Source organism: Phragmites australis, chromosome 6 (assembly GCF_958298935.1).
Source record: "Phragmites australis chromosome 6, lpPhrAust1.1, whole genome shotgun sequence".
Taxonomy (NCBI): Eukaryota; Viridiplantae; Streptophyta; class Magnoliopsida; order Poales; family Poaceae; genus Phragmites; species Phragmites australis.
In genome coordinates, this window is record NC_084926.1 from 20,038,213 (window position 1) to 20,110,301 (window position 72,089).

The 72,089-nt window shown below is 43.5% G+C and overlaps 2 protein-coding genes and 2 pseudogenes across 4 annotated transcripts; 2 read left to right on the forward strand and 2 right to left on the reverse strand.

Moving 5' to 3' along the window:
- Nucleotides 1-25,998: 25,998 nt before the first annotated feature.
- LOC133920530 (ethylene-responsive transcription factor LEP-like) lies at nt 25,999-26,982 on the forward strand. Its single transcript, XM_062365144.1, has one exon. It carries the CDS (start codon nt 26,052-26,054, stop codon nt 26,769-26,771), a length of 720 nt encoding a protein of 239 aa, XP_062221128.1. The 5' UTR covers nt 25,999-26,051; the 3' UTR covers nt 26,772-26,982.
- A 2,042-nt stretch (nt 26,983-29,024) lies between these two features.
- LOC133923053 (elongation factor 2-like) lies at nt 29,025-32,250 on the reverse strand (annotated as a pseudogene).
- Nucleotides 32,251-32,841: 591 nt separating this feature from the next.
- Nucleotides 32,842-33,575, forward strand: LOC133923055 (uncharacterized; annotated as a pseudogene).
- Nucleotides 33,576-39,908: 6,333 nt separating this feature from the next.
- On the reverse strand, nt 39,909-42,852 carry LOC133922077 (nudix hydrolase 12, mitochondrial-like). 3 transcript variants are annotated; one of them, XM_062367240.1, is made up of 6 exons: nt 42,419-42,852; nt 42,192-42,276; nt 41,902-42,028; nt 41,717-41,800; nt 40,581-40,730; nt 39,909-40,489 (listed from the first exon to the last, which is right to left on the reverse strand). In XM_062367240.1, exons 2-6 carry the CDS (start codon nt 42,272-42,274, stop codon nt 40,304-40,306), a joined length of 630 nt encoding a protein of 209 aa, XP_062223224.1. In that variant the 5' UTR covers nt 42,275-42,276; nt 42,419-42,852; the 3' UTR covers nt 39,909-40,303. The 3 variants fall into 3 exon arrangements, with proteins under 3 accessions (XP_062223224.1, XP_062223223.1, XP_062223221.1); XM_062367239.1 differs by having other exon boundaries at nt 42,192-42,279; XM_062367237.1 differs by having other exon boundaries at nt 42,192-42,852.
- Nucleotides 42,853-72,089: the final 29,237 nt, after the last annotated feature.

A 72,089-nucleotide genomic window follows, 5' to 3' on the forward strand; every position in this document is an offset into this window, starting at 1 on the left:
TCGAAGATGGCAGCTCTCCGCGCCGAAGAAGCCAGCCCTCGGTCCAGATCAGAGACTGAGAAGATACATTAGCAGCATCGACCGCCCAACAACGATTACAGCTCACGTCATCTGAGCATTGCTCTCACCTGACCATATGGTTCTGTGTCAAAGTCGGAGGTCTAGGTACATTAAATGTATATTCGCCCAGATGGACATCTCATCATTAACGTGACGGCGCATCATCGACAGTATTTGCTTCCCTGTTCTAATATAATGAATAGCCTGATAAACTATCCATTGCAGAGGCCAAGATTATGGGGTAAGCAAATGTCATTCATGCATGATTGTGAAATCTGTTTATACCTTCATGCATATCGAATGCTTAACGTTTTTGTTCCACTGCTGCAGATCGCTATTTATCTCATTAAACTCGTCATTGTTGTACAAGGTAGCAGCCCCAAAACTGAATAATTTGGGCATAAGAAACCAAGTGGATATGTACTTGATTTATATATGATGAGTAATTGATAAAGATTGAGTTGAGCTGAATTTGGTTTGCATAAGTATGTTTATGTATTACAATACATGATTATGATTATGACTAATTGAAGATGGAGAGAAATAGAGTTGGAGAAACTTATGTGCTTGTCTTATGATGTGTAAGTGATGAATGCAATTTGGCGGTCGATGACAGGATGATCGGGGCTAAGCGGGGTACTTGGTGTCGGACGATCAAGGAGGTCAAGCAAAGCGAAAGGTGATCATAGCTGTCCACGTGAAGAGCAATCAAAGCTTGAGAAGGTGAATGAAGATGACATGTTGATAAAGTCAAGTGAAAAGGATGTCGTTGCAATTGGCAAAGCGGCCCGAGGGATTGAGAGCTAGAGAGACTTGTTGGTGATCGAGATCGTAAGACAGAGTAGAAGTGTTATCATCAGAAAGATTACTTTGGATACAAGAAATCTAGGTTAATTAGGATACAAGAAATCTAGAAAATTTAGGATGTAAGAAATCTAGAAAACTTAGGATGCAAGAAAGCTCTTAAGGCCTGTAAATATGAGAAGAGGGCCATGAGAGCATTTTTTAGCCATCCATTTGAGAATTAAGTTCTAGGATTTTAGCAGAAAAAGAGATGAACGTTTAGCCTATATTTTAGGTGAGAGATGTGTATCCAAACCTATTTTATAATCGGCTGAAAATAGGGCATTCGTTTGCAAGTAATGAATATCGTATTGCATCTTACCCATGTGTTCATCTCCTTCTACTTGGAGAACTCCTCAGTTTGAGTGGGAAGGCCCTATGAGAGATTCTAGAGTGATCAATAGATCAGTTCATGAGAGACGCTATTTTTGCACTTACTTCTAGAGAGAGGGTCATCTAGTTGAGTTTTGTTTTCACCGTAGGAGAGATGAGCGCCGTGAGTGAAAGTGGAGCACTCGGGACATGTACCATCCTTCTTTTGGTGTACATAAGCCTTTTCCTCACGCTCACTCATGGGTTTCCGATGCTTTTCAGTTTCCTTCTAGAGGTGGTGCCTGGCGTAGACCATACCATGATACATATGATTTTAGCCCACACGTCAGAGGTTTTGAGTCACAGTGTTTTCGTAGCTCACATTTTCCTCATCATGGTACCTGCCCCCAGCGTGTTAGGCCTGATTTACATACACCTATTTTTACTCTTTCTCCTCAAGTGACTCCATGCTGAATTTCCAAGAAATTTTCAAGATATTTGTTGTCTTCTTCTGTATCTTTGGAATGTAGATCATGTCTAAGTTTCAAACATTTTAAGTCTTTCCGTGCTTGGAGTGTATCTTTTGTTTTGCAAGGTATGTCTACTAACGTACCGATCAAGCTATCACATACATTCTTCTCAATGTGCATTATATCGACTGCATGTCGAACCACTAAATGTGGCCAATAATCTAAGTCATAAAAAATAGATTTTTTTTTGAACATAGGAGCTCTAAGATTAAATTTTGGAACCAGTGTACTCTTGCGTCTCTTTCCAAGGATAACCCTAAGTCCCTTTACCATCTCATATACCTGTTTACGAGGCGATCGTGTCTCAACTTTCCCATCAAAAGCTCTCCTGTTGCTACGGTACAAGTGATCCTTATGAAGAAATTTATGATGACCTAGTTATCTTATTTTTGGCTATTCTTCAACCACAAGATCTCTGTTTTATTCAAATAATGCACGCATGATAGTAGACTTTGACAGTATGGCCCGATATGTTGCCAAGGGCTGGCAAATCTTAGATTGTTATGAACAGCATTGCGCGTAGGATGAAGTTCTCTCGTTTGTATGCATCCCATACCTACAAACTATCGTTCCACAGTATTACAAGATCTTCTATTAATAGTTTCATGTAGACATTGATATCGTTGCCAGGTTGCTTCGACCCTAGTATCAGCACCGGTATCATAATATACTTCCACTTCATACACAACTAAAGAGGAAGATTGTAGATACATAGAGTCATAGGCCAAGTGCTATGACTACGGCTCATGTTGCTGAATGGATTCATACCATCGGTACTCAACCCAAATCTTATATTCCTCACATCTTCTTCAAAGGGTTCCTTGTATTTCCTATCGATGTTTTATCACTGCGTAGAATCAATGGAGTGTCTCAGCATTCTATCATCCTTGCGCTCCTCGATATGCCATTGCATCAGTTTGGCATGCATTTTGTTCATGAATAAACACTCCAAATGAAGGACTATAGGAAAATATCACATCACCTTGATAGGAGGCCTTTTATTCTTTCCTTTACCATTGATTTCATCATGGTCACGCTTGTACCGTGATGCACCACAGATGAGACACGGTTCCAAGTATGCATGCTCTCCGCGATACAACATGCAATCGTTTGAACATGCATGTATTTTCTACACTTCCAACCCCAATGGGCATACAACCTGTTTGGCCTGATACGTTTTTTCTGACAGCATATTTCCCTATGGAAGCAATTTCTGCAAGAACAGTAACAACTATGTGAAGCTTATATCAAACCACCCGTTGCTTGCCTTCAATTGTAGCAGTAAAAGCACGGTTCGTAACTTTGCGTGCTCCTTCTCGTAGCTCGGAAACAACGGCATTTTAGAGTCCTCTACCATACGCTGAAACTTTTGAAACTCTCTTTCATTGGTGAAGTTTTCCTTCGCATCGCGCAACATCTGCTCCAGATCATCGATGTCGACATCGGAGTTGGCATCGGCCAACATCTCCTCTAGATCATCATCGACCAATGTATCTCCGGCAGGTGGCATATCAGTATATTCGTCAGCCGGCATATTAGTGAATAAGTCTTCATCTTCTCTGCCAATGTATTGCCCTTCTTGTACGATCTCAGCTTCATCGTGCTCGGTCCAACGACTATAGCTAAGCATAAAGCTCCTTGTCATCAAGTGGGAATGTATCTGTTAGGTGGTGGAAAACTACTTCTTGTTCTCACAATCGACGCATGTACAACACATGTATTGCGACTGTGTATTTGACTTGTGCACCACGGCTTGTAGCAGGAAACAATCCACACCGTTCTTATACTCTGCGCTTACACGGCTCGCATCGTACATCAATCTCTGTCCATCTACATTTATATCATTATTGTAAATCCAAATTCATAACATCTAGAAGATTTTGCAATCACAAACAAATAAATTACCTCGTCATCTCCTACCGGCAATTGGTCTGGGTTAGAGGAGCCGCCTTTTGCATACTTTCACATCTGCTTCCGATGAGTATTTGTTGGTGCCATCCCTAGAAATTTTCTTTATTATTTAACCCCTTACCTATGACTCATTAAGGAAACATGAAAAATAAATACGCTCATACATAAAGTTTCTATATGGAAGCTAATTAAATAAAATATCAAAAATACAATTGGATCTTGCTACATACCTAAATATCATGGTGAAATTTTCTAATTCATTAAAAATCAAAATAAGGGATAAGATCAACTTTGATTTTTAAGGTAACATTTTGAGTTAAAATGCTGAATATAGAATTTAACTTGGGGATTTCAACTTACTTGAGCTCAAGAGGCTCCTAGAAGCTTACTTACTGTTTGGAAAAAAAATCTAAGGTTCACTTGCCCAAAAAATAAAGAAAAGACAAATGAGCAAATGGAGATGAAAGAATGAATTTTTGTTTGGATAGCTAGAGAGAGTTCATCTAGACCTTCTTCTTGACAAAAATGAGCTTGAGTGGTGGGAGAATCAAAAGAGGAGAAGGAATAAAATGGGTGCTATCATGTGAGAGTTTGTGAGAGGAAAAAAAGTTCTGATCGAACTGTCTGTTAGCTCGAGTTTGGAGAAGGCAAGGAAGGTGGCATCACTACTGGCTTATTTAACCAGCCGACAGTGATGTCATGCTTCAATGCCGGTTGGTGTATTAAGCCAGCAGTGATGAGGGAGCAGGGCATCATCGTTGGCTTAATCTATCGACCGACAGTGATGACACTTATCACTGTCGATTCATAAGCCACGATGGCTGATTTTTTTTCGCGTCGCTTTCGAATTCTGGTTTTGTAGTAGTGGATTCAAGTTTTCATCAAGTTTGGAAGATGTGTTATCTGATTAACCCCACTAAAAGCTAGACGTTTAGACTAAAGATCTTAGTGGTTGCTTTCCTATTCTATTTGTTTTACCATGCTATTATGGGGGATGTTAGCGGTGCGCTTCATGATAATCTATCACAGGAGGTGCCAATGTGGACAGAGGGTGTGGTGTGGCTGGGGATCCTTATGCTCAACCTTTTCATCATATACACTTTGGCATTCAAGTCGTCTTAAATCCTCTGTGGACTCTGAGGGTAAAAGAACTGTAATGGAAGTTGATTACTTAGCATGCATGTACCATTACATGGTTTGGCTAGATGCATCGACTTATGAGTCACAATGTCTGCAACGACCCATAAATGGTTTCATGACAATCATTGGGCGAGTTTATGTCTTATCCATGTTGTAGTTGCCCTGTTTTAAGAAATCCCAGGGGCTTATGCGATCTAGTACTTCGTTGGGTTTTAGAGAGTTGTGAACTATGAACACGATGAGCATGTTTCACTTTGTTTGCTATTGTGTTAGATTACTTTTGAGTCTAATTCTGTATGATACTCCCTCCGTTCTAATAGAACAACACACTGCTTTCCTACTCCCCCTGTTGCACGTTTGTCCCTATTAACTCCAGCCTTACGCGATAACATTTGCCCCTATTAATTGCATCCTTACAGGATAATGGGTGCTGCTCTGCACTAGGTGCGCAAAGGACATCAACAAGCATGTTGTTCATGCTAACCATGTACTATTACCGACACTCACGTACATAGGTCGAAGTACATTCAATGAGCAAGCAATGACTATCACTTAGACTACAGGTGGTTTAGTCCTCTTTGATGTTCAAATATGCGGTAAAAGGACCCCAATCTAAATTGGTCCAGAATTGTGAGCAACTCAATTATGTGGTATAGGGGATTTAATCCTCTCTGATGTTCAAAACACTATCGAAATTATCACGAAAACTTCTAAAAAATTATGTGCTATAGGGGATTCTATCATCTAGTTCTAAAAAAAATTAAATAAAAAAAATGATTTGTACACTGGGAAACAAAAAGGACAAATTTAAAGAAAACAAAAAAGACAAATTTCAGGAATTGCTTCTCATTGGTAATTGCTTGAGTTGAAAATTTTTGGACAGCTAAATAATAGCATCCTCTACATCATATAATATCTTAATAATTTTTCATAGTATTTTAATAGTATTTTGAATTTTAAGAACATTAATGCAATATTTTTTATTTTTAAACCTATCACCCATCAAAATGTTTGTGTCACCTTTCCAACAGGTGACAGATTCTAAATCTGTAATTTTTTTAAAACAAATGTATATATATTGCAGGTTTGACTTTTCCGAAGAGCCAGGCACGTGTATTGGTTGAAAGTTAGCGTGGCATGGTTGAATATATTTGGTCGACAAAATCATATCACAATATCCCTGAATCCTCCAACAGTCTATGTTGTTAGAAACTTCTAACTAATTAAATGTGGTCGTGCCAACATCTATACTCCTATAAAATAGATGAGGTGCAACATATCTGAATGATCTCCACTGTACATTTTACACGATCAAACGGTCCAAATCAAAATTGGTACCGTCTCAATTGTTTGAAAACTTCCCATCTCAATTGTTTGAAAACTTCCCATCAATTTAGAAATAAAATATGCAATTAATAGACGCTGTCAGCATTGAAAAATATTAATACATCATTATTTTCTTCCACCTATAGGGTGTATCCTCACCTTTTTGTTTTTTAATTATTTTTCCTGTAAAAAATTTTGGTCTTCGTCGTAATATTATTGATTTCACATACAACACGTACGTGGTTGCTAGTGTTAGTAGTGCATAAGCACAATGAAGAACAAGGCAAACAACAAACGAGCGTATAGCTCACCGATAAGATGCAAGGGCACGTCTTCATCGATCTGGAGTTCGAACCCCAGTTTACACCCCTATTAAAATGTCTTAAAAAAGACCCAGGGCAAGAGAATTCGGTGCTTAAAAAAAAAGAACAAGGCAAACATTGTGTAAAGAGAGGTTGGTCATAGTCTAATTATACTACTAGACCCTTTTCGATAAGTGTCCACCGAGAATGTCGGATCCATAACAACGATTTTATTGATAGTCATATACCATCAATAACAAGGAAATATGTTTATGTGTAAAAATTCTTCTCTGTAGTTGCAAGCTGAAATAAACGGGGACTAAGTCCCTACCCTAGCTTATTAGGTGGTTTTGATTGACATGGCATCCACATTTTTTGCCATCCTATCTGCCACATCACTTTGGCCTTGCATGTCAATTCCTCTTAACCCCTTCTCTCTCACAAACCAACCTCCCATGCAGCTACAGCCTGGCAATGCCACACGCCCACTGCCGTCGACCGTCGACAGAGGACGCAATGTTGACGGCACTGACGAACGTGGCGCAGGCCTTGCTGGAGAGGACGCTCACCTCCTTGGCACCTTCTGATGAGCACATCCTCCTTTTGCTCTCATTCCACCCTTCATGCCTGCTTCATTTTCCCAAGAACAGAAGCACCACACTCTATAGATATTACTGGGAATCTTCTCTTCATGTCACCTACGCCTCCAATTTGATTTTGTGCAGCCATATTCGAGATCTGATGCTTTTCCCCAAAGTTTGGCAGGCGCTCTGTTGCGACTGATTCTCCTTGTCTGGTGAGTTCGGACTCAATTCCTTGCGTCGGAGTGGTCCACGCGCTCCAAGAACCTGACCAGTAGGGCCTTGCTATGAACGTTGTGAGGAAGTGCATTTTTTCAGTTCTGGACACATCCATTTGATTTGTTTGTTTGAGCGACATGAGTGATATGAAGGTACGAGCGGCGAGAAATGGTGTGGACACCGGCAACAGCTGGGAGGTAGGGCCGCGGACGAGAATGGAGGTGCGGGCGGTGGCAATCGGAAGTAGCGGGCATCGGTGAGAATGGGGAATTTTGGGCTAGGGATTTGACAGAGTGAGCGGGGACACAAGATGGCGAGGGGGGAGGGAGAACTGATTGGGCGGGGAGAGAAGATGATGATGGAGGGGAATTTTGGGCTAGGGATTTGAGAGAGTGAGTGGGGGAGAGACGATGATGAGGGAGAGAAGAAGATGATCAGACAGCAAGCTGATATCACGTGGGATCCTTATCAGCATGGTCACTTGTGTAAAACCACCCTCTTTGAAGAGGAGGGAAGGTTGTTGAACGGTTTTGATAGTTAGAGGACTAAAGAAAACCACTTGCGTCCATGTGTGAGTGATATACTTCTAGATTCCCATCTGATGTTTTTGGCGCTTCAAATATACATTGACTCGGCATGATTTGATGTTTTGTTTTGTTGATCACCTGCGTATCCGCGCCAGTCAACTTTTTGTTGTTGTCACAAAAGCTTTGGTTATGTAGATCTATCGTTTCTGCTCGATGTCATGGCCTTGTGGCCTTTAGGATTTTCATGGATTCTGTTTATAAGGATTTATATATAGATAGTAGCGTAGTTTCGAGTGTATACCTAGCTTTGGGGTGAGTTAATATTTTGCCACCCTAAAGAAGTGCTCCTTTTGCTAAGTCACTGACACGTAGAGTCATCTTAGTCACTGACACATGGATTAGTGTGGCAAAAAAATTTCCACCCACCCCATAAGGCGCCTTAGTTATTTGGGGTTGCCTTAGTCATTTGGTTCTTAGAATGCGCACCTTGTAATTTATATTCCATGATATCCATTAATACTTGATACGAGTCATGGTCTGATTGCGGTAATTTCCTTGGTTTAGTTCTTCACACTGCATTTTTGGGTTGGATGCTAACTAGACTACTTCTTGAAAAACAGGAATTTAAGTTGTAGGCTGAACTTCAAAGGGAGTCAAGATTGTGAAGTTCACAGCGGAAGAGCTCCGCAGAATTATGGACAAAAAGAATAACATCCGTAACATGTCTGTCATTGCTCATGTGGACCATGGTATGTGTCGGAAGAATGACCTCTAACACTATTGATGCTTATACATGTGCAACCTGCTTGTTTTGCTTCATGTTTTATAGCTTGTTCATATCGTCTATGCTGCTAATTCGATCGAAATCCTGCTTATGATCGGATTGATTTAACCTTTTTGTTTTCCAACGATGCCCATCTTATAGTATTGTGTTGTAGTATTGAATTTTTCATCATAAGAAATATTAGTCCATTTAAGTTTGAAACTTATGCTTGATTGCTCCTGCCTTTCATATGATTGTAACTTCTTGGTCATTGGACTTAATTGAAAATTTATACAATAATCCTAGGATTGAAAAATAGTTATTTGTTGTCCTCAAGCTAATGGCTGCAATTATTCAATGCGCAAGCTTTAAATTTTCATTTCTGCATGAGTACCTGATACTGATGCTTCTATGCTTCCTGACTTTTTACAGTTTTTTTCCAGTAGATTTTGTATGTTATTAATTTTGATTCTATCACATCATTAATATGTGGATCCTTTCACGGATTCTGATGTTTATGTTTTCGGAAAAAAGAATATGATGCTCGGTTCATCGCTGTTTTACTGCACTAGTTTTTTGCCGGTGCGTTGCAATAGGTGTCAAAAATTTGTTAAACAAAAAACTGTCAAATTGCCACGACCAATGGCCAGAACTGGAGCATGCTATAGTCCAGCAAGTTTAGTTCGACAAGTTCATCGGGGCTTGCATATTCATTCCCAACCATAATTTCTCCATTATGTTGCACAAGCAAACTAATAGCCCAAATTAATAAGCAGTCTTATACATTAAATTGGAAAAAAAGCAACATTTTCACATGTTCAAAAGTCTTACACATCAACAGACAGTTACTTCATCATTTAGTCATCATTTATAAATGTACAGCCAGGCAAACAGCGAGGAAAATGGTTGTGAGCGAGCTGAATATATGCACAAATCCATAATCTAACTGAAGCACAATGATGGTAATAACACTACCAGCGGTATGTTCATGAGAAATAAAAGCCATAAGTCCTCCCTACCATTTAGACTTGGAACAATACTTCTAAAATTGGCCAAACGTTCATTAAATCTATTTTGCACTAAAATTCACTAATTATCTTCAAACCAACACAACATTAAATGAGAGCCGTCCTCAATTTGAATCTAACGAGACTTGTTCACGGTTATTTACAGAGAAGGAAGGGCATACTTGACCTTGGAGGGAGAAAATAGAGATTCAGCCTTAGGAGTCAAATCCCTGGGTAACATGAAATCCCTATATGAATAAAGTAATATGAGACACCAATATAGTAAGATAATATCATATTTTCAAATATCTACTAAATATTATCACTCTACTTTTCGTAATTGATTAGTACAGGGCAACAGGCAGCAAGTACTCAAAATTTCAACAATCAGAACTATTAGCAGGAGCCTTATTTAATTTTTTAGCAGGAGCAACGAAACAACTTTTAGTAGGAGCCTTATTTAGTTTTTTATTTGACCGTTAGCTCATGCATGTGCTTAGCCAAATTTGCACATGTAGTTCATGAACCAAAGTTGGCTGAAGCAAATGGGAAAAAAGGGACATGATTAAAGTACCTTCTTGAAGAGAATGACTATAACTGATGCACTGGATGAACAAAATTGACTAAAAAAGGAGATACCTTGGATAGACCGTACTATACATCAAAAGCATCTCAAGTGATATTTTCCATGAAGTCTTTGAAAAATCCACCACCATCAATTCCAGCCTCTACCTCGCCATGCTCATTAATAAATGACACTCAAATCTACATACATGAAGAAGTTTGGATATCATTGATAAATCATAATTGTTTTATATGTTAGCACTTTAGCAGAACATGTCCATTGGAAAGATAAGAGAGATCATCACCATACCGGTCCTTTGAGATCTTCTTTAGAAAGCAAACTTAGCTAATCAAAAGCATCTTCTAGAAGTCGACTTCTTATTTTGAAACCGATATCTTGTCAATGCAGAATGGGATGTTGTCCATTGTCTAGAACTCACCAATTGAGACTGCTCATAGAAACAGACAAACTTTGAAAACATTATCCTAAAAGATGTAGTAGTCTTATTCGGCACTATTTTTACAAGACATTAGCAATAACTTACAGTGAATATTTTGACTCTACTGGTAAAAGGCGCCAAAAAAAGGAGCAAGCTTTATAATCTCTGATTCTCGAGTATTGCTTGAAAAACATGTGCATATTCTTGGAAAAAATAAACACTTGAAAGCTATTTCAATTGATCAAACAGCATAGACGTTAGGTACTAGAGTGACAAAATTTTCACTTGTTGCTTCTTGAGAATAGAAATCACTTGCAGAAGTGAATGGAGTTGGTTATTCCAGTCTTGCAACTGCAATTAGGTAGTAGTTTTAGTTAACTTAATGAATTTCATCTGATAATTAAATATTATACAGAGTAAAAGTACAACGTAATCAGAAAAGACATAGATCAGCTATACAGTTAATGAAAACTGCTCACAAATGGCAGGATTCATATGAATCATCTAGAAGATTAACAAGAAGTGTTTGTGTTTGATAGACAAAAAACTAATATTGAGGCATTAATAGTCTTGTAACTCAAGGACCACCAATTGGCCTAGGGAAAAGCTACATAGTTAAATTCAGGACATAATATCAACTTCGTAATTTCCAACCTGCGATCTCGTGTGCACTTCTCAAAGATAGACTAGTATGCAACAAAAGTTGAAACTACATGATAGACCCTTTGTAAATCTGGAACACCTCAAAATTAGACGACAGTTTATTGAAAACATATATTTTCTTTCCTTCATTTTACCTGCATAAAAAGATCCATGCAGCAGTTCAAAAAATTCGCTTCACATCTTTAGTATTTTAGTTACCAGCAACATATTCTCCCAAAGCGGAATGTCGAAGATAAAGCGCCTAAAATAGTAGTACATGAATCAATGTGGGCAAAATTTGCAAGCTTGATTCAGGCTCCATTGCACATATTAATATGGTCATGATCAGAAAAAGAACAAAAAGATATTACATGATCATTGAGTAAAAACTAATTTGACTGTATCGGTATACAATGACGTCACAGAACCATGATATACAATTACTTGCTGGACACTCAATGATGATCATGTAAAAGTTGTTGAGGCATATAATATCATCTCAATTCCTCATAAGAGCTACAGCTTCGCTGCCACTGACCAGTGGCCACGAATCAGAGCACCTAACCCAAGTGGTCTCCATGATCATCGCCTTAGCTGCTCACAAAACCCTGAAGATAGCCTCACATCCTCACTCAGTGCGACTCATGCAAAACACATGGAGCCGCACTGCTACACTCGGTGGGAAGACAATTGTGCGCACGGTTGCTACAACAAACACTAAATGTTTTTAAGAAAATGCAAACAGATTCTACATGACAAAAGAATTCTACTAAAGAAAATGCTTAACAGAAAACAATAATTGTTGGAAACATCATACTTTATATCATTACCATGATCAATCTTGTATCCAATAATAAATAAGACCCTGTCATATAAGCTTTTACCTCTTTCAGATTTGAGTTCTACCACCAAAGCAGGCCACATGCACACATATCTTCTTTAGATTGTTGAAACTGTACAAAGTACATACCTTGTCTTTCTTTGTTGACATTTGCACCTTGTGCTATTAGTTTTTCAGCTATGTTAAGCCTCCCTTTGCTAGCAGCATAGGAAAAAAAAAAAGGTATTTCTTTATTATCGATCTAAAGTTCAGAAACCTTTAGAGCTTATTGTAATGAAATACACAAATTATAGGCACGTGAATAACTTTAACGATCAGATTCAGAAAATGGGAGCAGAGACACAATTAGGATGATGCTAAGAAGCTCCACCTTCCTTCTCTCCTAACTGTAGCATCAATGGAGTTTATTGGTAAAACTTGCTAGGCGAGAAAACATACACAAATTGATCATGGTAGCAGCAACCAGGAAGCATAAGCAGCAGGGCGTGACGTAGTATAGCGAGGTGATGGGGTTGAGCGAGATACCCTTTGAGGTGAGCAAGATCTGGATGAGCACAAGCCGTGTGCCCTCGAAGGCGACGGCGGCGAGGTGCAGCGCAACCTCGCAGACATCGAATCGTGCCTCGCCATCAAGCGAGATGGGAAAGGGCCAGTTGTACATCTTGGGGTCGAGGATGTACTTGCTGTAGATGATGACGGCGAAGGAGAGGAAGATCCAAATGGCGACGTAGCAGTAGGAGAGGAGCACCGACTCCAACATACCACCACCGTCCCGCCCCATGCCGCTGCCGCTGCCCTGCTAGTCCTCACGGTGGTGAAGGAGGTAGTAGTGGTGGTGTCGGATTTGGATCCGGAGTGGGGTGAGGTGTGGTGTGGAGGAGCAGCGCAAGGGTGAATAGGAGAAGGTAGATCTGAGGATTTGGGGAGGAGCTAGTGATGGGGCGGGGGTTTTAGGTGGGGGATCTTGGACTCGGTGCAGTGGCCATTGTGGTGCCCGCCGCCGGGGACGGTGCTAGCGGCGGCGGACGGGCGGCGGCGGTGGGGGCGCTGTGCGTGGTGGCTCTCTGCTTCCTCCTCTGGCGGGGTAGATGGAAGGTGTAGGTTCTGGAGCGATGGCGAAATCCTAGCACCACCCGACTTGAATTCGACGCGCTCCTCACCAGCTCACCGCACCTCACCTGTGCGTTCTAGGGGTGGTAAGGGGGCTTTGGGCGGCACTGTGGCGGCGGAGCTTGGCCGAAGAGAGAGATCGGTAGGAGGAGGCGCTCAGTGGCAGGAAAGACAGAGAGGGGCAAGAGAGAGAACGGGGAGGGGCGGCCCGAGCGGACGAGCGGGTGTGCGGATGAAGGCACGGTTGTCCGATCGGGCGAGCGAACGAGCAGACAGACAAATGGAGGATGCGGACAGAGGAATCGTTCAGACGGACGGATAACGCTTTACATCTTTTTTTAAGTGGGAGAGATTCAGTTATTCGTTCTTTGACATTTTGTTTAATTTAATGCGCTGAGTATTTAGTTCCCCGGAATAGAACACTGACTTTAGGTTTTTTTTACTCTTTGCAGGCAAGTCTACGCTTACAGATTCCCTTGTGGCAGCTGCTGGGATTATTGCCCAGGAAGTTGCTGGTCATGTTCGCATGACTGAGACTTGCCTTCAAACAGTAAATAACACCTAAAATTAGTTTTCTCTTCTGGGGTACTACATATCACCTAAAATCTTTTCTGCGTTTTTGTGCTGTTAGCCTAGTTACCCCTTTCGGGTTCTGCTTTGTCTATTGCTGAGGGAACCGGTTCCTTTGGTATTTCGTTTCCTGGAGGTGTCAAATGCATGCGTTTCCACATGAGAAATGTCATATGGTAGTGTAATGCTGGAATTACATTTTGCTGTCTGTCGTGGTGTAACATGATATGAATCTCACATGATTCTTCGCAATTATGTTATTTTGCAATTTTTTGTTGGATCCTGCCAATGTAGCTGGTTTTCTCAGTTAGTGGTTTGGGCTTTCTGAATCTGATGAGTACTAGGTATACTGACCATTTTTAAGGGTGTGCTGCTTCGTTCGTCATTCCGTCCCTAGTTATACTTTAAGATGTGCCTTTTCAGTTGTTGTGGAGTCATTTACTAGGGGTTGACTTTGCTCTACATAAAGAAGTTAAAACACATCGGTAGACCCGGTTACATGCGGCCGCAAAATTTGTCTCCTTTCGTGCGTGTAACGCTAGTTCAGTCTCGTTTGACAGCCGACAGATACTGTTCGACGCTACTATCCCACCTTTACTGAGGAGCACGGCGAGCCTCCCGGCGCCGGCTGACCGCCGGTGCCGCAGCGCAGTGCAGCCTCGTCGGTGGACCATCACCCTACCGGTTCTGCCTCTTTACAAGGAGTGGCCGGTAAATAACCTTGGTTCATCATGTCGTGTTGCTTTATCACTAGGATTATTTTCAAATCTTTTGGTCGACACATCCCAGTCCACACAAGTAGAAATACACGATCACCTAATTGCTAGTTTCATTATTTTCCTTTGATTTAGGGTTAATGAACTACAGTGGTGATCTCTCTAACCATTGGTTATTCGCTTACATCCCTGCATGTCACTACAAGGTTATACTTACATCCCTACTTGTCACTACACGGTTATATTGACTGAATGGACCAACTATATGCCACAGTAAAATTGCTATCATGCTTACATTTTGCACAAGTAATTAACCTACATGGAGTTGAAGGAAAATCAGAAGAGAATATGTGCAAGGGCCCACGATAGGCCTAATAGACGATGCCCTTGTTCATGACGTCCCTTCCCCTACGCATCTATCTCTCCACACCAGCGCAACGATGGCCGATTCGGCGCCTGGACCTATGAATCTTACCGCTGGCAGTCGCAATGCCATCTTTGAGCTCACCCTGGTTTGATTCCCATCGTTTTCCTCTGCTAATTTGGTCCCTTGAACAAGCGGCAAGTAAGCGTGGAGGTAGGCAAGCATGAGCAACGGGAGTATGCAGCCACGGCTGCAACAAGTTGGCACGGCGGCAGGTGAGAACCTGCGGCGAGTGGGGGAGCACGAGCAGCGGCATGGTTTCACCTGCGCTAGGCGACCGCGCGCGGGTTGTGAGGCGACGTTGGACAAGACGGCAAGCATGGAGCTTGCAACCATGGCGGCACCAGCAAGCAACGCACCGGTTCCATCGTATCGCGGAGTCGTGTCTTCGTTGCCTCCGGCCAGCCTTAGCGATCGTTAATGGGCCTAATAATGACCTTCAAGGCCATCTCAAAAGGCTGAAAATCTGAACCATTTAAATAAAGCAACCGTTGAGATGGAGGAATGGCACGGCTGTGCCTTTGCTATTACGACGACAGACGATTTTCTTCCGGTTAGGCTAAACCCGCTTAGGCCCTATCAGACATGCCAACATCTGCTTACAAATTTTTGCAAATTTCTTGGCCCATGCTTCAACTTTAATCGTGTAAAACATTTTCTTTTAATTGAAGATTTCGAGACTCTTGGCTCCTGCAATGCCTGTGATAAACTTGTTGCCGGCACTGCTGCCGCAATGATTGAGAAAAGAAGTCTTTGGATTCCCTGGATTGTCAAATTTAGGGAGTTTTAACTGAGATTCCCAAAGTGTCATGACATGTTGACAGCAAAAGTTAACTCCACTAAGAAAATCTGAAGCAAAAAGTGAGCCACAGTTACATTAGTTTGTAACTTTCCTCTTTTTCAGAAAAAAAAACTCTGTACCATTGAACATTCTAGCAATTGAGATCACTATCAACAAGTCACATCTTTTTTTCTCCTAGAAAGTTACATGGACTAAAGTGTATAATCATCCATTTCGCCAAAAATAAAATCCAAGTGTAAGGCAAGCGAGCGGACTGAGCACCAAACGTCACGATCGAAAAGAGAACTTAGTTGTCAACCTCCTAACTTAGATACTATAGATCTCCTTTTTAAGAAAGATCCTTGCATATATTCAAAGATTTTATTTTCGTTTAAAGACCGGATATCATGAGAAGATATAATTCTGACAAATATTTTAGTGTGTAAAATGAATCAAATGATTGGGTAGCTTTTGTGATCAAATGTTTGAGCTTTCTTTTGAGCTTTATAAAACTAGGATCCAACAAGACTGCAAGAGGAAGGAGCATCTAAAGGCAATGGAAGGCACATGCCAATCATTTCTCTGAGCCCAACTAATCATGTGAAGGTACTTGTGCATTTGGGCCCATGTAACAACTTCTATATATGCTTCCAATTATTACTTAACTCTGCGTTAATCTATACTATATTTCTTCCTTTAATCATTAGAAGGTTCGTTTGCATCAGAGGGCAATCATCAGAGAGGTCTTCAGAAAGTGATAGCATGATACCAAGATTGATGACTCACCGCGACCTTTTGATGAACACGCGCACTCCAATCGATCCATAAGCGCAAAAAGGAACTTAGATTTTGTTGCAGTACTTTGAGAAAAACGAAGCATCGTCATGTGGAGTACATGTTTATGTTAACTCTAGATGAAACCCCGCACATTGCAGAGAGATTGTAGGAAGCAAAATGTCATGTGTAGCATAAGCTTGGCTATCAGTTTGAATGAAAGCAGGCTAGAAATGCAGCAATGCAGGATGCGAACGACAGATCATAGAAAGAAAAAATCTAGGAATGCATCCCGTGGGTTGTGGGAAAGAAAATAGATGGAAAAGATTGTTGTTAATGACAGTGCAGATGAATAGATATTAATTGTTGAAAGATAAATTGTTGATAGAGGAAGTAACTGTAAGAGAATACATGTAATTAACCTTATTTCTAAGATATTATGAAGTTAATTTCTTGTATAGAGTGAATCACGTATACATTTTTTAAATTACGAAGTAGTAGTTTAACTCTAACAAACTGCATTTAGTGGTGGGTGGCTGGGTGCGCAGTGGTGCAAACAGTAACATCCCAGATTCAGCCAAATTCTAAATCAAAAATCATTTCCTAAGAAATCAATTTTAAACCATTTTTCAAAACCTCTCCTCCCCCTCCCTTTTCTTGGGCTCAATCTGATATGGCCTGCTCCCTCCCTCTCTCCTTTCCCTCCATCCTGCAGCCCAGCTCACCCCTCCGGCCTACTCTCTCTCTTCTTTCCTCTTTTCCCCTAGCCCGCTCGCACCACCTAGCGAGCCCATCACCTCCTTCTTCTTCCTCCTGCTCCTGCCGCCCGCGCGCTTGCCTGAGCTCGCCAGCCGCAGATCCCACATCGAGTCACCGCCTACAACGTATAGAGGTTCAAGCGTCATGCCTTCTCCGGACAAAAAGCTCAGGCCACCATGCAATTCAGGACTCTAGCCTCTACTTCACACTAGCCCAACCCTTCGTATAGCATCCAGAGCAATGTCAAGACTCAGCAGAATAGTGGTAGCCTATTGACCAACCCAAGCAAGGCCTGCTTCAACTGTGGTGAGACCGAGCACTTCATTGCCAACTACCCCCACAAGGCCAAGCAGGCAACGTCCATCCAGTCTAACTCGGTGAATGGACCCCAACCCATGATGTATGGGGCCAGCCGTGGAACCTCACACGCCCTTAGCCAACCAGCGAAGTCGCAGCAATCGTTCAAGTGAGCTTGCGTCAACCACATCTACGCGTAGGAAGCTCAGGATGCACCCGGAGTTGTGCTTGGTTAGTTTTTAGTTAAATCCATGCTCGCAACAATACTATTTAATTTTGGAGCATCACACTCTTTCATATCATCAAGTTTTGTGTCAAGGCATGCTATACCTATAGTGTTACTTAAAAAATCCCTGATAACCAGATCACCTGGAGGTGACATTAAGTGTTAATTGAGATGCGATCGGGTAAGGATCACTCTAAGTAGGATAGCATTCCTAGCAGACCTAGTGGTGCTTAAATTCAAATGGATCAATGTAATTCTTGAAATGGACTGGTTACCCAAGCATGATGGCACTATAGCTGGTGTAGCTAGGGCAGTGACCCTGACCAATCATGAAGGGATACGTATAACCTATCATACCCTTGGAAGTAAGCCAGACCCCATGGTGTATAGTCTGGAGGCTAAGACTCTGAAAGATGTACCAGTGGTCGATGAGTACCCGGATGTCTTTTCGGAGGAATTACATGGTATGTCACTAAACTGGGATATTGAGTTCATCATTGATCTCATCCCTGTAACAGCCCCTATAGCCAAGAGGCCTTATCACATGGTAGCTGGAGAGCTAGCCGAGCTGAAGGAACAATTGAGAGAACTCTAGCAGAAGGGATACATCAGACCCAGTTTGTCACCCTAGGAATCATTAGTTCTCTCCATTACGAAGAAAGATGGAAGTATGAGGATGTGTGTGGACTACCGGTCCCTAAATGAAGTAACCATCAAGAATAAGTACCTCTTGTTGAGAATAGATAACCTCTTTGACTAACTGAAAGAAGCCAAGTATTTCTCCAAGAACAAATTAAGATCATGTTACTACCAGCTAAAAATAAGAGAGGCGGATGTCCCAAAAACAGCTTTTGTGACCAGATATGGACAATACGAGTTCGAAGTAATATCCTTTGGATTAATGAATGCACCTGCATACTTCATGAATCTCGTGAATAAGATGTTCATGGAGGAATTAGACCGGTTTGTTGTACTCTTTATTGATAACATACTGATTTATTCTAAAAATGCCCAGGAGCATGGATAACATTTGAGAGCAATTCTGGAGAAACTCAGAGACCATAAGTTGTATGCCAAGTTTAGTAAGTGTGAATTTGGTTAGAGAAGGTTGCCTTCCTTGATCATATCCTGACAGCAGAATGAGTTGTTGTAGACCCCGAGAAGGTAGAAGCTGTTGAGCACTGGCCGCAATCGACCAATGTGTCTGAGATTGGAAGCTTTCTGGGATTAGTGGGGTATTACCACCGATTCATTGAAGGATTCTCCAAGATAGCCAGATCTATGACTGACCTACTCAAGAAGGAAAAGAAGTTTGAATGGACTCAGTTATGTGAAAAGAGTTTTAAGGAATTAAAGGATAAATTGACAACCGCCCTAGTGCTGGTTTTACCTAACATCCATCAAGACTTTATGGTGTACTGTGATGCATCGAGATGAAGCCTGGGATGTGTCCTAATGTAAGATGGCAAGGTAGTAGCATATGCCTCTCGACAGCTCAAACCCCATGAGCAGAACTACCCGACCCATGACCTGGAGCTAGAAGCAGTAGTGCATGCCCTAAAAATTTGGAGGCACTACCTGATTGGAAACAAATGTGAAATTTATACGGACCATAAAAGCCTGAAATACATCTTCACTCAGCCAAACTTGAACTTAAGGCAAAGAAGATGGTTGGAATTAATTAATAATTATGCCCTAGAAATACACTATCACGGAAGCAGGGCTAATATTGTGGCAGACGCCTTAAGCCGAAAAGCTTACTACCATCACTCAGAGGCCCAAAGTGCCTCATTGCAAACAGAGATGCAAAGGCTAAATCTACAGATAGTACCTCAAGCCTATATCCATAACTTGAGTATACAACCTACTGTGGATGAGCAAATCAAGCAGTCTCAACACAATGATCTAGAATTAATAAAGATCTGTAAACACATCAGAGAGGATAAGGCTCCAAATTTCAGAGTAGATGAAAAAGGAGTCATATGGTATAGGAATAGACTTTAGGTGCCCCAGGAAGGGAAATTCTGGGAAATATTTCTAGAAGAAGCCCACAACTCAGCATACTCTATCCACCCTAGTGCCACAAAGATGTACATGGACCTAAAAGAAAAATACTGGTGGAATGGGATGAAGGCCGACATAGCTAAGTTTGTTGCCCAGTGCGACACCTGCCAGAGAGTTAAGACAGAACACCAGAAATCCGCCGGATTACTTCAACCCCTACCAATTCCCGTGTGGAAATGAGATGAAGTAGGCATGGATTTCAGAGTCGGACTCCCCAAGACAAAGAAGGGAAATACCTCGGTATAGGTAATGGTGGACTGTCTCACAAGGTTGCTCACTTCATACCTGTAAGAACAAATTATGGTGAAGATAAGCTAGCCCAGTTGTGCATTAACAAAATAGTAAATCTACATGGAGTCCAAACAGGATTGTCTCTGACAGAGATACTCAGTTCACCTCAAGGTTTTAGAAGAGCCTACACACAACGATGGAAACCAAGCTAGATTTCAGCACTGCCTATCATCTGAAGATTGCGGCCTAACCTATGGAAAGGATTGGGAGAAAAGCTTGGCCTATGTAGAGTTTTCGTACAATAACAGCTACCAAGACAGCTTAAAGATGTCCCCTTTTTAGACTCTCTATGGCCGAAAGTGTAGAACACCTTTAATATGATCTGAAATTGGAGGACGTACCTTACTTGGACCTTTCCTCATCAAAGAGGTGGAAGACTGAGTCGTAGAGGTAAGAGAAAAGCTGAAGGCAGCTCAATCCCCTTAGAAGAGCTACACAGACAAAAGAAGAAGGGACGTAGACTTCAAGGTTGGAGAGTATGTATACCTTAAGGTCTCATCAATACGAGAAACACGGAGGTTTCGAGTCTATGGAAAGTTGGCTCCCTGGTATATAGGACATTATCAAGTTCTAAGAAAAGTTGGTGCAGTGTCCTACCAGCTACAACTACCATAAGAATTGGTCTATGTGCACAATGTCTTCCACATCTTTCAACTGAAGAAATGTCTGAGGATACCAGAAGAGCATATCACCATGGAAACACTGGATTTCCAAGATGACCTCCAGTACCAGGAAGTTCCAGTGAAAATCATAGATATAGTCACCTGACAGACCATAGGATCGACGATATGCCTGTGTCACATACAGTGGAGTAGGCACGCCAAAGCAAAAGTCACGTGGGAAAGAGAAGATGCCCTGAGAAAGGAGTTTCCCTATCTGTTCGAGGCAAACCCCGACTCTCGAGGGCAAGATTCTTTTTAAGTGGGATAGATTTGTAACATCCTAATTTCAGCTAAATTCGAAAATTGAAAATCATTTCCAAGGAAATCAATTTCAATCCAAATTTCAAATCCTTTCCTCTCCCTCCCTTTTCTTGGGCTCAATCTGATCTGGCCCGCTCCCTCCCTCTCTCCTTTCCCTCCATCCCGCAGCTTAGCTCACCTCTCTCTCTCTCTCTCTCTCTCTCTCTCTCTCTCTCTCTCTCTCTCTCTCTCTCTCTCTCTCTCTCTCTCTTCTTTTCTCTCTTTTCCCACGGCCCGCTCGCGCTAGCCTAGCCAACCCATCGCCTCCTCCTCTTCCTCCCGCTCTTGTTGCATGCGTGCGTGCCCAAGCTCGCTAGCCATGGACCCGATGCCAAGTCACCGCCTACAGCATCATCGTGCCGCCTCCACCACCATGTCCCCCTCCCCTCTCTGCAAGGTCATCGTGTGCAGAAGTTGGCGACACGTGCACAGAGGTCGTGTGGATCGAGCCACGTATGACCAACAATAGGTCATCGCTGACCCTTCCGTCTATCCCCCGCTCTCTCTTTGTTTGCACACACTCGCAAGGTCACCTCACCTTCACCTCGACCACTGGTGCCAGTTGACGTTGGACCCGCTGCTAGGCCAAAGCCACATGCCACGACCCGGCATCCACCATGATTGCCGGCTGTTGTCGTGGCTATTCCCCCTTCCGCCTATAAATGGTCGAGCCGAGCCACCGCCAACCTGCAGCCTCTAGCTTCCCTGAGCAGGTAGCCACCCTCTCCCCCCTCTTTCACTCCCTCTCCCTGCCAAGCTCTGACCACCTCCTCCCTCTCGATCTCCCTTGTCAGCCAAGCCATGCAGCCGTTGAGCCACCTCGAGCACCACCTTGACCACCGCCACCCTCTCCCTCACCCATCACCCTCTCCCCCGCCCTCTCTCGATCTCTCCACGAGCTTGCCGGCCTGTAGCCATGGTGGCAAACCGCTAGCCATCCTCATCCCCTCCCTCGCTCGAACTCCATGCAAAATGAAACCCATTCGGCCGTGACGCCATCTTCCCCTGCCGTCTCTCTCTCTCTCTCTCTCTCTCTCTCTCTCTCTCTCTCTCTCTCTGTGTGTGTGTGTGTGTGTGTGTGTGTAAACCGACGGGTGGGCCTAATTGTGATGCTGTCTTCTTTCTCCCTCATAGCCCAGCATAGTAAAAGGCCACCTACACAGTATCCAACCCAAATGAACAATGCCAGTGCAGTAACCTTTTTCTTTTTTCCCAAATTTAATTTTTGGAAGCCAGTATCTCCTCTGTTTGAACTCCAATTTTGATTATTCTTTCACTGATTTTAATCTAAATTTAAACCCTACCCATTTCCATCAATTCCATATTTATTTCAAATTAGTTGGTATTTTGTTGTATTTACTTGTGTGTTTGTATTGTTTATGTGCCCGTGTTTTAGAAACCGGAGAGTTCGAGGAGGAGAGGAGTAGGCGGGAACGCAAGACTTTGAGAGGACCCCCTTGAGGACTTTGTCGGAGGCAAGTCTCAATCAGTTTCCCTCATTAATCATATTGTACCCAGTTTTATCACCACCCATAATAGTCATTTTCCACCAAATAACTACATGAGTATTATTTATCGGCATAATTTGAGTTGTTGATTTAGTTGTGTCCTATTGTAGATTAGCTGGTCTGATTGCTAGCATCCCGTATATAACCTTCATAACCTTAGAATTATCGTCTTGGCAATATTGATTATGCTAAGACGAATCCCTTGCTTATAGTATACTTAGGACTGCGTATTGTATTGTCATTTCAATCTTAATCATGATTAGTTTTGCGAAATATGTGAAACTTGGTGCTTTGGTGTTGTGTGAGTTACCAAGATGAGAAGACTTATCAGATATTGATAGCAACAAAGAGCCTGTTAGAGCTATTAGGGTTCCCATTGGGATGCCTTGGAAGTTTAAGTGTTGCTTGTGTGGTAGGCTTAGTGTGAGATGTTTGACTTGGATCGATTAAGGACCGAGTTGATGTGACATCCTACCTAGTCTTCACCATACAACCACTCGACTCTGTATGAGATAGGACTTAGTCTAAATCCCACCAGCTAGTCTACTAGATATTCGGAGGCAGAAGTGCAACGAGAGACCATGGAGAAGATGTAAGAAGGTGCAGGCTTGTCGACCTGGTTGAAGGCCTAGTATAGGTCAAGAACCCTTGGTTAGCTCTCGTAGGTGGCTAGTGGGATGATGTTGTGGTGGGTAATGGTTTTATTGAGTCGTACTGCCACGATAATGGTTTGTTGCCAAGCTCAACTTGTAGGTAAAATGTACCACTATGCAGAGGTAAAACTATTCGAATAGTTATGTCTATGGTCACGAATGGATTATGGTTTGATCACAACAACTAGCATGGGATGTGTGTGTTTTTTCTAGGAGAGTAAGTGAGTAAGGTGTGCTCATTTTTGAGAAATAGGTCTATCAATTTACTGTGGGTTGCTGTGGATGGAGTGTTCGACAATATTAAAGCTTGGGCTCTAGTGACCTTATAGAAATGAACCCTTGCATGTGTAAACTTGGCTCTTTCGCAAAAGTTAAACTTATAGCATTACTCTTGTCAATACTGTATGCATGTATTTATACCCTTTGATGTAGGGCAAGAGTTAGGATTTGTTGAGTATATTTGTACTCACTCTTGCTTATGTTTTAAGAGGTAGATCCGTACTTCACCAACGCTGATGGCAAGGCTGACGAATAAGTCTTGGTCGCATCTATACATGAGTTGCCTGTGGAGTGACATGTTCTCCATGCTAATTCTGTTGTGTCCTCTGGTGGGTTTGAGTTATAGTACTCAACCCCAGTGTTGATACTATCCAGTCACGCAAAAAATGTTTTAGATCACGAGTCAATTATCCTAAGCAAGGAGACCTAACTATTTGCAAAGTTGTGTATTTAACTGAGATTTTTTGCAGGAACTTATAATCCAGATTTGTTACTGTCTAAAATATCATGAGTTAGTAGCAATAACCGGTTAATATAGTCGCTTCTTATCTTAGAGAAAGAGAGAGGGGGGGGGGGGGATGCCCAATTGGTTCGGCGAGCATCTTGCATTGCACTGCGCATGATATTATTATATTGTTTACTCACTTTACTTGATGCAAGAAACGAAGCGTTGATGTGAATCATGTGACAATGTTAATTCATCATCATTTCGTTGTTAGCATGAATTAATTTAAAGATTTGATTCGCACCGATGTGGTATATGGTTGGGGACTAAATATATGAAAGAAAAGACCTAGCTAAACTGTAAGGATACAATTCTAAAATTAAAAAGCAACACAGAAACTATTTATGATTACATGTTTGATCAACCCATTGGCACAGGAACTAAAATTAGCTTCAAACTGTCGGACCAATTATGATTGATTGAATTAACCGAACTGAAACAGGTAAAAAAAAGAGTATAGGTACCAATTATGATTGATTGAATTAACCGAACTGAAACAGGTAAAAAAAAAAGAAGTATAGGTACACCGTGCACCACACTAGCTACATGCATACCGTGAGTTTCTCAAATTATTTTTACAGTTTAATAAATGGAACACTAGCATCTATTATCTCTGGTATTAGGGAGGGGAGGGCATGTGAAATTCCAGTACTTATGCCTTCAAGTCTCGCCGCTACAGCTTTGACCTTGACTTGGACCGTGAAATCAGGATATCAGAGACAAGAACAGATCGATCACAGAGATATTCTGCGCAACTTGGTCGGTTTGGATCTTGTTGCGAAATATTAAGCAAGCTAACCTATTCCAGAATCTGTACATTAATTGGCAGTTAGGCCCTTTTAGTTTATTCATCTTGTATGCCTGAGTCCTGACCAAGTTGAAGCCCTCAAATATTTTTGGTAATAAGGTACATACTAATTTCTACTTCGCGCTTGTAGACGCGGTGCCATTCAAACCACGCGCTGCAATCGAGCATCTCTAACCATCTCTCGCGCACACAGCTCCTCTTCTCACCTGTCTATCCCAGCTGAAAGTTATAATTTGCAGTTTGAATGTTCCAACTTCTAGAAAATACTTTTAAAGCTCCGCATAACAGTCAAATATTTGAAAGTTTGAAATGATTCCGAATTGGAAGTTCATATTCCATTTTAAAGTTCATATGTCAATGAAAAATAATCAAAACTTCGGTACATATTACTTTTTTGGAGATTCTATTGCTCAATCAACTTTTTCTTTAATAAAAATAAAACCCTAAGCATTGTCAGTGTTAGATGAGCATTCAACGGCTCATAACTTATTTTCAACCTCCTATTTCATCCCTCCCACATCTTTCCTTCTCCTGTATTGTGCTTGCCTCTTCTTTTTTCCCGTCGATCTTTAGTATCCACTCTTACCACCAAATCTGTCGCTACCACCCTTCGCTTCTATAACTCATCATTACCGAGTCATTTCTTTTCCTCCCATACTCACCATCACACCACACCTCGTGCATCCCTCAAAACCCAAGTGCCACCTCCCAAACCCAAAAAACCCTCTCGAACCTCAAATCCTGAAGCAAACTTAGCCAACAAGCGTTGTGTATATAAGCTGAAAAATTCTGCAGTATTGTAAACTTGTTCTTTTTTTTTACCAAGTTCTAAAAATTAGGAGATGCAACCCCCACGTCGTCGGTGCAGAATTCTTTTTAGTTTAATGGAATCGATGGTAGATGAGACTATGAAAGCACAGTCTCAATGGACAACAAGTAGAAGAAGTCGGTCACGTCGATCCCATCATGCATCGTGCAGTCACCCTGCCCATGCCACCACCGGTCCAAATCATTGGTTGACCACTTTTGCCGACCCAACACCAACGAATCAAATTTAAGTGGGACCCACACATCTATGCCTCCTCTCCATCATTCCTGCTGCTAATCATGCTTGCGATTGCGCATTAGCACCGTTCCCAACTTGTTTAATTCTTTTCTCAAACGTCCCATCTCTCATTTTTTTTCTTTTTTTTCTTTCCCGCCCCTATATATAGTCCTCCATGCAACCGACCCATGCAGCGACAGCAGCAACCACCTCCCTCGGCATCATCACCAACGACCACAACTAACCATCTCTCTCTCTCGGTTGAGCAAGTATGGACTTCTCCTACTTTAGCTTCTCCTCGTCCTCGGAGAAGAAGTCCTCGAAACGCCGGCAGCAGCAGCAGCAGCAGCAGCAGCAGCAGCAGCAGCGCAATGGCAACGCAACGAGGTACCTCGGGGTGCGCCAGCGGCCGTGGGGCCGGTACGCGGCGGAGATCCGGGACCCCGCCACCAAGGAGCGGCACTGGCTCGGCACGTTCGACACGGCGGAGGAGGCCGCAATCGCCTACGACCGCGCCGCTCGCAACCTCCGCGGCGCCAGCGCCCGCACCAACTTCGCCTACCCCGACCTGCCGCCGGGCTCCTCCGTCACCCCCTACCTCTCCCCCGACCTCTCCGCCGACCAGCTCCAGCACTACTACGACGCCAACCCCGCCCCCGCCGCTCAGACAACGCCGGCCGATCAGGCCGCTCATTTCGGCGCCGGCAACCAAGGCCACCACGTCCCGGCGATGTCGTCCTACGGCACCGTCGACGCTTCAATGACCTACGGCTGGAATGCTGAGATGGATATGTTCGACGGCGGCGACAGGGCGTTGTGCGACGCGTCGGAGCTGGAGTTTGGTGGGTACGATGAGTCGGCGGCCAACTCGTCGCACGGGATGTACTTCGAGGAGGGGTACGTGCACAGCCCGCTGTTCTCCCCGATGCCGGCCGCCGACGAGGTCGACGGGTTCCAGCTCGGCGGGTCGTCAACTTCGTATTACTATTGATGTCGTCCACGTCGCCGTCGCCCGTCGGAGGGGACTGCATATAACTCTCCGGCGTGGTGAGTTAATTTGTGTGCCTGGTGTGCTTAATTAGCTAGCTGTTTGACTTGCCGTGTATTTTAATCTCCGGTGTTCGTCGTGAGTCGATGGGCCCAATCGTTTGTTTTGGTGATGCCCTGCAGTTTGGGCTTGTTTATTTGGTACCATGTGTAAAGTTCAGTCGGCATGTATTCTGTGTTGCTGGCGCTTCAATGCATTCTCTTTAGTTCAATTCGTCAAGCCACGAGTCCTCCTCTGTTTTCTCCTCTCAAAAAGTTCTTTTATTCGTGGATTTCCTTTTGATGAATGTAATGATTAACATGTGATCCCGGAGTCCACATGTCATTCTTATATCTAACGGTATTTTTCAATATACGTATCTTTACCATGGTATCCATCTAATTTTTCTACTATTTTTCTATAAATTAGCCTCTGTTTTCTATCTTTAAAGTTAATGAGAAATGGCAGCTTAGATGATGAACCTTCACTATGCGGCACGGTATGAAAAACTTAAACTCTCTGACAACATTAAAATAGGGGCAAAGTACAAAGTATTGCAATAACTACATTATTATTTTCTTGAATGAATTCATATTTTGAAACCACCGCTCTGAGTGAAAGGAAAAATATTGTGATTTGTGAACATGAGGGATAACCGGATAATAGTTTAACGGTCTTTTAATGTCACTCGAGTGCTTTTTTTTCTTATCTTCAAATTTTTATCCGCCAGGTTTGCTTTAAGATTCATAGATTTTTGTTGGGCATCAAAGAGCATAGACCAAAAAAAAGAACGCAAAACACAATTGTCTATCAATTTGCTCATGCCCATTCCGAAAGCATCCCTTGCGATCTCCTGGAAGGAACATCTTGGACCGCCGGCGTTTGGTCATTTTGCTCGTAACAATTTGCTCCTTCGGCCCTTGCGAATATCCAAGATAGACTCCCCCCGCCTCACTTATTCTTTTCTGATTTTCATTTAAGTATACTTCATTCAAATCATAAAACCGAGCCATCTACTTTTAGAGTTTAACGGTTCAGATTAGTCAGATACTACTCATTTCTTATCGATAGTATAGGTAGTGTATGTGAGTAGTATGGTAGTATTAGAGTTATTTTAGGGAGAAAAATATGTAGTATAAAAGTAATTAACTGTACTTATATGTCTCTAAATAAAGTAATATTTAATTACCGTTTTAATATTTTAATCTGCATTCAGTATGAGAGTTCATTTGCTATCTATCGGCTAGAGTTAGCGATCTGACGTTTGCGGCGTCGATCTTTCTATTAGCAAAAGTACGGTGAATAATTTTAACAAAATTACCATAATTACCAAAATATCCAATTACGTAGATCGTCGGATTAGATTTATACTACCTCCTACCTCTAAGTAGTATAGATCACCGTAAAAGACAATAAAACTAGCACTTAGGCGAACGCGTATTTCTACTTGTGTGCACTGGGGTGTTGACCGAAAAAAAAATTGAAACTTGAATCCAATTGAGAAAGCAAGAAGCAGAACCGGTAGAGTGATGGTTTCCGCCGACGAGGCTGCGCCACCTCACGTCAATAGGCAGTCCGCCGGCGCCGGGAGGCTCGCCGTGCTCGGCAGGGATGGTGAGGTAGTAGTGTCGAAATAGTATCTACCGACCGTCAAACGAGACTGAACTAGCATTACACGCACGAAAGCACGGAAGAAGCGCACAAGTACAGGCAAAAAAATTTGCGGTCGCATGTAACCGGGTCTGCCGATATGTTTAATTTTTTAGAGCATAGTTAACCCCTGGTAAATGACTCCACAACAACTGAAAAAGCACATCTTAGAATATCGGGGCGGAATGATGAACAAAGCAGCACACCCTAAAAAATGGACAGATATCAAGTAATCATCAGATTCTGAAAGCCCAAACCACTAACCGAGAAAACCAGTTACATTGGCAAGATGCAACAAAAATTGCAAACATAACATAATTGCGAAGTACATCCTGGAAGAACTCCCATTTGAACACAGTAATCATGTGAGATTCATATCCAGTTACACGACAGATAGCAAAATGTAGTTCCAGCATTACATTACCATATGACATTTCTCATGTGGAAACACATGCATTTGACACCTCCAGGAAGCAAAATACAAAAGCAACCAGTTCCCTCAGCAATAGACAAATCAGACCCGGAATGGGGTAACTAGACTAACAGCACAAAAACGCACGAAAAGATTTAGAGCTTGTCCTCAAACTCAGATAGCGGGGTCATCTGCTCCTTCAGCCCCTTTCTCTTGCGGATATCCAAGACCAGCTGCGCTGCCTGCGAGCCAGCCTCCAAAGGATCAGAGGACATCATGTCCCAGTGGTCAAAGACAAACTGAGGGAAAGTCTGGCCTGAGGTTGCAGCCCTGAGTGTGCTCGAGAACCCGAATGACTCGATAACTAGAAGGTAAGCCTTGATGTTGTACAGTGGGGTACCAGGCCTCTGCATCTCCTCGAACGCATGACATCTCTTCTGGTTCAAAACACCATAAATGCCACCAAGGGCGTTCTCAGGGGCCTGGATCTCCACCAGGTAGACAGGCTCCAGTAGCCTTGGCTTAGCCGTGGGCTGAGAAGCATAGATGACCCTCCTGGCTGTTGGGATAACCTGACCACCACCCCTGTGAATAGCATCAGCATGGAGAACAACATCACAGACCTCAAAGCAAAGACCACGCATATTCTCCTCAGCCAATGCACCTTCTTTCGATGCCCACTGAAAGCCAGCCACAACTGAATCTTTGATTTCATTAAGGAACTGCACTCCCTTACACATATCAACAACAATGTTCGGGCCTGTCGTCTCAGGACCAAAGCACCAAATCATCTTGGCAAGATCCTTGTCCCACCCAAACTCTTCAGATAGGATCTTGGATCGCACCTTTGGATCATCAAGTGGGCCAATGCAGTCCTCATCAATGGCCTCCGCAAGTGCAAGTCCCTCCTCCAAGGGTCAGGCTTCCATGTAAAGAAGTTGTGCTTGTTGGGAGACTTGATCATAAGTCATAACAGTACGACAGGACTTCTCAAGAACTGTCTCACGGAAGGAGACAACAGGAGGAGAAACGATAATTTCAGCACCACCCATGAAGTCCTCCTTCAGATCCTTCAAACAAATTTCAAGATGAAGCACTGCAGCTCCAGCAATAATGTGCTCACCAGACTCTTCAATGCTGCAGAGAACCATAGGATTTGATTTTGCCAGACGCTTTAAACCTTCGACAAGCTTCGGAAGATCAGAAGCAACCTTGCACTGAACAGCAACACGCACAACAGGGGACACAGAGAACTTCATAGCTCTGATTGGGCAGGATCAACCTCCTCATTTGTCAGTGTAGCATTCTTTGTGATGAACTGATCTAGACCAACCATAGCAACAGTGTTACCACAAGGAACGTCCTCAACAGACTTGTTTCTTCCCTATCCAGATAACAGTATGTTGGACACTCTTCACACACAAATCCTTCTTCTGGCCAGGGACATAGTTGGGACCCATGATCCGGACCTTCATGCCAGTTGCAACCCTCCCTGAGAAGACACGACAAATCTTCCCTTGTCAGATGTTGGGATCATCTTGGAAACATACAGCATAAGAGGACCATCTGGATCACAGTTTCTAATAGCAGTTGCATAGACATCATCAAGGGGGGCCTCGCACAAGTTCTCCACTCGATACTTCTGTGCCTTCGACGGGGAGGGAAGGTGGAATATCATCATCTCAAGCAGAGCAGTACTAACTGGCAGCCAAGTTTGCATAACACGCTTCATGAGAGGCCTTGCCCGTCAGCTCCTTCTCATTCGGCCTTCATTGTCACTCCAAGCTTCTGCAACATAGGCCACAACTTTTCTGATCATTCATGCAGGTGTTGATAATTTGCTTGATTGGCTCGGGGCAGAACTAAACAAAACCTCTCTTACAAGTAGGAGCACCAGTGTTCCTGCTGGTCCATTTCTTTGTGGCCGGGTCAAAGAAGTTCTCACCCCAGAGCCTCACCATCATCTTGGATTCATCAACACCAAACTTGGAGGCACACATTTTAGCAAAGCTAGTGAGGGTAAAAGCCCAGACGTGCAAACCAGATGAGAAAGCAGCAGTTCCTTTCTCCGAGTAGACTTGGACATCACCAAGGAGCTTGTCTTCATATGTCGCCATTATGGCATTGGCATTCTCAATGACATGGGAGAAAGTCTGGTAGGCTTCCTCACCATCAACTTGAAGTTCAAGGAAGCATATGTCCATCTTGTTCACGGTAAGAACAGGCCTAATCCTCTCACCGGGCTTGGCGGAGCACAGTTTCAGTTTGCACGCAGACACCCTCAATACAGTCAACCACCACCAAAGCACTGTCAGTGATACGGAGAGCAGTCGTGGCTTCCAAGGAAAAATCAACGTGCCCAGGTGAATCAATTGAAATCCAACTTCCGCGAAATCTCTTGTGAAAGAGAGCATATAGGATACAGACCTTTCAAGTAAATTCCAGTATTCTTCATAGAGGTCAGAGAAGTTAAGATGTTCCTGCAACTCAGGGAGATTAGCATGAGGAACCTCTTCCGCCTCAGGCACCGCTAGCTCCAGAGCTAGTTCCACCTCAGTAGACACCTCTAACTAGATTCTTTGATCCATACATGGCATCTATCAAACACGACTTTCAGCAAAATTTAGACTCTTTCCAGGAAAACTTCTAACAAAACTACTATCATACTATCAGCCTATGATGACATAGTTTCAGTCCACTCGACAGGCCATCTCTCTTTCTTGAGAAGACATTGCAACTTTCAGTGCACAAAACTAAAAGTTAAATGACATGTTTCATAACTTATCTCTTAGACAGCAGAGTTTTCAGACTCAGTTCTCCAACTTCATCGATCACTTCTACAACGTCTATCCTAGACCTCCTCCACCTCTTCAGGATAACTAGATCTTTTGGTATTTGATGCCAAAGGGGAAGAAGATGGAATAAGTGAAATGTGCACAAAAAGGAGCTATATTTTATATATTTTATTTTTAGTTATGTGAGGATTAGACTTGTTTTTATTGTTGTTCTATCGTGCCACATAAACCTTATCACTTGCATTTGCTTCTTATGGTTGCATGCAAACTGTGTGTGAATTTATTATTTTATATTGATTAAGAACCTTCAGTATTGTAATGTGATGAACTATGTTGATTTGTTTATCTTTTTGTTCATCTTTATTTCTATGTTATAATATTGTTGTTGGATGCTTTGAGGAAATTATTTTTAGTGATATATTGAAATAGTAATCTCATTGATAATTTTTTTCCTCATATCCAAGAATAAAAGGTAAACTCTGCCAAAAAAAAATTATTCAATTTTATTCAAATCTTTAACTTGTGTCATGTTTTTTTTATTTCTAAACCTTATAGGCATATGTGTAGGGGAAGCTTACCTCACCATGAGTTTTGATAGCAATTATCTCTAATTAATTTTATATTCTTGAAATTCTTGCTATGGAAACTCATCTCCGAGTCTTCTTTATGCTTTCTGCTAAAAGTAGGCTCAAAATTAAAATCACATCACTTCTCAGTGCCATCAATTACCAAAAAGAGGGAGATTGAAGCATATAGACCCCTTAATTCGTGTTTTGGTAATTAATGACAATAAAGAATTGTGGACTAACATGTTTATATTGAAGTATGAAAAATGTTATCCCGAGAATGTTGTGAAGCTAAAAGCATGTATGGAAGATATGCAAATAGCTAGCTCAAGGCAAAGGTATAAAATATAAGACATTTTCTTTTACCGATCAATGGCGATTAGAGAAAAGAAATGACCGTTGACCGGCAAAAGAAAATACCCTATATTTTATACCTTTGCTTTGAGCTAGCTATTTGCATATCTTCCACACATGTTTTTTCTAGCTTAACAATATTTTTGGGACTAACATTTCTCATACTTCAATATAAACATGTTAGTCCACAATTCTTTATCGTCATCAATAACCAAAACACGAATTAAAGGCCTAGATGCTTCAGAGAGGCCATGACGATGCTGCTCATGAGCTAGGCTGCAAACGACTCCCTCTCCGTGTGATGGCTGCCCTCCAAGCTGCTAGGGCATACCACCCCAACCCCTACCCTCTCTGCACCGCCGCCCTGTGCTCTCCAGCACCGGCCCCGATGCCCCCCGGCCGACACTTGCCTCCACAGGGTTGGACCCTGTCCTCGTCTGCGTCACAAACGACGAGGTGCCCCTCAAGGGCCTCATTCGGGTAAAGAAGCCCAGAAACAAAAATGGCAAGCCCAACCTCGTCTCCTACGCGTAGGTGCCGTGTCGCTCGCGTCATTCCCCTGGTCTAGCTTGTTGGTTTGACCTGGTTTGCTGATTCGTGCTCTGCATTTGCAGGAAGCTAGGACTTCTAGCCGACGGGAATGTGCTCTGTCTGCTGGTGTTCTCTGCGATAGGGAGGTCTAGCCATCGCCTGCCCGTTCTCAACACGAAGCCATTCAAGACGGCCACCTGTTCATTGTTGGTCAGGGAAATGGCGCTGCCTTTTCATGGTTGTTCAGGCGAATGGATTTGCTTACGAGTTTAGGTCTTCTGCATGGTGGCTGCTGAGCGGCTACCTCCTTGGTGGATTTGGAGATGATGCAAAAGGGTGAAATGGTGTGGGGAATGCTATTATCACTGCAACCAAATCCTAGGTTGTCGGGATACCAGTAGTTTTCGCTGCATTATGTGAATCACCCAATCTGCAAAGAATTACTACATCATGGGAGTGAAGATTGTCATCCTGAACCCCCTTGAGGACTGCCCGACAAGTTCTGTGGTGACACAATTCGTGATTTCGCCAAGAGGTAGGTGGAGTTGAATTCTGTTTCCGCTTGTTTAGAGGTCGTATCTATATAATGTTCGCGAATTCCGAAAGGTGTGGTGAACTAACCGTGGAGATTGAGCATGTTGATGCCGCAACAATCAAGAAGTTGGAAGAACATTTGATAGAATAGTACCAGGCGTATACATATCATTTGAAGAAATAATTTCTCAAAAGATAGATTCAAAATTGGCAGGAGAAATGTCATTGGAAAAAATATGCAAATATTGATGAAGCATTAAATCAAGCTTGAAAAATTTTGGGAGTAAATTATTACATAGAACCTGTTGCTAAAGATTATATTTAGAAATTTAGAAGAGGAAAGAATAAAAAAAATTCCAATAGCAGTATCTTGTATCAAGGAAGAAGAGTCTTAAAAAAGCCAAGGTATAAAGAATGCCTAATAAAAGATGTGGATCCTTTGGATGGTTCATACATAGACTAGAAAGTTGAAGAAAAATTTGAATCAATATTACCGCAATGGAAGATAGAAATGAAAGAAAAAATTCTAAAAGAATTACAAAAGGAGATGAGTGATAAGTTTGAAGAAATGAAGAAAGAATATGATGAAAGATTTGAAATCTCATTCTCAGATGAAGACACTATAGATGTTGCTGGACATGGGCAAAATCCAAAATAAGGAATATATCTTAAAAAGAGAAAACTATATAAAGACACATATCTGTTGAAAAGATGAAAGATGTTGAGATTATTGTTTTTCGAAGGTATATGGTATTGATAAGGTGATATCAATAATTTGGGCGTGGAAGACCCATGCAGAAGAAAAAGACAGAAGAAGTCTGCATACTCACATGCTCAGAAGACTGTATGCTCACATGCTCTAAAAAGGCCAAACTACGCGTTTTGTCATCAAAAGAAGACAATCAGTAGATGGCTTCACGTGACTTCACATTCCGTCAGCAGAGAATATATTATGTGCCTTCAGATTCCAAGCTACTATCCAAGTACCTAGACTAGATTAAATAAAGGAGAAAATGAGCTCCTCTCGCGGCTATAAAAGGAGGCTTTACGCAGCAGAAGGGAAGACACCCCACCAGACACCAGCCACCAGCCATCGAGCAGCATCTAGAGAAGAGCGATAGTGTCCTTAGCACTCCCTCTCTCACTCCTAGTATTAAGTCCACCTTGTAAAATAATTATACTGAAGGAAGGATTTGTGCTACTACCGTTGTAAGGTAATCATCCGTGTGTGTAAGTATTTGGGGGTTTCAAAAGGGAAAACCATTTGTAAGCTATGCTTGTAGAAATGAAGTAATGTGGTCTTCGAAAATCCCTTGGTCTTCTAATTTGTCTATATGAGATGAGTTTTTATGTTATGTACCCTATAGCTTCGGTAATTCTCAGGTAATCCCTGCATCTGGCATAGCCATAATAGGGTAAGGAGAACTCTGTGTCCGTAAAGAAGTGTTCCTTTTGAGTGGAACTACCTAGGGTGATGATAAAAACTTATCACATATGTTCATGACTAGGGATATTTAGGGAAAGCTTTGCTACTCTTGAAATAAGCTAGTGATAAGAATGGTGAGTACCGAGTAGGATTCTTACAACTATTATGCAACTGACTAAATTGTTGGTTTCGCCAACCTACAAAGATCCTGAATAGCATCACTGAATACTACTGAATCAAGAAAGATCGCTTTCAATATTGAATATTTTAGTATTGTTGTTACTGTTCAAAATAGTGTTTTAATAATATTAAATTAAGTTTTTTACTATTTACACTATGTGCAAACAGTACTAAATAGTATATGAATAATACCAAATAGTAATTCTTGAATATAAAATTACACGAAGGAAGTGGACAAGTTGTTGAAGTATATTGTAATATTATATCCTTACACTTTCGCACGCTAACGATAAATATTGCTAGTCATTTTGTTAATAGCGAATAGTAACTCGAATTTGAATAGTAAAATTTATATATTTATATCTGGACAAGGTTCTGCTTTGAAAGAATAATATTGGTATCAGAGTCTGGTCTTTATTGAAAAGCTAAAATATTTGAATTTAGAAGTTAGTATATGAAAGATTGTTAATACAAAGGATAATATTAATATTAGGTACAAATTTAATTCCTTCGAAGAACATAGTTGGCATTCAAACAGCTGAAGAAAATATGCACAAACATACAAGCTCACAGATCCATGGAACACTCGGATTATAATTTTTGCAATAAAATAGTTCAAATACCATTAACCTATGGAGAAGAAAGGCACAAGAATAAAATATATCATAGACCTCAACGAAAGAGTAATAATAGTTACAAAACAAAGAAAAGATATTTTCTAAGATGATCAAATAATAAAGCTCCATTTTTACATAAAAAAGATATTCTAGCAAATATGAAGAACAAAAAAGAGTTTTAATAATAGATAGTGTAGATGAAAATATATTAGTTTGTGATGATGAAACCAAAGACGATGAGTCAATATATTCAATCATAGAAATTGATGAGATTGGAAACAATAAGGTTGACTACAAGTCAAGTAATGATGAAATGGACTTAATAGATGAATTAGCAGGTTTAACAATAGAAACGATGGATCAAGCAAGTTGTGATCATGATTGGATTAGCGGAAAGGGAGATTATAATATAAGATATGCGTTTTGTATATACTACCCAAGTCAAGAAAATAGAGCTACATGCAGCATATGTCTAAAATAAGCATGCTCTGAATGTTTGAAAGCAAAAAAGCAAAGATGGAGAAAGGATAATGTCCAGCAGAGTAAGAACATTAGAAAATAGAGTAAATAAATTAGAAGTAGAATTAGAGAATCTGGAAACCAAAATCGACAATACAGATTTGAAAGAAGACGAGTTCATAGAAAATACTGAATGCTAGGAGCAAACTATAACGTTAAAAGATAGTAGAGGTGACAAGATAATCCAGTTAAAAAAATGCTATAACAAACTTTGGAAATAAGAATAGAGTTAAGTTACCATTTAAAAAAAAATAGGAATAAGAATTTCAGTAAAGGTAAAACTAAGACCAAATATTACTTATAAAATATTGGCATTAGTAGACACGAGAAGCACAAAATATATTATTCATGATAATACTTTGCAAAATGTCCTGAAATAGTACATACGATAGATAATAATAAAGCAGAGACATCCACTGATATGTCAGGAATAAGGAAGATCCATAATCAGTTAGCATACAATATTGAGTATTAATAAATGGCATAAAATACATAATAGATGAAATTACAATACGAGAACTATCTATGATAAACAATGACATGATAACTGGATTAAGGTTTTTACAATATTCTTTACAAACCACAATTATACATGAACAAGGTATTATATTTATTCCATATCAAGATAATGTCCCATATATCTCAGGAGTACAAAAGCATGGTGGAACGCAACACCAAAAATTACCAATCTTGATCTTGAAAATAGTAATCTTGAATGTAGCATAGACAATAAGTTCTCAGACAAACATAAAGAAAACGAGTCTAATGCAAGTATAGAAGAATATTACATAGCAAACTATTATATAGAATGCATTGGATTGCAATCATTCGCACCAAACTGGTATAAAGACATAAAATCTAAAAAGGATATAGAGAAGATTGTACAAAGATTATAAGATATTCAAATAATTGGAGAAGTACCAATGAAACACTGGGATAAGAATTCTATTGTATATAAGATAAACATTATAAATTCAGATTATATAATTAATACATGTCCTATAGAAGCCACTCCAAAGGACATAGATGAGTTTAAAATGCATATTGAAGAATTATTAAAATTAGGAGCTATAAGAGAAAGTAGAAGTTCACATAGATCAACACCATTTATAGTAAGAAATCATTCTGAAATAGTAAGGGGTAAATCAAGGATGGTGATAAATTACAAAAGGTTAAATGATAATACTGTGGAAGATGCATATAATATTTCAAATAAACAAGAATGGATTAATAGGATACAATGTAGCAAATACTTTTCAAAATTTGATTTGAAAGCTGGGTTTTGACAAGTTAAGATGGTAGAAGAACCAATAGAACGGACAACATTCACTTGTCCACAAGTATATGATACCAATATTATTCTCTCAAAGAAGAACTTTGTCTAGATATAAACATATAAATTTTACTATTCAAATTTGAGTTACCATTCACTATTAGTAGAATGACTAGCAATATTTATCGTTAGCATGCGACGGTGTAAGGATATAATATTATAATATACTTCAACAACTCATCCACTTCCTTTGTGCAATTTTATATTGAAGAATTACTATTTGGATACTATTTGATATTATTCAGATACTATTTTGTACTATTTGCAGATATTGTGATAGTAAAAAACTTAATTTAATATTATTAAAATACTATTTTAAACAGTAACAACAATACTAAAATATCCAATACTAAAATATTCAATATTGAAAGTGACCTTTCTTGATTCAATAGTATTCAGTGATGCTATTCACTGAATACTATTGAATCAAGAAAGGTCACTGAATACTATTGAATACTATTTAGTATCACTGAATATTATTGAATTCACATTCAATAGTATTCAGTGATACTATTTCCAAAATAGACCAATAAAAACTGAAAGCCACAATCCGAAGCTGAAACAAACAGGCCCTAAGCTGAGGTCCGAAACCGAATTAAAGCTGTCGATGAAATTCGATCAAAAGTTGAAATTCACATTCGACTTCTGAATTTGACAGACGAGCCAACAAAATATCTGTTCGAGGCATTGCAAAATATGGAATTGTATTGTATTGGTTTAGACTGTAGAGTACAAGGACCAATTGGTTGATGTCTAAAAACATGGGATTGACTAAAGACTAAATTCTGAGCGTACATGTCCTCGTTGTGCAGCATGCACGTTTGAATCGGCTGTTCGTTCAGCATCGAAAGTCATCGGCTGGTGTGCTGTTACATGCATAGACCCCAGTTGCTGATGTTATTCATATGCAACTCTATTTCAAAACTTTAAAAAATCATAGTTTCTAAACCGAGCATCTAAATTAAAATCCGATTACACCATTGTGTTTCGTGCGATAAAAGCTTCAAAACTAGACCCCAATTGAGTATATTTCAATGACATTTTTTCTAACATCAGCTTCATATAAAAAAAGTGCTTCTGAGTGCATTATAATTTACTTATGATTTTTCAAAAACTTTCTCATGACTTTAAAAAACTTGCTTATGTGACTGATGTTTGATAAAATGAATTTTTTTCAACATCAACTTCATATAAAAAAGTACTTCTAAGTGTATTATAATTTGCTTATGATTTTTCGAAAACTTGCTCATTACTTTACAAAAACTTACTTATCCAACTGATGATTGATAAAGTGAAGTACTAATGTGGATGTTGTGAAAAGAGTATGAACGGACATGCATTGAAACGGGGTGAATAACTGAGTTGCATAAGTGAATGTTTTTTAATGTTCTAATATAGACAATTTAGAAAACCACTTAAGTATTTTAATTGGATTAGTCTAGCCGTTTTTTTAATTCTGATATAGGCAATTTGTGTCTATCCAAAAAATTACACCAAAATATAACCAAGATAGATCTCATTTTGTTGATATAAGGACTACAGCCATACAAACGGATCAAAGATTAGATACACGGTTTAGAAAATATAGGCATTTGTATTTGATGAAATTCTACTTTTCGTGTGTTCACAGTTATCCTCTTCTTTGTATGAAACACATGGGTATGATTTAACTTCATATGGTTCTATTTTTGCTTTTTGGATCATATGATTTTATTTATATATTTTGATAAATTTGCTTATATAATATAGGTGTAAAGGGAAGAATAGATGGATTTTCATTAAGATTGTGCTTGATTTTTGTCACACAATGGTCGTGAGATAAAAAAAAGAACTCTAAACACTGGATGTTAATTATCCAAAAATGAAATATAGATGTATGGGTTTAGACCAACTTTTACTAAATACGCGTGAACGTAAACTACTGTAACATGCACGCTCGGAATTTAGCCATGTCTATTAACCTAAAGACTAAATGTCCATTAATCCCAGGGATTAATTGCCCTGCCCGCTAGCACTAACTTCTATGATTTCAAAAACTGAAGTTTAGTGACGATCTTATTTTTCAAAAAAATAAAATAAAATTGTGTTGTTAGGAACTAAAACTCCATGACTCTTATTCACAACATTTCATCACTTCAAGGAAGTCCATGTAAGGATATTAAGGGCATTTACAGACACAAGTCATGTACAAATCGCCATGCCATTTTCACATATTATACAAGAAAAGATTACACAGGAAACCACAGTGATGAGCAGGCATTGGATTGATCATGCAAATGGGCTGTTTCGCCCTAATCTCTGAAGCCAACCAATACCATGTTACTAGTTACTACTTGTGTATGTAAACGCCTGAAACTGAGGGCGCTCAGGCCACACGAGACAATGTGCAGTTGTTACTGACAACACTTGCAGGTACTGAAGACTCATCATTAACTGCTCAGAAAAGAGAAGGTGATCTAAACAAGTTATTAGAGAATCTGATTTTTTCCCCTTCTGGTTGCCATGTTTGCAGTTGAAAGTACGAGGGAGACAGCTAACTAGCTGCATTAATCAGTTATCCACAGAAGCAGCAGCGTCCATCAGCACAGCGCAACCGCGCCGTCCGAGGTCGCCTGCAGCATCATGTACATACCGGCCTGGTCGGTCAGCTCCTGCGCTGTCGCTGCCGCCACCGGTTCGATCACAGATAGCCGCTCCAGCAGCGCGGTGAGCGCCTCGCGCATCCAGTCGTACCGGCAGAGCTGGTAGGCTTCGCCCGGCGAGACCTGTTCCAGTGACCATCAGCAGTTTTTGACACTAGTCAGGTTAGTGTCTGAATTCTAGAAGGGAGTTGGCACTGACAGAGGGGCTACTCACCCATCGCCGGCTGTGGGTGGCCTGCTCCGGCCATGACTCGAGCTCCTCGGTGACCTCCATGACGAAGATGTAGCCCTTGCAGGCTCCCCTGGGGCTGTTGCTGTTCTGGCTGCTCTTGCTCTTGAATACCCAGTGTCCCAAGGCAGCTCTCTGGTATGGTACAGCAACAGCAAGCAAATCAGCAAATGGCAATTGTCAGTGAACTGAATGCTGCAAGGCCCATACAGATTCAAGATTCACATTAGCAGTTGTCGAAACCTAGAATGATAGCTGAATTGAGGAACATGTGGAATCATAATGATACAAATGCAGAACCATTAGATGGGTGCAGAGGCACTCTATGGCAAGTAGGAAACAAACCACATGCGTAGTGGTTGGGGTCATGGATCCAGCAGGATAAAAATAGCAGTGTATTGAATCGGATCCAGAAGGAAATCAATTCGGACGACAAGCCGGCCAGCAGGAGGAAGAATGGAAGAATTAGGGGGAAACAATAATAAAGTTTACACGTAGATCTTCCCCAACTAGAAAATCACAATGATTTAGGGATATCGCGTTATAAAATGCGGGTAATGATTCAATTTGGTTGGTTAGTGTCAGCACTAATCTTCTGCAAAGGGCCAAATGAGCTGATGCTACTACTGCAAGAAAGAGGCGCTCTTGGCAATGCAATAACAAGAGAAACTTCCCTGTCCCTTTCCCTGTCATGTATGGTCGTTGTCAACCTAAGGATGGAGCTGTCCTTGAGGCTGTTCGCTACAGGTTAAACCTCTCTGTCTGATTGGAGGCCCTAAATTACCATTCAGGAGCTTTCGTGGTGACAAATCAATTGGACAATAGCTCCAAATTGCGGCGTTAAATTACTGTGGAGATCAGAATTTTCCCCGAGAAACGACACTGAACAGGCGTTCGCCGCGATCAACCGCAGACTTTCCGGATACGTTTTAGGCACGTACACGAAATAGCAGGGGATACCATCACTCGATAGGTGAGCACCATTTGTATAATGAGATACAAAAGAATTAATCCTACTGGCTAGAACATTGGAGTGCAGAGCCAAGAACTGCAAGTGATACTGCATGCTATGAGATATTAGCAAGAACAAATTGATAGGAAGGTGAAGAGGCATTGATTACGTTGATGATGCCCTTGACGCCGGCCTCCTCCATGGCCTCGCGGGACGCCGCCTGGTAGACGTCCTCGTCGTCCTCCCACCCGCCCTGTCAGAAACGAACAGCAGGGGATCGACCCGTGTCAGTGCTGCTGCACAGCAGCGTCCAGAATGGCTTGGCATGCCGATCGGCGGCGGTGTTGCAGTTACCTTGGGGAAGACCATGTCGGTCCGGTTGGGCGTCGAGATCATGAGCACCTCCACCTCCGCCGGGTCGTCGCCGAGGCTGCTGCACGTGTTCCCCTCGTCGTCATTCTTCACCCGGTAGGGCACGCACCTGCCCATGAAGAAGATAATGATTCACCAAACAGAGAGCAAGAAATGGATGCGAGACAAGGAGTTGCATGACATGCACTCGCAGCATGTTGGAATCCCGCACAAATTTTAGAGGGAAAAAAATACACAGTACACTAGAATACAAGACACGCAGAGGCACTGACCCAGCGACGAGACGGTATTCGTTGTCGTAGCGCTGCCTGAGCCGGCCCTTCCTGGCGGCCACCTTGTCGGACGATGACGACATCGCTGCTGAGCACTCGCAGGCAAGGCCCGACATGTGAGCACGCACGCACCAAGCTAGCTCCGGAGCCACAAGAAAGGAGGAGGAGGAGGAGGATACGGCAAGAAGACAAGCCGCAGCGACAGGACAGGAAAGGAAACCACTCACCTTGCCTTGTGAATAGCAAGTGATTGAAGGGACGGGACAAGGAGGAAGGCGCGAGGCAAAGCTGCTGCCCGCGACGCGAGGCCGGGCGGGTGAGATGATGGCGGCAATGACGCCACAATCTTATCCCCACCCAAGACAAGGAAACCCGTGAACCGGAGCTGCTGATGCGATAAAACAAAAGGCAGGAAACAGGGGGCTGGCAAAGCTTGAAGAGGAGGGATGGCTGCGGCGATGCGCGCTATAAATGACGCGCTCTTCGTTCGCGCCCGATTTATGGGCGCGAGGAGGAAGAGAGAGAGGAGAGAGAGGTCAACGTGACCCGGCTGCCAATGCCATTGGCGTTGTCATTGCCTTCCGCCACCACCGACCGCCCGCGACCGTCTCCCAGCCTGACCCCAAATTGGAACAGGGGAAGTCGTCCTCTGTTTCTGGTTTCTCCTCGTGGATAAATCGGTAGATATGGGGCAAGAGAAGATGACTTTTTAAGCTAAAACTGTCATGACTCATTCGCCTCGAGCCGACATTTACTAGACCAGAGAAATAGATCGAGGGGCCGATTGCAGAGGAATGATCTCAACAAAAGTCCAACTTTTGTACGTTTCGGATATTTTTTATAGGTTTTTCATAGGAATGGCAGAGTAAGCTGTCCAACTTCATTGGTTGGAGTAAGCAAAAATTCCCGTATTTCAAACAGTAAGTTTTCTTTTCTTTTAAAAGATTAGTTCATTTACGTCCAACCAGTAGCGGATCCAGTGTAAAAATATAGATAGGGTAGAGTCAGCCGCTCAGCTATGAATTAGTGTTATCGGAATGAAAAATACGGTATAGAGTGGTCGATGTGGACGCCCTACCTCGTCCTATTAGTCGGTCTGCCTATGCATCCAATGCATCTTGAATATTTCATCCCTTAAAACTTTGGGCGTTCCTTTTAGCTTACTTAACCTCTTCAGCTTTAATACCGATCACTTCATCAATGTGTCTACTACATAAGTCGCTCTTGCCACCAAGAACGGACCGTGACGTCTCCTATTTCTTCCTTCTACTCAATCTCTCCCTCCCTCTGGGCGGACACGGTGTATGGTTCCCATGGCTGAGGACACGGAACATGCAGCCTGAAATGAGCACCATGGAGAGACTGCTAAAGGAAAAGTTATCATTGCCTTTGTCCAAGACGTCAAAGATCATACACTAAACATAGACACATGGTTTTCGTCTTTCGTTTATCTTTCAACATTTCTAAACAAAAATTGTGAGTTCTGTCACTACAGTTCTTCCTCCAACAGAGATAATACAATGACTAGGTACGGATCCCGGGGGCCCTGCACACCTCCGAACCCCAGAGGAAGAAAAAGAAGAGCAAGAGCCTTCACTCCGTGGCCCTGAATCCGCCAGGGATAATTACTGTCCCGAGTCATATCTCATTAGAAAGATGGATATGATCAAATATAGGCCCATGATAGTGACAAAAGGGGACATATTTTGAGACCAAATCAAACCCTTTCTGAAATATAATGATTTCTCGGTTGCTTAGAATGAACCCCACAGAGATAAATGGTGATGGGATACATAGGCGCTGTTGTACATCCCACAAACAAATCAATACAAAACATTTGATGTTTAGAATGAATCCAGATTCTATTAGAACCATTAATGGTGCATAAATTTTTCTATTGCATATACTGTAGCGGAACACGTTCTAGACGAAACCACCAACGCCTTTATACTACCCTTGACGCTAATACACCAATTTATACCCCAGGAAATCCTTGCAACTATTAATTTCCCATATATATTATTCACCTTTGTCGTAGGTTCTCGATTTGTCCCTCATCTCTAATACTTGCGGAGCTAAGAATTTTATGACAGTGGTTTAACCATCATATTCGATTAAGTTTATTAATTGTTACTACTACAATGAGCATCACACACAAATCGAGCTACAGGTACCTTATACTATAATGCATGCTAACTGAAGTTAGATAAATTATTTTACGAGCAATGCATTGTAATACCCTAGCCCATTAGTAGCCTAGCAGTGGTATTTGTCTATATGGCTTAGGTATATTGTGTGGTGGTTTAGTACCACCTTAGAGGTTTAGGTGAGTAAGGGTCATCATATAAGTTTTGCCGTTCCAAATATATCACCTTCAGATTAATTTTTTTACACAAAAACGATGACAGAGATATAGGAGAAATGATATGTATATGTGAGCCTGTCCCATAGATAGGCTAAGCTAGAAGCGGATTTTAGATGAGGAGTGTTACATGCACAATGGTGTGTCATATGGTATGCTGAGCTTTATGGCAGGGCCATACTTTAAGCTTGAGTGCCTGACTGACTAATCTGATTTATGCTTAGATAAGGAAATTAAGCAAACACTCGGAGGATAGGAGACAATGCCAAAAGAGCTGGACTATAGTCCAACTCTAGATTTCTTAGATATACTACTATATGTCCATTGATGTTGAAATGTGTGTCCTGCTGCTGTTCTGCCTACCACTAGTAACACCCATCCGACTCAGCCTAAGAGCTGAACAAAACGCAGATAGATGCTCACTCTAGACACTAGATGGTAACAGGACAGGATAGCAGCGCACATAATTATTGGCATGCATTCCATTGATTGATGCCATTTTTAGGTGCCATCTCGTGGTGCCGGTCCCAAACTCCCATTGGTACAAAAATACTACCAGAGTCCTAAAATAAGGCAGAAAAATACTACGACTCCTCTTCTGATGCTGCAACGATGCACGCAGATGTTTCATCGTCTTACAAACAGACTGGTGGTGTAGATGATGCCCACAGGAGCGAACTGCAGCCGGGCTTGCAGTGAGCTTTTTCATTCAGTGGGTCGTCCCAGTGAGCTTCTGCAGCTAGCGTGCATATCTCGTGTTTGCAGGAGAGCAAGTTTACCTGGCAACCTCTCGGTCCGTAAAATTAATCATTTTCAGTTTATGCACCGACCATTATTTCACCGAAAGGTGAAGCTAATACTGAATAATTTGTACATATGCTCACTTTAGAGCTCCCAAGTCTAGATCATAAAACATCCATGTCGATACAGTCTAGGACTCGGTTCTCCCTCGGAACAATTATCCTTAGTCCGACCTGTTCAGTTTATGCACTGATCATTTCACCAAAAAGTGAAGCTAATATTGAATGAATTGTACATCGCTCACTTTTGAGCTCCCAAGTCTAGATCACTAAACATCCATGTCGATAAAGGCTAGAACTTGGTTCTCCCTCCGAACAATCATTTTCCCTTAAAGCACTTACGTATTGAACGCATTATGCCTAGCTACGGTGCAGTTCTAGTTTCATAAATCAACCTAGTTTTCCAAAAGAATAAGTTTCAAGGCTGTGGAGAAAGGAAAACAGTCTTCTCATATTGTAGATTAATCACTCTTGAAACCTCCGTGCATTCTTTGTTACTGTTGGTAGGTCACCATCAAGGACCCGTCGTCCCTTGACTCGACCCGTTTAAGGCGAAAGACCATCAAGCTCAGGACCCCTTCGAAACCTCTAGAGTCCAGAGCGGTCCGGTGACGCAAGCCTTCGGAGCCTTCTAGAGGCCCGGAGACCGTTAATCGCCAGAGGCCATGGACCTTCGGAAGCTTGGGGAGGGATGAAGCCCCCGAGTAAGACCGGCCAGCAGGGCTAGGCGCATTGACCACATAGTATCTACCACGATGTGACTGACATTTAATGCTAGTCAAGTGGCGGCTGTCCAGACACGCCGGTGGAAGTGGTGGCCACCATGACATGCCAGACAAGACTGGTGCCGTATTTGGCGGCTGACCAAGTAAAAAGGCCGCTCGCCGCCACAGTGACTATCACGGTTGGGTGATGTCATCAGCGTGTCAATATTTTGGCCTTTGGCCAAAGCAATGTATTACTAAATTGGCCTTGTGTAGGCAACTGTCTAAATTGTATTATAATTAATCATCAAGAATGATCTGTAACATAATTACATCCATAAAGTTTAACCAAAATCCAATTCCGGTAGTCCCATCACATTTTTTGTGTCCAAAATCGGAACACATACCTTTCCAACATATAACATCACAACAAAACTTAAGAAAGAGCGAGTAATTAAAATTATATTACAAGTTTTTAAGCACTTAATCATTTATACAATTTACAGCATAAGGAAGCTAGTAGGGTAAGGAACAGATCACCTCCTAACCAAAACTAGAAACTATGCAATAGATGATAACACCTATTAACACGAGTAGTTTGCACTACTCATTCCCACCACCTACATCGGCGGGCACGAAGTAGCCAAACACGAGATCCTCCTCACAGGCAATATCTGAAAGAGTAGCGTGAGTATGAAGGTACTCGCAGGACTTAATTCATAATGAGTACCTATAATAACCCAACTTCAAGGATTATGCATTTAGTCATTAGTAAGTAATACGCCACAAGGTTAAGTATCACATGTGTAAGTAACTTTAACATCTATGTGTGAGCATCTATACTTAACCACATATACTTTTTTACTTTGTAACCCTCAACCTGCATATAAACGTAAATGGAACCATCTCATAAACATAACTATAAATTGAACCATTTCAATCCCATCCCATCTAACCATACCACACATCCCACATTCGCAACTCTACGGCTACTGCAAATGGATATAAGCATGCTCATGACCGAGAGGACGGCAATTCAAATTGTTCTTACACCCTGCAGGGGGTACAACTTTACCCACACAACTCGAGGATCATTCAGCTTGAGTGGCTACACAGGCCCACACAAGGGGTACTCGTGTCAACCTTTCTCATACCTGTAACTACCCACTTGCACATGCCTCTATGGCACCGGGGTTACCGTGAGCATGTTCTGGACACCTCCGACTCCCCACCATCTTGATTCTCCTTTTCTTTTTTTCTCTTACGCGTCATAGGGACGCATGACAAATGTTAGCATGGTGTATGGTAATCGTCTTGTCTTACCATTAGATCAACATGTGGTTAGAATCAACTGCAACAATGGACAGTGCTTAAATGATCCAAGTGGTCTATGGTTTCTGGGTTTCTCTCCCGAACTACACCGAGGAACTCCTCCGGTGAAGAACATACCCCTAGCACCGCCCACATCTCGCCTCATACTCTCAACTCATACAACCCATATCATTATCATTGCGTTTCTAAACAATAAGTAAGCCTTAAGCTCGTGAACAATGGTTGCACTATCGCTCGACTTCTACCGGGGACCTATGCATTACTAAGCATTTCAAATAATTCTTAAGTTAGACATCGAAAAAGTTAACAAGGCTACAAGGATATGGATAATCAACAACTTAAGGTAGAGGTAATGCAATTAAATATAGGTTCTACCCATATGAACTCGACATCAACTTGCTAACCATGCAAAGGTATATAAGTAACAACTTATCAATTTAAACTCCATTCAATTCAAACAAAGGTGCAATATGCTTAGATACTTACCTTGCTGCTCCAGCAGTTGCTTGATACTGCCCGCACAACCCTCACAAAACTCTGGTAGCTCAGTGTCACCTTCACTCGCTTGGACCATCATCGCAACACTCTCTAAACGAATCAAGAACACATTGCATAAACAAATGAACGATGAAAAAAATGTGTAAATGATGCATGCTTGGATAATAATAGAGCATCGTGTTTCAAAAATATTTGCAAAAGACTGCCAAATGATTAGGGTTCCAAAGTTTGAAACTCTGGATGAGATAACATAAATGCACAAAGCCTTGAAGAGCTGGCAGTCGGACCGACGTGCAAGTGGCAGTCAGACCTCAAGCGTGCAGAGAGTTTAGGGCCCTGACGGTCAGACCGAAGATATGGTGGTGGTCAGACCAACGACCAATGATCAGACCAGCCCTAACGGCGGTCTAACTCATAAATTCAGATATTTTGAACTGGCCGACTGGTGATCAGATTGGTGTTAGTGGCGGTCAAACTGCCAAACCCTGCTGGCAGGACCTTTGCGGGGTCCCTAGCGAAACCTTCGACAACGAATGGTACCCAAGTACTCCATAGGACTAAGGGAACATATTCTATGATTGTTCGGATGCCATGTATGGTCAGAACACGTAAAACCCCAAAAATGAGATCTAGACTAGTATTCACTATTGTTTCATAGCAAAAATCAAAACGGCGATCGCCTAGAGCTAGGAAATGACAGGAAAGCGGTAGGGGGATGTTTACCTCAGTGTAGAGGACCTTTGTGTTGATAAAAATCCTCCGGGGAAACTTCGATCCACCTATTTGACTCCCGGAGAGTGAATGAATTCGCGGAGGAAGAAACAGAGAGGAAACCCCTCCGGTGGGGAGGAAAGGGGGAAGAAGCTCTAGGAAGTCCTCCAGGAAGCTCGTGGGAGTCCCCACCTCCGATCTTTGGCCATCAACACGTCGATTAGGAGCTCTCTATCTCTAGGGTTTGTTGGAGTGAGAGAGTGAATGAGAGGGAGAGAGAGAGAGGCAAATGAGAGAGGAGTGAGAGAGGCTTGTTGGAGTGAGAGAATGAGAGAGTGAATGAGAGGGAGAGAGAGAGAAGCAAATGAGAGAGAGGAGTGAGAGAGGCGATCGACCACTGAAGGAAGCCTCTGTGAGCTGGCGGTCAGACCGCAGGAAGGGTCGGTCAGACCATGGGAAGCCCACGTGGCTGTCCACTTGGTAGTCAGATCGTGGTTGAGCCCGGTCAGACCACGAGAAGGGTTTTTGCTGAATTTTGTTCTAATTTCCCCCTCTTTTCTTTCTTCTTTCTCCAAGATATTTTGGGTCTTCCTATCTCTTACTATACCATTTTCACTCCCAAAATATCTAAAATACTAACTAATCACATAAAACATACCACCATGATGATTATGCATGCTTAGTCCCATAGGTAGCATTTTGGGATGTGATAACCCCCCCCCCCCTAAAAAGAATCTCGTCCCAAGATTCGACAAACTCAGGGAGAAGGTGATGGCGGTGGAGCAGGAAAAACTTTTCCATAAACGGAAATGGACCTCATCAAAATTGATCGATAGAAAGAAAAGACAACTATTGGACCCTCACAAGAGTTGGCGGTCAGACCGCAGCTAGGCTTGGTCAGACCACATCTCGGTTAGACTATGGAAACAATGGTTAGATCAAAATCTATACAGAGGGTTTTAGGCTCTGACGGTCAGACTGATGTTATACTGGCAGTCAGACCGTGAGCCTAGGGCGGTCAGACCGCCCAGGAACAAAGAGTTTTTGGGTTCTAAATGCCTCTGGCGGTAAGACCAGTAGACCAACAGTGGTCAAACCGCCGGGAGTATGTTCTCTCGGTTTGAAAGGTTTCTAAGTGCAATCCTTTAGGGACAAACTTTCCATTCAACATGGTGATGATTATAGACATCTGAGATGCTCCAATATGCAAAATTACAATGATATTCACAAGTTCCCAAAAAGTTTGGGATATTCGGAGTAGATTTTATCCTCACACTCCGAAGTCGCTTCGTGTTCAGTGTGATTGCTCCATTTGACCTTGATGAACTTAATAGAATGTCGTCGAGTCTTGCATTCTGTTTCATCCAAGATTCGAATTGGTCACTTGCAATATGAGAGATCTGGCTGCAATTCTTGATTTGCAACTTCAATGACTTCAGTTAGAACTTGAAGGCATTTCTTTAGTTACGAGACATGGGACACATTATGCACAGCGGAGGGGAACAGAGGTAAGTCTAATTGGTAGGCCCACTCTCCACGTCGAGCAATGATTTGGAAAGCCCCTACATAGCAAGGCGCCAACTTCCCTCGGACTTGAAAGTGTCAAACCTCTTTGAGAGGTGATACCTTGAGATATACAAAGTCCCCAATATAAAACACAAGTTCTCATCAATAGCAATCCGCATAACTCTTCTGTCAGTATTGAGCAATTAGGAGACATTTGTGAGTAGCTAGAACATGCTCTTCAGCCTATTTGACCAAATTCGGGCCTAGAAAAGTCCTTTCGCTGGATTCAGACCAATTCAATGGCGTTTGACATCTTTGGCCATAAAGAGCCTCAAACGATGACATTTCAATGCTTGATTGATAGCTGTTGTTATAGGAGAACTCGGCGAATGGCAAACAAATTTTCACTTCTTCCCATATGTGAGAGCACAAGCTCGCAACATATCTTCTAGAACCTGATTCACCCTCTCGATTTGACCATCGATTTGATGGTGGTAGATGGTACTATGGAACAGCTTGGTTCCAGCTTCATGAAGGCTCCTCCAGAAATGTGAGGTAAACCGAGTGCCTCGATCGGAGATGATCTTGAGTGCCTCGATCAGACATGATCTTCTTCAGAATCCCATGAAGGCAAACAATTCGTGTGAGGTACAACTCCGCATATTGTTTGATCAAATACATGGTATTGACTGAAAAGAAATGAGCGGACTTTGTCAACCGGTCCACAATGACCTAAATTGAGTCATATCCATGAGAGGTCTTTGGCAATCCGGTAATGAAGTCCATTATGATCTCCCACTTTCAAGAGGGAATAGGCAATGGTTGGAGCGTACCAGCTGGCTTAAGATGTTCGGCCTTTACTCTTCAGCGGATGTCACACTCGACAACATATCGAGTGATTTCTTACTTCATGCGAGTCCACCAGAATCCTGGCTTGAGGTCTTGATACATCTTGGTACTTCCTAGATAAATGGATAGCAAAAAATCATGAGTTTCATCTAGAATCTTCTTCCTCAGTGCCTCAACCTTCGGAACAACTAGTCTCTTCTCAAACCATAGGACACCCTGATCATCTTTAGAAAAACATGTGTCCTTGCCTTCCTTCATTTTCTCTCGGATTCGGGCCGTGCCCTTGTCATCCTTTTCAGCTTCCTTGATCTCATCCAGGAGGGTGAATTTGATCTCCAAGTTTATAAGAAATCTCTCCAGGACCATTTCGAGTCCAAGCATTCAGAATTCATCACATAGTGTGGCATTTCTGGGCTTGACCATAAGATACTTACATCAAGCCTTTTGACTTAGTGCATCGGTGACCACATTCGCCTTGCTGGGATGATAATGAACTTCTAGCTCATAGTCTTTGATTAACTCAAGCCATCTTCTCTGTCTCATGTTTAGATCAGCTTGAGTGAAGATGTATTTGAGACTTTTTTGGTCCATATAGATATAGCACAGATTTCCTAGTAGATAGTGATGCTAAATCTTTAGAGCATGCATAACTGCCGCAAGCTCTAAGTCATGGGTTGGGTATAAGCATAAGCAACAATATTATGACCTTATTGCATGAGGACACATCCAAGGCCTATGCAGGAAGCATCGCAGTAGATGTCAAAACCCTTGTCCACTTTGGGTTGAGCAAGAACGGGAGTGGTCGTGAGCAGTTTCTTCAAAGTTTGGAATGCTAATTCACATTCACTCAACCACTCAAATACACTTCCTTGCTTCAGTAGCTTAGTCATTGGCTTGGAAATCTTGGAGAAGTTCTTAATGAACCGACGGTAATAACTCGCAAGTCCGAGAAAACTTCAGATGTCGGTGACATTATTGGGTTGAAATCAATTGAGGACTTCTTGCACTTCGCTCGGATCAACAACAACACCGTTCTTAGATAAAACATGACCTAGAAAAGTGACTTCGTTGAGCCAATAACTCACACTTGCTAAACTTAGCATAGAGTTGGTGATCTCGAAGTTAGCCAATAACAACATGGAGGTGCTTCGCATGCTCTTCCTCAGTCTTGGAGTATATGAGAATATCATCAATGAAAACCATGACATATTTGTCGAGTTCCTCGATAAAGACTATGTTCATCAAGTAGATGAAGAACACCAGTGCATTGGTAAGGCCGAAGGACACGACAGTGAATTCATAAAGTCCGTAACGGGTAGAGAAAGCCGTCTTTGGAATATCCTCCAGTCAGACCCTTATCTGGTGATAGCCCAACCTTACGTCAATCTTGGAGAAAACCCAGGCATTAGTCAGTTGATCGAATAGAATATCAATCAGAGGAATTAGATACTTGTTCTTGACAGTGACTTCATTCAACGGATGGTAATCAGCACATATCCAAAGAGTTTGGTCCTTCTTCTTCACAAAGAGTGCTGTACATACCCAGGGTGAGGAGCTCGGGTGAATGAAACCCTTTGAGAGAAACTCCTAAATTTGCTTCTTCAACTCTGCTAACTCATTTGGAGGCATCTTATATGACCTCCTCGAAATTGAGGCGTACCAGCAAAAGATCAATAGAGAACTCCACTACTTGGTTGAGTGGCATTCCATGAAGTTGTTCTGGGAAGACATCAGGAAATTCATAGACCACAGGAATATTTCGGAGATCCGTGGCTGTGGCAACCTTCAGGGCATACAAGTGGAGACCACCCTCTCTAAGGTGAAGAGAAATCCGCACACCACTTGGATTCTTGAGAGAAACCACCCTCTTGGTGCAATCAATACGAGCACCATATGGGTTAACCAATTCATTATTAATATGACATCTATGCCTCTAGTGTCAAGGAAGATCAAATTGCTGAAAACTGAACCCCCTCAATGAGAATCATGGACAAAGGGACAAACCGATCGGCTTGCAACTTAGCACCAGGTGCATTGATACAGAATGAAGAAGGCAAGGTTTGGGTGGCAATATCATGACTTAAAACATACCCTTCATTGATGAATGAATGAGATGCCCCAGAATCAAAAATCACAATTGTAGAGGAAGAATTCATGAGTAACATACCCATCAATCCATCGGTATCCTTGTGAGCTTCCTCGGGGGTGGTGTAGTTCACTCAGCCACGCTTGGGAACATGCGTTATCTTGGAAGCTTGGGGAATGGGTTAAGCTGACTATGCAGGTCTTGGAGCAATCACCATAGTTCCTGACTTCGGGAAAGGGCAATTCTGTGCATAGTGACCGACACGACCACAATTGTAGCATGGGCCACCAGGGCCACCTGTCACACTCCCCTGAGATATGGTAGGTCTTGGAGGTTGTCCATGCAGGGCGAAGAAAAATGGATGTTGCACTATCCACATTGGTTGTAGAGCATTTGAGGCCGATGTGTGAGATGGAGGAGGTTGACTCTCCATCCGTGTACGTTGAGAGCTCTCACCCATGGAAGGCGATGGAACCCTCTTGTGTTTCTTCTCCTCCTGGTGGCCCTTCATCTTGAACTCAACCATGAGGAAGGTGCTCACCAACTTGTTGAAGTCGGTGAACTTGTGAGCCGATAGCTGGTCTTTCATCTTTGAGGAGAGGCCATTCACAAACCTATATTGCTTCTTCTCCGCACCTTATTCGTGGAAGACAGTTTCTTTCACCAACAGCTGGCGCCATCCGTGGGGAACGTAGAAGCACTAGGAGAGGTAGGATGCCACCAAAGTAAAAGACCACCAAGGCGGCAGCCAGAGCAGCTAGCTCCATGGCCATGCATGCACGAAAGTCCACACGACAGCCCCGGCCAAACACACGCTACGCCGATGTTGACACCCCAACTGGGGGCGACTACGAGTCCACACTTGGGAGAAACGAGGGTGCCCTAGCCTTCGCCGACGCTATCGCGGTCCCAACTGTGGCTAACACTGTGGACCCTGCTGGTTCAGAGGCCATGCAGCAGTAGAATGGCGACAACATCGTGGCACCTCAAGAGGCTGCTGGCCGTAGCTGTACAAACCACTACCACTGGCCAGCATGCACATGTGGTGACCCTTTGGGCCCAGGTGGAAGAGCTACATATGGCCCTTTGGGCTGTGAATCAAACTGCAGTCATAACTGAGGTCACCCCCGTGATAGTCAACACTATAGGGCTCTAGGCTCCGGGAGCCTCTGAGAGCGTCGCCTGTGCCCGTCATTGCCCTCGAGCACCACCCCTAGATACTTCGCACATGGCTAAGCCCTGGGTCCATCGGCACAAAGCTCCACTCCTGGACTCTGACTCACTACAGGAGAGCCCGCAGGCCGTGCCCTTCCTGGACGGGTTCCGGACCCCCCAAACTTCCTAAATCTATGGGCTATTTAGACCCAACGGAGTTTGTCCGCTCTCGCCATCGAGGCCAACATAGGCGGGCAAGCCACCATGGCCAAATGCTCCCCCTCGCCTTGGAGGGAGTAGCCCTTCAGTGGTTCTAGGTGTTGGAGCTAAGGTCCATTTATGCGTGGTCCCAGCTCCGAGATGCCTTCTGCAACAACTTCCAGGGGACATTAGTCAAGCCAGTGACATCTGGTAGCCTGTTCAGTGCCCAGGAGCAGCCGGGGAAACCCTCCGGGATTACTTTTGGAGGTTCGTCTAGACCAAGACCCAAATAAAGGGCATGCCAGAGTCATTAGTCATAGACGTGGCGACCCAGGGCCTATCCTTCGAACCACTCTTTGATCGGTTGCACCGGCGCCCAGTGCACATGGTGAATGACCTTATGTGCAAGTTCAAGGAATACGCTCAAGCAAAGGAGGAGCGGCTCTTTCGTGATACCATGGAGGCCGTCTTGGACCCCCTCTGTCATACCAGCTAGATCAACTTCACAAGTAGGGTCCTCACGGGCCCCTCTATCTACCCCTACAAAAAGGGGCTTCGAAGAGGCTGAGGGATCCGAAGGGCGCAGGCCCCGACAGCGCCCACGACATGACATCCATAACATCGACCGTGCACGAGGGGCTCCTCACCCACCCCGGGCTAGGGACGTAGCCATGGGAGCCTCGGCGTGTTTCCCAAGCGGTAGCGCGCCCCTGGCTAGCAACTCGAAGAGGGGTACTAGTGCTCCCTGCATAGGGCCAAGCAAGCCTACAACACAGGGGATTGTCGAACCCTCGTAAAATTCTGAGGGGAATACTTCGAGCGGCAGGCCATGCGCGTGGCAAGAGATAGGCCTGGAGATGAGCGGATTGGAGGCTGTAGGCCTACAGTGGGCCATCGGGTGGATCACCTGGCCTTGCCAAACCCTCCTCAGCTAGCCTTACCCCATCTGCCTCTGCCACCCACGGTGCAACACGTCGAAGGAGGGGAATGGATTAGAAACATGGTCCTACCCATAACGGGAGGGGGAGCCTCCGGGGCTCCTCGAAGCGGCAAAGGTAGGACAACATGTGCGGTGTCAACCTTGTTGGGGCAACTCGTGTTCATCGTCAAGACTAGGGATGGGCCAAAGCCCCATGTGACTTTCACCCTCGACGACGCTGATGGGGTGAAATTCCCCCACATTGATGCCCTTGTCATCGCAGTCAACAATGCCGATGACACTGGTCGATGGTGGAAGCTCTGTCGATCTTCTCTACGTGAATGTGCCCTATGTGTACAACAGCATCCTAAGACGAGGGAGTCTGAACAAGTTCTATGCAATTATGTTGGAGAACGGGTAGGCTACACTAGAAAAAAAATTCTCTACCGCGTTCAACCAAGGAACCATGCAAGTAGGGGAAATCATTACCACTAGAGGTGCGGTGCAATGGAAGAAGAGTTGGAGTAGACCGATCCAACTTCGTTGTAACACCCGATTTTAAAGGAACAAAACCAGGTACTACCACATGTATGCTAGAATCAAGTTTCATACATGCGTAACATCATCAGCGTATCATGACAGTGCCATAATTAAATTATCATCATAACATAGTACAAAAGGACTCGAGGGTCTAGAAAAAAGCACAACAGAAAGGTAAACTCCAGTGCCAGAGGGACTTCCATCTTCCACAGGCATCAACCGGGGAACACCAGCCTAGAAAAGGAGCTTCAGGTCGAAGTAGTCTCCATCATAGGGTGCAGCTTCATTGTCAGCTTCTGAACAACAATAGAGAGTAAGAGAGGAAACAATGGGTGTGAGTACATTATGTACTTTGCAAGTGTAGAAAAGCATGAAATAGGGCTTAAATCAAGAAAAGGTTAGACACTGGTTCACTGCACTAAGCATCTTTAACCTATAACTCCAACAACAGGCATCCTAAATTACTAAGTGTGAAGACAAAACTTAAACAAGAGGAATAACTCATCGGATTCCATTCGACTACCAAAAACTCACCAGGTAATCCCATTACCTGGCTACCCGACCAACCATACCAGATCAATGATCCAAACTAATCAAGAAGAAGTCCAAACCGCTCTTGACCGTGAGCACGGCTAATCGATCAGTTTTATACTATGTAGAGTTTGCACACTTTACCCATGAGTCTTGATTTCGTCACTTGCATTACCAGGTGACAGTCTCCATGTTGCTATGTTGATCAAACACTTGCACACTTCCTATAATGTGCTACCAAGAGATCACTACAAGGCCTTTACAAAGCGCCCACCGACCCATAAGAACCCACTAAAGTTTCATCGCTAACAGTGATTCCATCACTGCAGATGCCTCTTGTGCCACTCAACCATTCACTAGTGCCTATAGAATTGAAGGGATGGCTAATTCTTTGGTCAGACAATACCCATATAGGCCTCGTGGTTACGCTGTTTAGCTAGGTTACATGCTTCAAGATCTAGTCCTTAGGATCCCACACATGAACAACCACAAACCAACTGTGCATTCCCGCACCAACATCAATTATTCATCATGTTAGGATTCCTATACCATGTTACTACAAAAGATTACCATACCTGATGCATGTTGCATAATCTTTAGTCAAGTTTAACTCATAACCCAACCATAATAATGACTAGTATATCTACCCTTTATTTCCCATGACTCATTCAATGGTGACAAGGATAATCAGACAAGAGCTAGTAAACCCTAATCATAGGTTTCCAATTTAGACAAGCGTGCATGAAGCAATAAAAAACTAGCATAAAATCCTAAAATAGGTGCAAGATGTTTAAGGACACTTGCCTTCAGCGGACAAGTCCTCAAAGTCTTCAAGCTTGGTCATGCAGGTTCACAAACTGCTTGTAACACCCTGTGTTTAGCATATTGTATAATTACAGAATTAGCACCAAATTAAAACTTTTTGAGGATAATTAAGTAAGCAAGTACATGTACGAGGATGTGTATGTATACCAGTACATACACCTTCATACATGTTGGAGGTATTGAGTTGACTAGTTGTTCCAAAGTTTACCAGTGCAATTTCTAGTATGATCACTGCATTAGGTTGACTGTCATGCATTGTTGGATTTTTTCTTATTCTTTGTGTGGAGGTTTGAATTGAATGTCTCTCAATTCAAACCTACTCCTAGACTCTGATCAGTTTAAATCAAATTATCTCCAAGCTCAGAGATCCAGATTAAATCAACTCCAAATAAATAGTTGAAGTTGATCTTAATCCAAGGTCAAGTTCCAAATTCAAATTTCCAAATTAAATTATTCCAAAGATATGTTTGATTCTCTTTCTCTTTTTCTCTCTTTCTTTTTCTCCTCCAATTTCTCAGTGGGCCGGTTTCTTTTTTTCCCCTCTCTTTTTATCCGGCCAACTGCCGGCCCGTTCGGCCGCTTACTTCCCCGCGTGGGCCGCCATCGCCTTCCCGGCCCACTCGGCCGCACGCCAGCGCGCCAGGCGCGCCCGCGCGTGCGTTCGCTCCGGGCCGTCCACCGATGCCGCGTGTCGCCCATCCACCCGCGCCACACCCTTCTTCCCTCTTCCCCCTCCCTTCTCTCCCCGCCAGCGCTGCAGACCACGTCGCCGGCTGCCGCTCTTCGCGGGACAGCTCCGCCCCGAGCCCATGCCTCTCCCTTCTCTCCGCCCATACCCCAGCCCCTGCCCTGGTGCCGCAGTACGCGTGCTTGCGGTAGCCTGCCGCGCGTCGGCCGGCCACAGGCCACCGCCGCCGCGTCGCACGCCTCGCTGCGCTCCACCTCGCCTCCGTCGACCCGCGGTGGACACCCGTGCCCGCTCGCGTGTCCGTCGCCCTCGTCTTAGTGCCGCCTCCCCTCCCAGCTATAAATAGCAGGCCGGCACTCCCTCCTTACCTATTTCACCACTTCCGCCACCGCCGCCCCGTTTCTCGCCTCACCATTGCTCACCGTCGACCATACGCCACCACCGACGAGCTGCCGAGGAGGACCTTAAGCCGACGCTGCCCATGTGCCACCGTCCGTTGGCCTAAAAAGCTCGACGGGAGCTGCCTTCGCGCGAAGCCCGAGCCGCCGTCATTCGTCGTCCCCACCGCCGACCAGAGACGCCGCTTGCCGCCGTCCGACCTCACTGGTGAGCCCCCTAGCCTCCCTAGAATCCCTAGGCTAGCTAAGTAGGCCACCCCATGCGCCAAATTGGCCGTTAGCTGTACGCCGATGCGTTTGTGGTTCGGCCACCGCGTCTGGTCGCCGCCGGCACGTGCCTGTGTCGTGTATGTGTTCACCGGCCATCGTGCCGAGTTCTTCGGGACCGTGAGCCCCGTTTTCTTGCAGGAAGAACGCCTCCCCGTGTAGGGAAGGTGCCGCCCATTTCTCTCCGCTCCTTGTTCCCCCTCCGGCGACGAACTGGCATCGTTTCCGCCACCGGCTGCCGTCGAGGTGCCCCCTGCCGAGTCCGCCAGTTCTCAAGGTTGGCCGGCGTGCCTTCGTCGTCGTGAAGCTTGGGCCGAAACACTTTTCCGGCGAGCTCTCTGGTGCGCACCGCCGCAAGATTGCTCACCGCCGGTCGAATTCCTCCCTCTCCGCCGCTCGCTCGTGTAAGCGCGCCCGCGCGCCCGCGCGCACGCCGAACCGACAACGGGCCGTGGCCTGGCTTGGCCAGACCGGCCTCGGCTCGGCCCAACGGCCGTCTCGGCCCGTGCACCGCTAGCTCGGCCCAAGCAGCCAACCGCCAGTGGGCCAGGCCTCAGCAGGCCGGCCCAGCTCCCGTAGCCCATTCAGCAGCCAGCCCGAATACTGTGTGGGCTGCACTGTGTAGCCCACTACTGTAGACCCAAGCCCAGCCTGGCCCATTCAGGCCCGGACCCGGCCCACTGAAAGCCCAAGTGGGCCTACTACTGTTCATGTGGGCCCCACCTGTGAATAGTGTCTTTTCATAATTTCCTGAATTAAATCTTCCAGGAGCCGTAACTTCTCCGTTCTGGCTCCGATTTCGGCGTTTCTTTCGCCGAAATTCCTTAAAAATCAAGATCTACTCATTGGCCAACTTGTGTTGTCTATTAGGGCTTGTTTGGCTTTTCAATTGGTGTTAATCGATTCTTCTTTAGATTAGCCGTATTGATCGTAATTGTGAATTACAGAGGAGCAAGAGCAGGAACAAGGACATTTGTTTTGCGAGATCTGTGCTGGGATTATTCGGGCTGAGGAGGATCCTGACTTTGACCAAAATCAAGAGGAGAACTCCGGAGAAGGCAAGTCCTATTTTCCTTGATCATATTGAACCTATGTTTTCCAATAATCTACATGCTCAACTAAAACTGGGAATACTACTGCATGTGCTATGTATTACGCTTTTGCAATTGTTGTAGTAGTTAATCCTATCAACACTTGTCATGCCATAACTAACTTCACCCAGAATACATATCACCCTAGGATTACCTATTGTTATTTATATTAACGATGGAAGACGTCTTGATATCTAGCATGCTTAGGATTGAATACGTCTCCTCACAGGCGTTGCTTTTAAAACTGCATCTCCTCGGGGATGATAAATTATCATTATCCAATGACAAGTCATATACCATGAATCCTTGATGGATATGAATTTCGTGATGGATATGAGATCCTTGTCGGTGTGTGGGATATGGTGGGTGGTGTGTAAAAATTAGTGAAAACTGTTTTGGCGGGGGCAGGTAGAGTAATCCTCTGTGGGAAGGGATGCTCTTGGGGGCATGTGGTATTGTGGGAATACTCGTGCTGGGAGATGCCCACCCCGGCCGCTTAAGGACCGAGTCATTGCGCCCCGTCTAGCCTAGCCACTACGTACAACCATGCGTCCTGTATGGGCAGGACTTGACTTTCCTTTCACTGGACTGGGTCGGACATCATACCAGGAGGCTGAGAGCAACGAGCAGGCAAGTACTATCCTGTCCCGCGTGCTTGGAGGTTTCTAGTACCGGCCAAGGCTTAAAAAGGGATGCTGGCCTTCGGAAGCATGCAGCTCTGGTACTTGGGCGTGTCTCGTGGAAAAGCCCGGCAGGAAAGGTGTTATGGAGAGTCTCGGTATGATTCGCTCCCCTGCATGCAACAGTGGGAGGCTGAGCATATCGCGTGGGTAAAGTTGTACAACCTCTGCAGAGTGTAAAACTATTCGAATAGCCGTGTCCACGGTTATGGACATGCGAAAGCAGCAATCGCGTTGACTAGACTCAGGGTGCGTGTGTCTTGATGAGTGAGTGTGTGGACTAGATGTCCGTATGTTAATGTTCCTGGCTCGATCCGCCAGAAGCTGTGTGGTACTAGAGGTACACCAGTTGTGATAAAAGGGACTGCGGAGTGAGGTATAGCCCCTCCCAGGACCGAAAACTCCCAGATAAAGCTTGTTACTGGTTTTGAACTATTAAAACGGTTTTAAAGTTAATCATTGATGATACAACTGAATACCTGCATAAATTGCTTTACGCTAAAACTATTCCGTAAAGCCTTATCCTTGAAATACTTCATTATGCATCTATCAAACCCTTGAAAGTAGTATAGGGCTTGCTGAGTACCTTTTGTACTCACTCTTGTTGTCATTCAGATGAAGAAGATAATGCCGACTTTGCCGGGGGCGAAGCCGGAGACGAAGAGTAGTCTAAGTGTCGTGTTCGCACCCTCGCTGCTTGTGGCTTGGATCCTTTTTCCGCTGTGCTTTTCATGAAGGCCGCTAGGCCATGTTTGTAAAAGACAATATGGGTTGTAACTTAAAGTACACTGTACGTTAATGTATTGTACGAAGTTTGACTGTGATACTACAACTGTTGTACTGTGCGTATCAGCTACGTAATCCAGGGACTGATACAGGAGGCACAGGAGATCCCGGCAACGCGGGTCTTACACTGCTCACCTCCTAAAATGGCATACTGAAAAGCACGCAAAAGGAACTACTAAGAACAGTACGCCAAACAGTATGAAAACTTGGTAAAAAAAAACTATAAAAAGAATCTACACGTCGTTACGAGAAATTGAGCGTGAAAATCACATAAGACAGAGCTATGAGCAAAAAGTTATGAGCATTTAAAGTTCTAGGGGCTAAACTACAAAACTACCTAATTTTAGAGAATATCTACATTTATTTTATACTAAAAATCCTATATCTTGTGCATGCTGATGTCATTCATCAAGTTGAATTTTTTTTGTGAAAAAAACCGTGTGGACCGGGTCTACGCAGCTGTGAACCAAAAGAGGGGCCCTCGGTCCATGGGTCCACCATGGACCTGTAGTGTCGGCGGCGCTTTGCGTGACGGAGGGCAGCCGGAGAGCGGCCGGAACGGGGCTCGGGCAACCAGGGAGCTCCGACATGTGGCGAAAAAGGGAGAGGGGACCGTGGTGAGCTCACCCTGAGTGAAAATGAAACCGGAGTAGGGTCGATGCGGCCGGGCAATGGAGATGGTCTCACCGACAATTGGTCTGGCATCGGGGAAGGGGCTCCATTGGTCAATTGACGATGAAGACCCTCGAGATCGCCTCCAGAGGAACCTATGAAGCTAGAGAGGGGGTTAAAGCGGTCGGAGACAGCTTGGAGGTGCGGGAATAGCGGCGGCGGCGCAACTCACCAGAGATAAAGAAGAAAATGGCGGGAACAACAAATCGAGAGAGAAGAGAGGGAGTGATAGGATGGAAAAGGTGCGGAACCATGCTGTGGTGGCCACAAGCAGCTTAAATAGGCGCGAGTTTGAACGGAGTGACTGGGGTGCGGAGGTGAAATGGGCGACGCCAATGGCCATCAAGGCCAGGGGTTTCCTCATCGATTCGGCGTTAAGAGAGGGATTAAAGAGGGGGTAACAGATGGGTGCATCTTGATGGGGCTTAAAGCCTCGGATCCCGCTGTTATGAGAAGGAGAGAGGGCACGGGTAGGCATGGGATTTGTGGCAGTAAACGGAGGGGATCGGAGTCGGCAAAGGTGGAAGAAGAGAAGCCCGTGGCTTAGCTCGGCGTCGTCTCAGCAGTGGCACAGCTCGGCGTGGGTCCACTCAACAGAGAGAGGAGGCGGCCCACGCACGAGAGTGGCTAGGTTTGCTGGGCGGGCACGACTAGAGAGATAAAAGAGGGGGAGGGAGAAAAGAAGATGGGTTTCGGCCCATGCGGGGAGAGGGAGGGAGAGTCGGCCCAAGAGAGAGAAAAAGAGAGGGAGAGAGAGAGAGAGGATATGGGCTGGGCTTAGGTAGGATTAGGCCCGATTGGGTTTGGGATCTAGGAAATTGATTTTCCTTTTACTTTTAAACCATTTTCGCAAAGAACTTTTAAATGAGCACTTTCTAGCAAGCTTTTGCAAAAGTCTTCCAAACATAAAAACCTGATGCAACTACTGCAGCATGAAGCATCAAGCATGAATATAACCTATGGCAAATTAAATTTAGAAATCAATTTCCTTCTAAATTTAAACTAAATCTACAACTCCTATTTAATTCTAGCAAAATTTTAAACTATTGTGAAAATTGAAAATTTGGGGTGTTACAAACCTACCCCCCATAGGTTGAATCTCGCCCTCGAGATTTGGAAGGATTGGAGAAGAGATGGGGAAACTCTGCCTTCATATCATCGTCTCTTTCCTCGGTAGCTTCTACTTCTGAGTGATGCTTCCACTGCACTTTACACATTCACACTTTTCTATTATGGTTAACCAGTTCTGACGTCTCAAGAATCTTGACCGGTGAATAGGAGAGATCTTCTCGCACATCCAGTTTCTCTACCGGTAGCTGTTCCTCGGGAACTCTTAGACACATTTTCAGTTGTGACACATGGAAAACATCATGTACCCCTGAAAATTGAGGTGGTAATTCAAACTGGTAAGCTACTTCACCTCGTCTTTCCAGTATCTTGTATGGACCAATAAATCGAGGTGAAAGCTAGCCCTTACCCTGAATCTGCGTAGACCTCTTATAGGTGACACCTTGAGATACACAAAGTCTCCCACTTAAAAGGTCAATTCTCAACGACGGTGATCCACATAGCTTTTTTTGCCTTGATTGAGCAGTTTTAAGATTATCCCTAATCTCTTGTACTTATGTTTCTACTTCTCTTAGTACTTCTGGGCCAAATACTTGGCTTTCCCCAATCTGGTTCTAGAATAGCGAGGTTCCACACTTCCTTCCTACAGGGCCTCAAAAGAAGACATCTTGAAACTAGCTTGATAATTGTTGCTATATGAGAACTCCGCATAGGGTAAATTCTTCTCCCGACTGTTACCATTCTGCAAAGCACACGCTCTCAACATGTCTTCAAGGATTTGATTTACCCTTTGTCTATGCATCAGTTTGCGGATGATATGCCGAGCTGAAATTCAAACTTGTATACATGGACTCATGTAGGCGTTGCCAGAACCAGGAAGTAAACTAGCTACCACGGTCAGATACAATCATCTTAGGTATTCCATGTAGTCAAACAATCCTAGACATATATAACTCAACTAGTTTCAGACCTTCATAGATTTCTTTGAAGGGAATAAAGTGAGCTACTTTTGTCGACTGATCTATCGAGGGTAATCCCTGACAATGATTCCATGGTATGCTGGACAGTGGGTGCGTTATCAGCGCTCCGGGTGTGCCTACAGAACACCAGAGTTATACAGGTTCAGGCCCCTTGGGAGGTAATAGCATTACACCCTATGTATTCTTCTCCCACCTTTTTACAGAAGATATCCCCCTTTATTTTCTAGGGGGAGAAGTCTTACAAATGGACCCAACAAGATGACCCATGTTTGTCCTAGAAAAATGATATAAGTAATCATTACAAGCCTACATTTGCTGTGCCTGCCCTGGGTCCCTGCGGTGACCATCCCATCCATTTGTCGCACCCCCATTTGTCACGCCCGAAGTGCCCGACCTGCCCTGTCCTGTCGTAGGCTTCCCACGCGGGCCTGTTGTGCCCCCTATCACGTCTGCGTGCCCGTCCCACAACAATTAATATCTACAGGATGGGATAAGGTAACTCTGCGCTGACCATACCGTCTCAGCTGGAGTGGATTGCCTGGGGAAGGAAAACGATGTGAGTAGTGGCATTAAATGAGGTTTGACTGGCCTAGACGAGTACCTGCCTCGTGACCAGTAAGGACTGGTCACGGGAAACCCTGTAGAGGCCCTAGTCATGGTCGCGTGGGGGTCATGGTTAAAAGAACGAAAGTGGGTACTGTCCAAAGCTGTGCATTGCAGGCCATCCCAGTGGGAGACCCCTATATTCTTTACATCGACATGATCAACTATGAACCATATAGAATCATATATGGATTGTGATCGAGGTAGGCCCACTATGAAATCCATGCTAGTTTCTTCCCACTTCCACTCTAGTACCTTCAATGGTTGTAATAGTCCTGCTGGTCTTTGATGCTTGGCTTTGACTCAATATCAGGTATCACACAAAGCCACGTATTTTGCTACTACACGTTTCATTCCATACCACCAATACTAGACTTTAAGATCTTGGTACATCTTGGTACTCCCTGGGTGAATAGAATAGGCTGAGTCATGAGCTTCCCCCAAAATTGTATCCAGAATAGTCTTCACATCCAGAACACATATTATGTGCATGTACCAAACAGTGCCCTGTTCATCTTCGGTGAAATCTGGGGCTTTGCCATCTTTGATGAACTACTTGATTTCCAAGATCTTTACATCCTCAAGCTAACCCTGCCTTATATTTTGTTCAAGCATTGAGTCTATTTCTATTGCAACTACCTCGGTGTTACACACCATTCCCAGATTCAACTTATCGAATTCCTTGCATAGCTCAGGACTCATCTCTTGAAGAGTCATAGCATTAACATGAGATTTCCTGCTTAAAGCATCAACCACTACATTTGCCTTTCCTGGGTGGTAGTTGATTCACAAATCATAATCCTTGATGAGTTCTAACCATCTGTGTTATCTGAGATTAAAATCTGGTTGAGTGAAGATATATTTCAAGCTCTTATGGTCTTAGTAGATCTCACACCTTTGTTCTATCAGGTTGTGTCTCTAGATCTCGAGGGCATGCACTACAATGGCTAATTCCAAGTCGTGTGTTGGGTAGTTCTCCTCATGTTTCCTTAACTTCTTGGATGAATATGCTACCACATGACCCTCTTGCATGAGCACACATCCGAAACCTTGATGAGACGCATCATAATACACTGAGAACAACTTTTGGGTGTCTGGCACGATCTGTTTCGGGGCTGAGGTTAATCTTTTTTTCAACTCATTAAAACTAGGTTCTCGAGCGGCTACCCACTTAAACTCTGCTCCTTTCTCTAGCAGCTCTGTCATTGGCTTAGCTACCTTGGAGAAATCTTCTATGAACCAACGGTAATAACCTGCTAGACCCAAGAAACTGCAGATCTCTAAAACATTCTGCGGTGGTTTCTAGTTTAGAACATCCCTTACTTTAGATGGGTCCACAGATACACCTCCTGTTGATATGATGTGTCCTAGAAAGGGAACTTCCTTCAACCAAAACTCACACTTGCTCAACTTGGCATATAACTAGTTCTCCCTGAGTTTCTGCAATACCATCCTTAGGTGTTCCTTGTGCTCTTCCTTGTTCTTGGAGAAAACTAGGATGTCTTCAACAAATACCACAATGAACTTGTCCAAATACTTCGTGAAGACTTTATTCATCAGATACATGAAGTAGGCTAGCGCATTTGTCAATCCGAATGACATCACTGTGTATTCATACAGACCATACCGAGTAACGGATGTGGTCTTAGGAATATTTGAGGCGCGAATCTTGAACTGATGATACCTGGACCAAAGGTCAATCTTGGAGAACACACATGCTCCTTTCAACTGGTTAAATAGATATTCAATGCCGGGCAGGGGATACTTGTTCTTGATGGTTACTTCATTAAGGGCTCGATAGTCTGTACACATCCTTTGTGTTCAATCCTTCTTTGGTACGAAAATAACTGGGGCTCCCCAGGGTGAAGACATGGAGCGGACAAACCCTTTGTCTAGAAGCTATTGGATTTGCTCCTTGAGCTCAGCCAACTGATTGCCATCCATTCTATATGGTCTCTTATATATAGGAGTAGTTCCAGGTACTAACTCAATAATGAACTCAATTTCATGGTCGGGCAGCATATCTGGCAAATCTTTTGAAAAGATGTCCAAAAATCCACTGACTACTCTACTATCTTCCACTGCATTAGCCTTGTTGAGACTGGAGTTGATAGCTGACTCCGTTGTAGCTTGGAACTCCAGTTTGGTACCATCTGTATGCGTTAACTGTACTGCCTTCATAGCACATCCAATGATTCCATTATACTTAGTTAACCAATCCATTCCTAGTATGATATCTATCTTCTTGGATTCTAAAATGATAAGGTTTGCAAGAAAATCTACCACTTTATGCATATACTTATCTTAGGGCATACATGCCTTGACTCCATTTCTCCTCCAGGAGAACTAACTAGCACCCAATTTTTCATTAACTCTCTTGGCAATTTATATGTAGTCACAAACTAGGATGATATGAATGAATGCATAGCATCAGAATTGAATAAAACTGTAGCGGAGTGAGAGTTGACGAAAAACATACCTAATACCACATCAGGAGCATCTTGGGCTTTCTCCACTGCAACATGGTTGACGCGACCATGCATAGCATTCTATCGGGGTTGCTACTGGTTGTTGCCCTGAGCCTATGCTTGACCTTGTTGCTTCTTGGGATACTTGTTGGCGAGGTGTCCGAAGTTACCAAACTGAAGCATAAATCGATGTTGCCAGATCCTTGACCGGTGCGATTCTGTTACTAGGGCAAGTTGTTGTTGTTGGGTCGCTTCTGCTGGTAGTTAGGATGCAACTACTGCTGTTGTTGTTGCTGCACTGGCTGCTTGTATGCATGTACAACCTGGTTAGGCATCTTCTGCAATGGCTTCTGCTGCTGATTATGTCCTCCTTGACGGAACATAGGACCTGGAAGAGGGGGGTTGTAGTGGGGACAAGTGTTGTTACCTGAAGACTGACCTTGTAGACTACTCTTGTATTCTTCTCCCAGATTCTGCCTCTTCTTTTCCATGATGAAAGCTCTATCTACCAGTTTCTAAAAACTGGGGTACTCATTGGCCGAGAGAGTTGTATTGAGTCCTGCTTCTTCTCATCTATGTCGACATCACTAGAGGTGTAGCGAGAGAGTTGTGTGAACTTGGTGAGGTATTCTCTCACTCTCATGGGTCCTTACTTCAAACTGAGGAACTCCTTCCTCTTCAGTTTCACTTCTTCTGCAGGAATGTGATGTGCACAGAAACTGTTCCTGAACTTTGCCCATGTGATCTCCTGGGGATCCTCATGTGCGGCAATGTACGCTATCCACCATTCCTATGCTAGCCCAATACGCTGGTGGGAGGCAAAGAGAACTCTTTCCCTTCTGGTACACTGGGCTATTTGTAGCTTGCTCTCAATAGTCTTTAGCCAGTCATCTGCCTCCATAGGTTCAACTGCCTTGGAGAAGGTGGATGGCTGAGTACTTAGGAAAGTTCTAAGCTTGGTTTGTGGCTGTTGTGGCGGTGCTTGCTGGACTTGAGGTTGCTGATTATTGGCCATAGCTTGCACCAGACCTTGGAGTATCGTCATCACTTGGTTGACATCCATCAAAGGGGGCGGGGGTGGTGTTGTTATTACTGTTGCTGTTGTTGATGTTGTTGCCATGCCTGGTGTTCACCATATGTTGGTAGCCATGATACAAGCGGGGAACATAAGGGAAGAAAACAAGGGTGGAACAACAAGACAAGAACAGATATAGCACGAAAGAAAAGACTCTCAACTATTATTATATTATTAAGTGATGCAATTTAGAGGAAGAATTCGCCCATTACACCAACACTCATACAAAGATCCAACTCACAACAAGGTTCGCACCACGAGAACAAGCACCAAACACACACTGACACAGATGACACAACAACTGAAACAGACGAATCTAAACAATTTATTCTGCAATGGACATCCTCCTATCTCGGTACTACTCCTCGCCTGCTAGACCTGCTGCACCTATTGGACCTACTACAACCTCCAGATGAAGCCTCTTGCACGGAGGGGAACGGGGTGGTGCAGCTATGGGTCTCTTGAGAGCCTCCTCAAGAACCTGGTTGGGATCTTCTAATAGGATCTGAAGCTCATGGATGCTCTGCTCCTACTCTGTGTGACACTGGTGCAAATTCTCAAGCTCGTCGAGGGCTTTGTCAAGCTCTGAGTACAAGGCGCTAATGATGTGGACCTGCTCTCTCAGACATCCATCTGGCTCGTTGTTGACAGGAGCAAAGATGACCTCTAGACTACCAGTTGGATGCTGCGAAAACTTGACAAACTGGGTGAGGTGGAGGACCTGTCTGTTCTACCTGCAGAGAATAGCCAGAGCCTGGCAGGTGGCATCCTCGGTACCAAGCTCGAAGGTAGCTCTAGGGGCGATGGCGGAGTGAACACGGTGAACTCAGCGAGAACAGTCATCAGTAGCCATCTCGAACATGGTGACCTCCACTGTCCAGGAGTAGCCACAGTTACTAAGAGGAATCCTGATCCCCTTATAGACTGGGATCTCGTGAAAGCCCAAACCCTGGAGTAGGTACCACAGCGTGCAGGGGAAGTAGCAGGCGTGCTGTCCATCGGAGTGAAACTCGACTGGGGGCTGGAGCGCCCACATAACACCACCAGGAACCTCCTGAGCGGGGACTAGAACATGTTTGCACGTGGTGATCTTCATGTGAGCCATCTAAAAATTTTAAAGAAGAAAGAAAATCAATAACAATTTTATTAAAGAGCAATGGACAAATTAAGACAAACCTAAAAAGAAAACAAGTTTATAAAAGTAATTTGTACAAACATAAGTCCTTAACACGTCCTTTTCTATCTAGGCTGCGTTCTACGGTCAACACGACTTTGATACCACTTCTGTAATGCCCAGTTTTAAAGGAATAAAATCAGGTATAACCACATGTATGCCAGGATCAAGTTTCATACATACGTTACATCATCAGCGTATCATCATAGTGCCATAATTAAATTATTGTCATAACTTATTACAAAAGGACTCGAGGGTCTAGGAGAAAAGCATAGCAAAAAGGTAAACTCCAGCGCCAGAGGAACTTCCATCTTCCACAGGCATCAACCGGGGAACACCCATGAGCTCTAGGTCGAAGTCATCTCCATCATAGAGTGCAACTTCATTGTCAGTTTCTGAACAACAGTAGAGAGCAAGAGAGGAAGCAACAGCTATGAGTACATAATGTACTCCATAAGTGTAGGAAAGCATGAAATGGAGCTTAAATCAAGAAAATGTTAGACACTGGTTCACTTCACTAAGCATCCCTAACCTATAACTCTAACAACAGGTATCCTAAATTGCTAGGTGTGAAGAAAAGACTTAAACAATTGGAATAACTCGTCGAATTCGATCCGACTACCAAAACTCACCAGGTAATCCCATTACCTGGCTACGTAACCAAACATACCAAATTCCTGATCCCAACTAATCAAGAAGTCCAAGCTGCTCTTGACCATGAGTATGGCTGATCGATCAGTTTTATACTCTACAGAGTTTGCACACTTTACTCACGAGTCGTGATTTCATCACCCGCATTACCAGGTGATAGTTTCCATGTTGCTGTGCTGATCAAGCGATTGCATACTTCCTATGGTGTGCCGCCAGGAGATCACTACAAGACCTTTACAAAGCTCCCGCCAACCCATAAGCACCCACTAAGATTTCATCGCTAATAGTGATTCCATCACTGCAGAGGTCCCCTCTTGTGCCACTCAACCATCCACTGGTGCCTACAGAATCAGAGGGGTGGCAAATTAATTGGCCAGGTCGTACCCATATAGGCCTCGTGGTTGTGTTGTTTAGCTGGGTTATAGGCTTCAAGATCATGTCCTCAAGATTGCCTCTGGAGGAACTTGCGAAGTCGAAGAGGGGGTTAAAGCGTCCAGAGACGACATGAAGGCGTGGGAATAGCGGCCACTGCGTAACTCACCAGAGACAAAGAAGAAAATGGCAGTGGCGACCAGCCGAGAGAGAAGAGAGGGTGTGAGAGGATGGAAAAGGTACGGAACCTCTCTGTGGATGCCACAGACTGCTTAAATAGGCACGAGAGTGAGAGGAGTGGCCAGGGCGCAGAGGTGAAATGGGTGGCACTATTGGCCATCAAGATCGACAGTTTCCTCATTGATTCGGCATTGAGAGAGGGATTAAACAAGGGGTAGCGGATGGGGGCATCTTGATGGGTCTTAAAGCCTCAGATCTGGCCGTTTCGGGAAGGATAGAGGGCACAGGGAGGCACAGAATTCATGGTTGTCGGCGGAGGGGATCAGAGCCAGCAGAGGTGGAAGAAGAGGAGCTAGCGGCTCGACTCGGCGTCGGCTCAACAGCAGCGCGGCTCAACATGGCTTGACATGGGCTCACTCGATAGGGAGAGGAGGCGGCTTACACGTGGGAGCGGCTAGCTCAGCCAGGCAAGCATGACCCAAGAGAGAGAGAGAGAGAGAGAGAGAGAGAGAGAGAGAGAGAGAGAGAGAGAGAGAGAGAGAGAGAGAGAGAGGATATGGGCTGGGCTTGGGTAGGATTAAGCCAGGTTGGGTTTAGGAATTAGGAAATTGATTTTCTTTTTACTTTTAAACCATTTTCGCAAAGAACTTTTAAATGAGCGCTTTTGCAAACATCTTCCAAACATACAAACTTGATGCAACAAATGAAGCATGAATGCATCAAGTATGAGTATAACCTATGGAAAATTAAATTTAGAAATTAATTTCCTTCTAAATTTTAAAAAATCTACAACTCCTATTTAATTCTAACAATATTTAAAACTGTCGAGTAAATTGAAAATTTAGAGTGTTACATTCATGCACGTCCTCGACCAGCCCCGACCATGTGCACCATGTCTTCGACCAGCTTGTACCAAGGGCACCGCGTCCTTGACTTGCTCCGACCACGTAGAAAAAGTAGTCGATCACGTCGACCACCTCATCGACCATGAACATGAAGTCTCGACCATGTCCTCGATAGTGATGAGGAAGTAGTCGAACCCGTCCTAGTGTCCTTGTCACCGATCAGCACCGCAATAATTGCAGTAGTGCCTCCATGGTATCCAAACGTATAGGGATGGAACGCCGTACGCCGGTGAGCTATCGCCACGCGCACGACTATGGTTTCGTAGGGAGTTCGGGATGAAGTGGCGGCCATAGTTTTGGTGGTGGAATTAACTTATACGCCCATGGCTCCTAGCTCCTTTTATATAGAGTACGCTAATGGGCATTTAATCACATTAAACCCATCATGACTCTAAACCCTAATGGACATTCAATCATATTAAATCTCATTTGCAGATCCAATCTGCATACGCGATCGCCTCTAGGTCATATCACCAACAATCTCGCACTTGCACTAGAGTCGATCCATGCAAGTTTTAAATTCCATCCCTCTGAGTGTGTGACCCATTAGGTTCAGGTGTAGACGGCTGCTACCTGGAAACCCTTTCGGAATTGCAAGTCAATAGTCGTACCTAGCAGGACATATTGACTCTTGAATGCACACAAAGATCATATCGACTGAACCTTGACATACTCATGCACCAATCCCTTGACCACACAATACCAGTCAAGCTCAAGGCGAGATTCATGCCACCCTTATGATAACTTGACCATTCACTCGGTCAAGTAGTGGATGCATCATGATTAACTCTTTAATAATATTGGCATGGCCATGCACTTTC

Bases quoted from the DNA above. Each gene is read 5' to 3' on its own strand.
- LOC133920530 (XM_062365144.1), top strand. From the start codon at position 26,052: ATGGACTTCTCCTACTTTAGCTTCTCCTCGTCCTCGGAGAAGAAGTCC.
- LOC133922077 (XM_062367237.1), bottom strand. From the start codon at position 42,307: ATGTCGGGCCTTGCCTGCGAGTGCTCAGCAGCGATGTCGTCATCGTCC. The intron at 42,029-42,191 runs GTCAGTGCCTCT...CTTCATGGGCAG, and splicing joins GAATACCGTCTCGTCGCTGG to GTGCGTGCCCTACCGGGTGA. The intron at 40,731-41,716 runs GTAATCAATGCC...GTACCATACCAG, and splicing joins GCGTCAAGGGCATCATCAAC to AGAGCTGCCTTGGGACACTG.